Raw genomic sequence first — 71,934 nt, 5'->3', positions numbered from 1 at the left:
TGACAAAACACAGGACTTTAACACAGGAGACAACTCCATAAGCCTCCATTTGCTACGACACAGAACCTTTCACCACAGGGCGCTGTTTCTGGAGACGTCTCTAACCCTAACCCCTCTAAGTCATATCAGAGGGTAGAGGCAAACAAGCTATATGGTCGTTCCGTTTGGAGGACTTGTTAGAAGCTGCTTCACTGAGCTCAAGTCCAGTTTGGGCCAGAGAAACTAGTACAGATTCATTACTAATGAAAGTCTGATTTCATATTCTTAGGTCTGTGAATGTTTGTAATATGCAGGTGTCACAGTTTGGAGAAAGAACAATTTGTTCTGATGGACCAAAGTCCAGGGACGGTATTCCTCACATGAGAATTACACTTCAGGAATACTTTAAAGAACCAGCAGCCAATAACATGAGCTATTTGTCAAGCAGCTCACTCTTACAGTGTTACAGTGTGGACTGTAGAAAGAACCTTTAAGAACAGTTAATTGTAATTGTAATTATAATTATTATTTTTATTTGTATCCTTTACTTAAATCTAAAATGTATTTTGAGCAGTTTGATGAATACAGGCTCTGCTCTCTCAGGAGATTTGAACTTGATTTCCATCTCTTTCTTAACCAAAGAGCAGATTGAAATTTAAGAAAACCATCTGCCTGAAGCTGTGTACCGCAATTAGATCAGTTAGTTAGAAGCATCTCTAGTATACATGCCTTCATTATTTATCCATTACATAACAATTTTCAGGTATTGGAGCAATTGTGTCTGCAGAGCGAGAACAAGGGCGTCACATTCACAGAGCTGACAGACATAAACTGAGATAAAAGTTTGTTCCCGTCTTCCCTCCTTAATTTCTAACATCTAAGGTGCTCAAAAGCCTCTCCTGAAAAGCATCGGATTGCCCTTCAGGATAAAACATGTAGCTGTTCATCAGCGCTGTCAGGATCTGCATGCTTTGAGCTCTGGCTTCACTACAGCACAACAACCCGCAGTTGTCATTGGGAGTTTTGGGAGCCTTCATCTTCTTCAGAGCGAGGAGATGTTGCACTGACAGCGTTCTGAACACTCAGTGACGACGCTCAAAAATAAAACAAAGATGTGACACTGGTTCTCTGCCGCATGTTCCAAATACCTATTTAGCTGATTGAGAGCATTAAGAACTTTAGTGCAAAGCTCGGTGTGTGAGGGCTGCAGGAAAAGTTACTCATGCGTGAAATTCTTATGGATGGATGAAACGAGACAAGACAGTTAATTGTGTTACCAACATATTTTCAGTCGTGATATCTCCATCAACAACTGAGCATCACACTCTCACAGGCCCAAAACATAACATAAAATAGATTTGAAGGTGAACCCTGCTTCATTGCCTGAGTCCCCCGTCTTCAAGCAAAAAGTCCTCCAGACTTCATGACAAAACAGATCATGTGTTCCTTCCAAAGTGACCCATACGATATGATGATTTTCTGATCTGACACACACACCAGCAGGACAATGCCATTTGTCAGAGCCCTCGAAAAACCGTTAAAAACTATACTTTCAAATAAAATTCATGAGCCTTTTCTGACCTGCCACCTTTGTGGTTTAGGTTTAGGTTTGGTTAAGTTAAACTAAAAGTATATAATTAAAGTCAGGGAGTGTTGATGGTCATGGATAAGAACAAACAACCTTGGTTGTTGATCCCAAAAGCTGGATTTTTTTGTCACAGCTATCACTGCTCTTTGTCTTGTGTCTCTTGGGAGGAAAAATATGCTGGAGGGCAGCTACACTGATTTTTAAGATACAGCTCTAATTATTTTAGAGGATGTAAATAGGATAGTGTATTGTGTGAATTCAGTGAGTTATGCTGTGCGCTACAACTTCCTGTTTTTAGCTCATAATCTTTTTTTTATGTTTTTTTTTTAATTGGCAGCTTTAAAGGTGGATTTATGTGGATTTTTTTAAATATTTATTTGATTCGATTTTGGAGATTATGATAGAACAAAAGGAAAAGTGTAAGTCACACTGAATCTAACAATATGTCTGTAATGTCTGTATTCAGAGGGTTAGGGTTAGGGTTAGGCTTTGAGAAGTGTGTGGAAGAGTGGGACCTTTGATGCAAATTGCTGCTGCATCAACCTGGGTTTTAAAGTACCTTAACTGCCTCCACAAACTGTCACAGCCTTTGCTGCTGTTCCATTACTCACCACCCTGATAAGCGAGCAAAATTACAAAAACTAACTTCCTATTGTTTTTTAAAATACCAGAATGCACCTGTTCCTTTCTGTAGCCAGTTAGTCTATCCATGACTTCAACCTGTAAATTGTTAAGATTTCGTGCCTTTAGTTCATACAAAATATTCAATAAAACATGATTTACAGGGTCTACAGGGCAAACCGATCCACCGAGGACGCTATTACCATAGCGCTGCACACCGCACTGAGTCATCTGGAGCACCCGGGCAGCTACGTGAGGATGCTCTTCCTGGACTTCAGCTCGGCTTTCAACAACATCATCCCGGAGATCCTGATCCAGAAACTGTCCCACCTGGGCCTCTCCACCCCCATCTGCTTCTGGATTAAGGACTTCCTGACAAACTGCTCACAGACTGTCAGATTTGGCCCCCACCTGTCCAGCACCATCACACTCAACACCGGCTCTCCACAAGGATGTGTTCTGAGTCCCCTACTGTTCACTCTCTACACATCCGACTGCTCCCCGTCACATCTCTCAAATACCCTCATAAAGTTTGCAGACGACACAACCGTAGTTGGACTCATCTCAGGAGGGGATGAGTCCAACTACAGAGATGAAGTCAAAAGACTGACTGCGTGGTGTTCGGTAAACAACCTCCAACTGAACACCACAAAAACTAAAGAACTCATCTTGGACTTCAGGAAGGGTGGAGGGGACCCGGCCCCACTTTACATCCACGGGGACTGTGTGGAAAGAGTCCACACCATGAGATTCTTGGGTGTGCAGATATCCGACGACCTCTCCTGGACTGCGAACACCTCGGCGGTGGAGAGGAAGGCCCAGCAGCGCCTCCACTTCCTGAGAGTGCTCAGGAGGAACAACCTGGAGGAGAGGCTGCTGGTGACCTTCTACAGAGCCACCATAGAGAGCATCCTGGCGTACTGCATCACAGCGTGGTACGCGGGGTGCTCAGCAGCTGACAGGAGAGCACTACAGAGGGTCGTCTGCACAGCCCAGAAGATCACTGGCTGCTCTCTGCCCAGCCTGGAGGACATTGCCAACTCTCGCTATCTGAGCAGAGCTGGAAACATCATCAAGGACCCCTCCCACCCTGGTAACCACCTGTTTGACCTGTTACCGTCGGGCCGAAGGTACAGGTCACACAAAACTAGGACAAACAGACTCAGGGATAGCTTCTTCCTGAGGGCTATCACTGCAGTCAACAAAGACAAAAAGAAATCCGGATGACCGGTCGTTCACACTGCATAACTTCCAATTACCTGTGCAATAAAACTGGGCCTAAAGTGCAATAATCGGGTTTCATTCATACCACGTGTAAATATATCTGTACATATCACTTGCCTTTTTATACCTCCTCTATTTTTAATTCTTGTGTTCTCTTTAGGTTCTTATTTGTTTTATTTAATTAGCATTGTTTGCACCAAGGGAGCAGCGCTCAAATTTCGTTGTACTATGTATAATGACAATAAAGGCGATTCGATTCTGATTTACAGGCTACAGCTGAACTCCAGCTTTTTCACCTGCATGTACTGTATGTCGCAGACTTAAGACACACATTTGTTAGCTGTGAATCCAAGCAAAGACAGGTTGACAGAGCCATGGACGGGGCATGTACTGTTCTTGCAATGTCTTGTCTCTTTGATACTTTCAACAACACAGGGTTCAACCACTATGCCTTGTTGTTTTTCTCCTCACAAGATGTAATAAAACTAGAGACAAAAAGAATATTAATAAAAAAATTTAAAAAATAGGGCCTGCTGATCTGAGGGCACTGATCCAGCAGTACACGTTGGAATATGTTTAGAATTTTGTGCAGGCTGTGATCACTCTTAGCATCCTGCATTATTCAGCTCCACGAACAGGTTTCTCCTTCTCTGATATCCTTTGAACAAGCAGCATTGTGTTTACATCAGACTCGGATGAATGTTTGAAGAGCCTTATAGCATCATCAAACCAAGTTGCCTAATCTGTTATTCAGGGCCTATGTTTGGGCTCTATTGGTTGAGATCTTAATAATAAAGAACAATCTTTGATGAGAGCAATACCATAACAGAGTCAGAGGTTGTGCTTAAGTCTGTATGCTGAACTGCTCATAATAAATCCTCCTCACAATTCACCAATAAAATAGAATACATTTATATGCAAATTGGAAGCTGGTGATGCCATGTTGCCAGCAGGTATTAGGAAATAAGAACATCTTAACGAAATACCTTCTGCTTTCTGGCCGCAGCATTATGTAAAGCTGCTCACTATTCAGCCCAAAGAGGGTCAATTCTAGTTCTAATGTTGCTTGCTCACCTTTGACAAATTTGTTTAAAGGAGCAGAGGAAGTCTGCAGTTTCTTCCTATAGCAGCAGGGAGGCAGGGAGGGCAGCAGTGGAGACTGTGGCAGGATTTGACGTGATGCCAGCAGGGGCACAGAGGAGAGTTTAAACTGCAGAAACTACAGCTGAGAACATGATACTCTTACTGCAGACTTAACAGATGGTGCTACATTACTGGCCAACCCCACTCTCTGCTAAAAATACATTAATGTACCTGCCTGAAGCTCTTTGACTTAATTACACTTAATATTTACCTAATATTATCAAAGGAAATGTATTTACGTAATATTGTAATCATATTTCCCCCATTCTGTAATAACTCAACACAAACAATACTTCATATATCACCATGTGTGCAAAATCAGACATCATCCCTCATGGGTTATACATTCACTCCAGTTACACACATATGGAAGATTTCGAATTTCTAAATGAAAACAAATCAAGCACAGGCTGAAAGTGAAATATAATACACATCTGTATTGGCTTTTTTATGCATGCATTTCATAAGTGTATAAAAAAAACTTATGTTAAATGAGTTATTTCCCCTTTTGTGTCTAAGAACTGAATGGATTGTTTCTCATAGTGACATGAATATTCCATGTCCCATTAAAATAGAATCACCACACGGAGAACAACACTTCACTGTTGGCCTACAGACACAGGCCTCCCAAAACTAAATTCAAAGCAGGAGTTTTCATGAGAAGGCTCAAAATGTGAGCAAAAATGAAAACAGCCTTTCACACTAGAACAATTTTCTGTGCATTTCTCAGTATTTCTCAAACTTTTTCAGACCAAGGACCATTTAGCGACTAAAATAAAACTCAGGCATCACGTAATTCCCCAAACATCCCCGAGACCAATAAGGCCTACTACTTCAATAGTAGTTGTGGTGAGCTTGCACAGAAGAATGTCAACTGGGACAAAGTTTTGTTCATTGTTTGTTTTGGGTTTATTTTGGCATTTTGATGTCTTCATCAAAAGGAAAAACAGGAAAAGAGAGGAGGGTGATGACATGCAGCAGTCCGGCCGACCGGGGACTCGCTGCTCAAAATGTTTGTACAGTAGCATGCACCTTTCCACTCAGCTATCTATTGCCTCCACAACGCACAGAGTTTTAATCATTTCAAATGCAACTGTAACAGGTGATGCTATTTCAGTTGCATAACTGGAGAAATGTGCCACAGCCCCAGGGCAGGTTAACCGTGAGCTTTGTCCACATATCCCTTCAAATGTCACCCAGCCATTTCATGTCATGTCATGTCATTTCTGACATAAATTGTAAAACTTAAACTGTAGACTGGTGAGTACGCAGTGTCGAAAAACAGTCAGTTACATTGCTGTAAGTCCAACAATGCTGTAAAACAGCCAATTCAAATAATGTTTGAATTTACAGGTTTGTGAAACAGTTTGAGAAACACTAAATTTAAAACGTGATATTTTAACAAATCTACTCGCAGACCACACTTTGAGAGAGGCTGGACTAGAGGGACACGACTGCTGACTGTACAATTAGGCTGCAACAGGGTGCACAGGCATACTGACTTCAGAAAGTATTAACAATATTAGTTTATGTGTTGTAAAACCGTTTTCTGTGCATTGATGTAATTTCTGTTTTTATTCATCAATCAACACTTAAAAACTGATAACAAATTGCAAATACGTTTTTAGAAATTCGGATGGATGATATGACTTTGTGTTGTTAACAGTTGGTTGTTCACAGAAAAACACATCCTGACTGCAGCTCCCCTCAACTCTGGAGCTTTTCATGAACCTTGTTTTTTTTAACCTTGGTTGCTGTTTGTCAGATGTTTGTAACTTCTCTTAGTTTGTCTTACTCACAGGAAAAAAACAGGATATGTTTTTTTTTCCTCTATCTCTTACTTATCTTTTCAGAGGGCATCTTTTATTGGCCAGTATGGACAGAGGGAATAATTACAGTGATAGTGTTCAGTACATAAAGTCATGCGAATGTTGTTTTAAGAGTGAAAATGAACATGTCCTTTAATGCTGCTTTTGCTAAAGTCATCTTCTTTGTGAGCTGGAAGCTTAAACGTACTGTGCATTAACAACATTTGGAGGAAAACAAAAATCCCTGCCTCTGTTATTAAAATCCACTGCTTTGTACTCTAAACCATCAACCCCACTCTGCTCTCTTTATCCTATATACAGCAACAATTATCTTGGATCATAAAAACTTTTGCAGCTGAGCAGGTGCAATACTGGTCTGAAAATTAGCACCATATAAATTTGTTTTTAGAATAAGAGTCATCTGATTTTCCAAGGGATTTGTCAATAGAAAGGGGGGAGCTGGCGTCACCTAGTTGTGCAGCGCTGACAGTTTTGCTTTCACTTGAGCACAGAGGGAGGTTCATCTGCAGACTCTGAACGCTGAACACTGAAAGATGAAAGTAATGAACATTTGAGGAAAATATCAACCAGTTGCAGACAAGGTGCCAAATCCAACAAATTTTTTTACTTATCAGGCTAATCAACCTATCTGGAGCAAGGCTGCAGCTCTATATCACCGACCATCTGCTGATGAGCTGTCTGTGCCATTACAGTCTCTTCTACCCACGTCTCAGCAGACATGCCACCCATCAATCACAATCTGTTACTCTCACTCACTCTGTCATGATCAGGGCCTTCTGCACCAGACTAATTATTAATGAGGGAGACATGCAACGGGAAATGTGGCTGGACAAAGAGATCGCATCTGCTCATCTGCTGCCTCGTGCTACATTTAGGTTGAAGGGGAAGGATGCTTGAAAATAACTCACATGTCACATTGCAGCTGGTAAAATGTGCTAAATATTTTTCTCTATGCAACTGCCCTTTGACAGGGTAAACACTACAGGAAAAAAAAAGAAATCTTTTCAGTTCATTCAAACTTGGGTCTCATTTTTATAGTTTTTTTGCCATTTTTCCCTCTATTAATAATAAAATTGTAAACACCAAGTAAACTACTGAGATCTGGATCAGTAAAACGAGCATCTGGTGGTCAGGCTTGCATTGTGATCATATCTTGGCCAGGTGTAAATGCAGTCTTTACAGCATGACAACTTTATCTATAAGTTGAATGGTCATCTGATGCCACCTCTTCCTGCTAGCTCATGCAGGCAGGCAGGCAACGAATAGTTAATGGCACCCACCGTTAGGTGAATGTGTGGTGTTGCTGGCTCAGGCTCCGTGGGTCTTATCTCTAGATCCTCCTTCCTCATGCTATTGGTTGGTGCATCATGGGGACCTGCAGCCAATCATCCACCTGAGGGTTTAACTTAAGAGCTGCACTTCGGTCTGTCTCAGCCTCTTAGTGCTGCCTGCTTACACTCCGAGTATGTGTGTGGAGAGCTGAAGGTCTAATCCGTAGCTCTGTGATAACCTTGTGTCAGGTTAGTGCCAAAAGTAGCAACATTTGGTTGTTAAGTTTCAGTTTTTTGTCCCATTAACGAAAAACTAGATGTGAAAAAAACAATTTTGTTAACTGAAGCTAAAATTACAAAGACCTTTGTTTTTGTGCTTATCAATTTATTTCATACAAAACTTCATATTTTGGGTGGATATTAAATCTATCTTTCTATTCTTTTTTTAGCTGTGCCAGTTTTACACCAGCTGTTGGCACCATCACACAATCAAGACGCACCTCACAGTTTGTGATGTGCTGCCGATCCAGCCATGTCAGGCATAATGGCGGCAAAAGTCAGGAGAAAAAAAATACAATTCAGTACAACAATACAACTCTATCACAAATGAGAGTAAAAGGCCATGTAATGGAATGTGATAAAATATGTGAAGCATTTCTCAAAGCGATAAATCCCTAGCTTACCTTCATAAAGTGAAGGAGATTGCCCAACCACCATCCCCAACAGTAAACCTAAATCCAGGCCAGGCAGAGGCAGAACTGCACACATTTTGCACTTAAGGCTGCATCTCATGGACTGTTGAGTTCTGACCTTTTTGAATCTTGCCTCTGCCAAAATACCCCATATTACATAAAAAAAACAAGGTAAAAACTTAGTATATGGCTTGACTGTGTATTTGTGGTGCTTATATCAGCGGGCACTGCAGTTAATCCAGGTGGGCCAGGTCATACAAATTAAAAATGACATTCTTGAATAACAATGGATGGGTTGTGGGTGGGTGAAATAATGTATAATGTATGAAGAAAATATTAATTACATTCTCTAAAATGTTTTTTCTGTCAGGCACGAATTAGACTCTGTTTGGACTCATTTTAATTTATTTTGGGCAGGAGCCAAATGTTATTATGAACTTTTAAATAGTTTGTGTTTGGGAAGTGGCAGTGACATTCAGGAGTTTCAGTTTGAATGGATTCAGGCTATTGTGGACATACATGTTGCCATTTTCATTTTACCAAAGAAGGAGAAATTTTACTTTAAATAAATGCTTGTTCATTTTAAAACCAGCCTGCCTTAGTGTAATATGTTTCCATATCATCACGCATAATATTCTACCACCCACCTAACCCATATATACATGAGGATTCCGATGGCATCAGAGCCAATCCATGCATCACTACCACATATGGTCAATTTCCGAAAAAGAGGATGTAGTTGAAAACTGCTAATCCCTGTTTGTCCCAGGTTACTGCAGTTTCTCTAATTTAAGTCTAGGATGGTTATACTCAAAAACTTACAGATGTACTCTTACTATGTAATTTTAAAAACAGGAAAAAAGGAAAACGAAACATTGGGACTGGATGTAATAGCCTCAGTAAAACATTAATCTTTATCATGGCAACCCGTTCTAGTAATGGTATTGTTAAAGGGTTCTATCTTTGAAGATCTCCTCTAATTTCCTTAGCTGGTCAAAATTAATTTTAATTTAAAAGGAGTGCATGTCAATAAATCAGAGCATGTTAAATTCCTTGGGAATGCCAAGGATTCCCCATAACCAATCTGATATTTGCAAAACACTATAAATCATCTTGATCATCTCATCTTTGTCTGAGTAATAGAAAATGTTACTTGTGGAAATAATTATAATAATGTGACCCAATCAATAAAAACCTCTGCAAAAAAAAAAAAGGAAAAAAAAGAAAGAAACTCTAAAAAAGTTCTAAACAAATACTTCCACTCCATATATTCACATTGAGATGATTTTTCTGTATAATGTTCCCAGTAAAGCATTTAATTTCTTAATCTTAACATACTGTATATGACCCATAAGTCTCCTGATGGTAATATGATTGCCTCTTTTAGATAAAACCAATCTTTTGATGCCCTACAATTTTTGGTTTTATATGGTTAAGCTTAAATGCAAGCACTTTTTGTAAAATTGATTGGTGCAGTGACTGGGGACATTTCCTGAATGATAAAGAATATTTAAATATTCTTGTTAAAAAGGGGGAGAAAATATGATTAAAGAGTTTATAAATCTCTGGTGGGAGACCATCTGGTCCACAGACCTTGCCACATGCTAAGGTACACATGACCTTTTCAACCTCCTCACTAGTAATGTTGATATCACACTTATCTCTATCTTCTTCGGAAACCTTTAGTAAGTTTTATGGATTGAAAGAAGTCATTCATTTTATATCCCATGCCCAGTGATTCTAAGGAAGATAAAGATGAATGAAAATCATTAAACACATATGGTTTACTGTTACTAACCTTAATTCTAGTAATAGATTTATTTGAGGACATGTTTCTTATTAGATTGGATTCATACCTCTCTGATCTATTAATATATCCTTAAATTTTATGTTTCTATTTAAACAGCACCTTTTTGGGGTGACCCAGTAGCCAAATGTTTAGAGCGCAAACGCTCTTAACAGGCAAGTCGGCGGCCTGACTCTTTCCTGCATGTCATTCCCCTCTCTCTGCCCCTTTGCTGTCAGTCTCCAGTGTCCTATTGAATAAAGGCACAAAAGCCCAAAAAATATATATTTAAAAAAAAACAGCACCTTTTCTGCATTTTGAGATACAAGTGTATTCATTGTTCATATGGTTTTATGCCAATTAACTTACTAATCCATTACACTTATGTTGATAGTCTTCCTGTAACCTGTACTTCAAGGTACCTCTGTTCTGTCAGCTTTTCTTTTTAGTCAAACAATCTAACACAGCTATGACCCTTAAAAAGTTTGAAGGATTTGTACATTCACTGTCATTCTCTTGGATAAACCATCAGTAGTTCTCTTTGGCCATTGGACAGAAATCAATAGAACTGTTGCATTTCAGTTACATCTTTTTGAATTATTGTTGGGAATGAACATAAATAAAAAAAACTGGAGCATGGTCGGACCAGTGTAACATTTCCAATGTAACATTTCTGAACTAGTTCAAGAGTTGAGATTTGCAATTGCCTGTGTCTGAGTCTTAATTGTCTGGGTTCAGCAAATTCCAAACATGGAAAATGAATTGCACTTATATACAGTAGCGATTTTCTAGTCTTATTGACCACTCAAAGCACTTTACACTAAATGGCATATTCACCCATTCACACACACATTCATACATCCCATTCACTGTCGCACATACTGAGAGCAGAACCAAGGACATTTCAACATTCAGAAAACTGTTGAAAAAAAACAAATTTTGAATATTCCAAGTTCCTTGAATGAGTCTCTTGGAGCATTTCAATAGATACTTTCTCTGTTTTCAAGAAAGACCAAATCTTCTTCCTTTTTATAGGATGTTTATGTCCTGTGATGGTCTAAGAGCAAGTTAACATGGAATTTTTTAATGGCATGAGAGATGCAGTCATTTTGTGGCGTTTTCTTCACTCTGTCTTCAGGCTTTAGAAAATCTAGCCCATGACAATCACAGGTCTTTTCAGACCTGTGTTCTTTTCAGAAAGAGAGTGTGTTCCTCTTGGCTGTTCTACAAATGCAGATGTGTGTGCATGTCACTTTGGATGGAAGTGTGTCAGTATGAGTGTTTACCGCTGTAGGAAGGAGCCAGTAACGACAGCAAGAAATGTTATTGTTCCAATACAGAAACCAACAGAAACTATGCTGTCTGCCCTTACAGTTGCGACGCTGGCTTTAAAAGAGTAGAGTGGAAGAGCCAAGGTAACTAATATCAGTCATGCCAATGACAACATCTATTATTACTGTTGTTACTACTTTCTTGAATGCTACCATCACATAAACTGTTTTCCCTGTCTTTAGGCCTACCTCAAGTCTGACCGCTGACACACACAACAGGCCACAACAATAACACCTGATCAGTATACTGTATGAAAATAGAATGTCTACAAGAAACAAAACTGCACCTCAGTCATTATCACATACATGAGTCTTACATGCAAAACTGGAGCATAGTATTAGTTCAGACTGGGATCAGCTGTTTCATTTGTGTTTGTGTACAGTGTGGTCATTTTCAGCTGAAGCTTGTCACAGTTACTCTGCTGGTACACACAATGTTTTCTCCAACAACCAACTTTTTGTTTTGTTGATTTAACTAAAACGTAATGTTCATTTATGTTTATTAATTGAGGCGAAAAAAGCAATACTGTTACAGAAATGGTCTTAAATCAGATTCTACACTGAGACAGAGAGGAGCTTTAACATATACAAAATCCAGCGCTTATGGAAATAACAACCAGAGCTATGAAAATTATCCATTATAGTTGGAATAAACCAGAATTTCCCTTCAAAATGTAAAATAATCGGAACTCCTGATATCTTCATACTTCTCATACTATCATCACACGATTAGAGTCAAGTATGTATTCAGAAAACAGATGGGGCTCTTTAATTTGGGTGGTGTATAGAGCCAGTGCTCACTTATTAATCTCAAGCTACTGCACACGTGCAAAGCCTCCACACATCAAAGCCTAAATAACACAACTGTAACTGGAGATGTGATCTGAACCTTAGCTGTCATCTTCCCCTAAATAAGTTGAGGGTTTTGAAGCATGCAAACACATAAGAATTGTCTTGGAAGCTAAGCTCACTGCACGCTTAGCTCAGCATGTAGTGTTTCTCTCCTTTCACCTTCCCGAGCACCTGCTGAGAAAGCTGGAGGCGGACACTCAGACATACATAAATTCTTTGTCTGTACAGCATCTGTTCCTGTGTTTTGTCACAAGGTAGCTGACACTCTCACATTTGCCTTTTTATTGCTGATAAACAGCATGCCAACTCGCTGGGATCGCCGTCTCTACACTGCACTGCCACCGTGGCTTTTCATGTATTGCAGTCATGCTGAGGCAGGCTGGATTGTCCTTATGATGTCCCTATACAAACAAACTGTCAAACACCTCCCTCTTGTGTATCTGCACTTTGCATGTGGCAAGGAGAAGGCAACCAGCAGGCTCCACCGGCAGAGACCAGGAGACAGTAAAGGTATAAGCTATGAAATATTCATGACTGTCTATCCAGAGCAAAGCCTTCAACAGAGCCCTTCACAGCCTGTTATGCTGTGGTGTGAGAAGCATTCATGGGTCTCTGGGAATCTCATGACACACACCGGAGGATCCAGGCCTCCCTGTAAACCAGCTTGTTTCAGCTCTGATTTTAAATCAGTCTATTGTCTTGCTGAAATTACACCACAGAAAACATAGTGTAGAGGTGTGTTGCAGTTCATTTTTGTCCAGCAGAGGGCGGCATGAATTTCATGACAAGATGTTTTTTTTTTCCTTTTTTTAAGATGAAGATGCTTTGTCCATGCCAAAATAAAAAAAACAAGCAACTGTCCATGCAGCCAAGCATGCCAGCTGCAGGGCAGCTGCAGGGATAGATGGATGGTAGAGATGGGAAAGATGCCCATGTTAAAGGAATTATGAGTATTCCCATCATCAAGATGTTCACATGATTACAATGTTGGTCATGCAAGAATTAAAAATACTGTTCACTGATAATGTAAAGCCATTAGCATTAAATTTGGGTTTAATTCCACTGAACAGCTGTCTCTGCCTGACAGGGGGCATCTACATTTGTTTGGTTTTTAATGTACTTCCATATCATTATGTGCCGAGTTGGATATGTCGGAGCTTTTAGAAAAATTGGCGTAACTTTGATGGAGGTTGACAAGAACACAAGACTTGTAATTATGAAAACTCCAGCATGACATGAAATGTCATTAGTGTAGCTGATGGTAGACATGATAGACAGCATTTCACGTTGAAACAGTTTCCTGTGGGCTATTGCTTTTGGAGAGACACTATTATTGATTATACATTGAGTTACTTCTGAAGTTATGTTTTGTTTTTTTTTAAGGATGACGCAAAAAGTATTTCATCTTGTTGGACTAAATTAGGTGCAGAGCTCATGCATGAGCCAGAGACAGAGCCATCACATTTTGGTGTGGATTTGGTTAAAGGGGCGGATCCAGGATTTTTTATTATTATTATCATTATTATTTTTATCACTTTACTCAACATTTTGTTTTTTGACATTTTCATCAGTATTTCACCTCGGTGGAGAGCCATTCTAGTTACATTTGTGATCAACTGTCTGCAGTTGCATGGGATGACTGTGCTGCAGGAAGCTTAATACAAAAAATGCTCAGAAGGATCTTCAGGGCAGAATTATCAGTATGGGTTGACAAAGTAGGTTTACAACAAACACTGACTGGAGGATAAGCTACAGCAGAGTCTTGAATTCATGTCACAATAGATACCAATATATCTAGGCATTTAAAATAATTAAATTAGACAAATCAAATAGAATAAAGACAAACTGAATGTTGATGATTCATCATGAGTATAGAGGTGCTGTGAGGTTTGGTGTAAGCACTTCCTGAGAGTTGTCAGGTTGAATGTCCACAGATGCACTTGATGACAGATGGTGGCTATCAAACAGATTGTGGGATGTGAGCCCTCTCCAAAAAGGGCCGAGGTAAAAGCAAACAATACCCAAAAGAATGATGGAAAACATTTGTCTTCTGGCAGTTCTTTTGGATATGACATCTTTACACCTGAGTCAATTACCCCATTTACAATAGATAAAGTATAAGATATAAGATATCAGACCCCTCCCTGATCACAAGGTGGTCTTATGAAAGTGACTGTCACCTTTGACTTAAGCAGAATTTCTGATCAAGGATCAGTGTAGCGTTACAAAATAAATACTACATACATATACACTATCAAATAACCATACATTACACTGTAAAGCAATAGTGATAGCCAAAAGCAAAGGTATTCAAAGTATGGAGACAACTCTTTTACTTTTATGTTATTTTTATCAATAATGTTCAACACCAAAATAAGTATCTACATCATCCATACTCATCCATATAATCCATACATCACGGAAAATAATTTTCCGTGATAGTTTTCCCTAAAATAGCCCGGCAGGTTTTAAACACATGTTGCTTTAATTAAAAAGATAACTCAGCTTAAGAAAATGTATTACAAAGGATAATACAGCTATAATAGGTCTTCAGGTCCAATAACAGGTTTTGGGTTTTTTTAGAATATTTCTATTTATACTGAAATTAACAAATTTTGCAATTCCTCAGAAATAATTATTTATTTAAAAAAATAAAATTATCATTTATTATCACTGATACAGATCCCTGTGTACCCTCGTTCCACAGCTCTGACTTTTTTCAAATACTCTAGCTCATTGGAAAATGACCAAGCTGAACAAAAGATAGGATTAAGGCATGGACATACTTTCTGTGGACACAGACAGCTGCAGATTTTTCTCCAGTCATGGAGATGCTCAATCCAATCATACTACAACTGAGGGTCCACATCAGTCTGTCGTTCCACGCATGCACATTTCCCAATCCACAATCCATTCCAGCTGGTAGTTGTAATGCACAATAATGTTGTTTGCCTTCCGCTATAAAAATCAATAAGTAAAAGAAGAGAACAAGGAAGGCAAAAAGAGAAAATATAATTTGCAACCGCTTAACAAGAATAGGAGAATGGGGCCAGGAATTCAACGCCATTTGGCTTTGTATGTTTCAAAGAAGAATCATATCAGTGTGGGTAACGCTGGATCCTCTCTCCAAAACAAGTCAAGATCATTGTAGCTGCAGAGGTTGTAAACTGCTTTAAGTGTTCTATGCTTATATGTGCAATGCCTCAAATGACTGTAATGTGAAAGGGGTCGTTCATAGTAACAAACCCACAGAGAATCATGACCTTATTCTGCACTTTAACAACAAATTAACAAAACATAAACTCTTTTGTGTGTTGTTTTGGTTTAGTACCACCGTCCTCATCTGCTCTCCATAGTTTTCACAGCAAAACCTCAGGTAAACCTTCTGCACCACATCTGCTCAGCACTAAGCAGCAGACAGACAAAGTTAGTAACTAGCTAAAAGTAGAGTATTTGAATATTTGATTTATATTTGTCCTTGTTAACCTTGTTAACATGTCCATATGATGCTTTTCATATAAACAAGATATATCATGCCCTAAATAAGCAGTCAAGCAGCACCATGACAGCAAATGTCCACCTTGGAACTGGAGTGACCTAATGACAGTCTCATTAAAACACATTCAGACAGCTGGGGATTCAAACATCATATAACCTAAGGAACCAATTTCAATCAACTTGCAGGGACAGCGGGTGGGCAAAATAAACCAGCAAGCAAGAGTTTGTAAAAGTACAACCACTAACACTATGTCAGCCACTGCCAGTTACAAGCTAACAAACAACATAAACAAATAAAAGATGCTAACTTTGCTAACTGTTCTGATTTGTCCTCTATTTGCTATTTTGGTCACAAAAAACTCTTCACTCCTCAGTACCTCTTGAGTCTGTGTCTGACTGAGGCTCACACATGTCTGCAAGAACCTTTCAACAGAATTGAAAAAGAAAGTAGCTACTGTAAAGCTGCGGCGGTTGAAGAGGTCCTTCAAGTCTCTCGAGAAGTCGGTATGAAAGCATAAAAAACACACTGAGCTTTGATGAGCCTCCCTCTACATCTGCATGACATTCACCATGTCCACACTGAAATATACTCTTGTCCTGTCCCAGCTGTCGCTGCTCACTCCCAAGAGGTAATTGCACTGACAAATCATTACCATTCCCTCTTATGAAACAGCCACCAAACTCTTGGTAGCCACTAGTTCAGAAGCTTTTCACAAAAAACAAACTGAAATCAAATAAGATTGAGAACAACAAACACAAATCTTCACTGAGATTCTCTGTAAAGGGCCTCAATATATATATATATTTTTTTTTTTTTTAATTTCTGAAGGTGAGCTGCAAGTTGCAGGGCTAGCATTCCTGACATTGCCCTCTCTCTGTCAAGCTGCAGGTAATAAAAGCAACACTGTTGATGCCTCTTCTAGAGAAAAAAATATTTCACATGCATGATTTACCAAAGAAAAACTGGAACTTCTGGGTTATTTTACAGAATTAATAAAGTCTTACAATCATATGGACATTACTAAAAAACAGCACTGGATCACAGCCTTATTCAATAAGATGTTGTGTGGGTCCCTGCATATGACTAGATGAGGATGGTCTTATTTTTAAATGAATGTTATTTGCATCACAAGTGAACTATTACTGATGAATAGACAGGTTGACAGACTGTTTCTTGTATTTAAAGCAGTATGAGACTCCCCCCGGAAGGTTGCACATGGTGTTTTGAAATGGGATAATTGCAGTGATACTGATGTTGAGGGCATGAGGTGAACTTTGAAGCAATCATGTCATCTGATTAAAAGTAAATTCAGGCCATCAAGAGAAAAAAAAGAAAGACTGAGCTTGCCAGCAGTGGTAATGGTTCAATATGCTAATGTGGCTAGTATGCTAATATTATAATAGCTTGCTGATAAATGAAACAGCATTGATATCAGTTCGAGAAACAACCACACAGAGTGAATCAGCTGCAGGTTCATTATCGCTATTTTCTCATGTTAACTTACGAACCCTTTTATATTTTGAGTTGCCTGTTGAATTTGGATCTGTTTACTGTCACATTTTTATCACTTTTACAATTGCATTCACATTTGTTACTCAACTAAATCTCAACCAAATATCTAATTTGGCCCTTTTGCCTACAACTGCAAATACTCAAGCCCAAACTCTACCTGAAAATGTTTTACCCTCAAACAGTCGTAGTTGGAGGGACTGGCCAAAATGTCCCTGCAGTGACAGTACGGTGGTTTAAACTAAAATAGTTTGTATGGATTGTGCTTCAGGTTTCTAAAATATCTATTATACTACTTGTGTGTTGAAATAAATTGGGTTGGCACTTTGTTTTCGCTCACCTCCAACGTTTCACCTTGCCGCAGAAATGTAGAGGTGTAGACCTGGGCACTGCGACATCCCTGCTGGGTGTGTGGCTACAGGTGCAACAAAGCAGTCAAAGCTATAGCTTAATTCCACTACATTCAAGCTAATGCTATGTTTGAACTTGGACATAGTTGGTACAGTTTCTGCAGGGCTGGATTAGTGTTGCATTTGCATTATTAGAAGTGTCAGTGAGGTTTTTGCATTTCTGAAACAGAATACAAGGGTTGTGGTTTCCCTTTGGCTCTGACTCGACTAAGGGCTGAGGCTGGGGAGTGATAACATATGTGTTTCTCCCCTGGCTTGGTGACGACTCAAAATGTCTCCTCCTCCTCCATTGTTCTTCTCCGTGGGCACATAGATTGTATTTGGCAACTAAACACCTGTCACAGCTAATGAGTTTTCACAGATCGCCACTGAGGTTGCCCTCACCTCTTGTTTCCATAGTTTTCAACCAGAACTATCTGACATTAAGAGAGTTAATTCTCAGACACTCCAGCCCTCAATTTCAAACTAGCCCAAATCCTCTTAATAGATTACGTGCCATCAATCAGCACACACAAAAGAGAGTGAGGGAGTGAACTCAATATCCATGACTAAGCTTATTTGCCTTGGTGGTGATCTGACAGCTACCACCAGAGAGGGGATGTTGAGATGCACTTTGCCACCACATTACATCTCATCCACAACAGCAGACAGGGCTAATGAAATAGGATATGGAGAGTTCCCCTCAAACAGCCCTGGCTCTGACAATTGCCATATGGGACCTTTAAAAAGCTGCATCTAAAATAGTCCAGAGGGGCTGTCATTTCTCTTCAGTTTCATTTTCAGTGTCACAGAGGCAACCCATAGCCAATTAGTTCAGCAGTCATCAGTGGGAGGGAAGAGGAGCTGCGGTCAGCGCTGGTCCTCAGATGGCTGACCTTGGGAGCAGCGGACCCTTCCTGCATGCATCTGGGTTCATAGAGGCAGTGGAGCTTAAAGGCATTCTCCCTGCTGCACCTCCTGCCCCAAATTAGATAGGCGGCAGAAGATTACACAGAATTTGAAATATGGATCATTTCTGCCCCCTACCGGCATGATGAGGATAGTCAACCACCTTTAACATCTTTCCAGAAACCAACAGCAGGTGATGATCAAATGTTGAACCAGTGGTAAAAGATAGGACTCTGGAGAAGACAGAGTCACACAAAAGGCTTGCCTTTTGCCTAGAAGCACTGTGAAAAGTCATGTCTAAGTGGAGTGTGCTGAAAACCCTGTGAACAGGCACTTTGTGATCTGAACTTTCCATTACACAAGGACAAAGTGACTCTACAAAGTCGCTGAAAGAATCTGTAGAAGTTGGAAGAATAAATGCTTGTGAAACTGTTCTTGACTTTCAAAACTAGGCCACTCCTGATCAGGAAATTGCACAAAGGACGGGTGCAGCCTCTTTAATTCACACCCACTGTAATGAGCTTATGAATTATGAGTTTTCCAGGGGAAATAATGGATTTGTATGCTGAGGGAGCAGCCGGAATGACAGCCACTATAAATGAAAAAAACGACTTGCGTAGTTACAGTCAGCCATTATGGAAATGTCAGGTCATTTCTTTTGCCTCTGATGTAAGGGTTCTTAACTGCACTATGTTAAATGTAATCCATTTACCATGTGGACATACTGTAATTATAATCATAACAAAATAATCAGGCAAATTGAATTCCACCACAGTCACAGTCACCACAGTGCCATTATTATGTCTCACTTTGGCCATTATGCAGTGATCTTTGAGGGGGAAATTGAGATGTGGGCCGTGCTTTGAGTGGTCCGTGTCAGCTGTCACAGTCTTCACCATAAATCACATGGTGTGCTTAAGTGCTGCAGAAGCTGAATGTACAAAATACATTATGTATGCGTGGACCTATATGAAAAGATTCTGCAACAAGAATTTACTCAAAATGTGTATGAGTGATCGTTTCACATTAGATTTATACAAGGTTTCATTTTTTTACTTTCAAACCAGGATGATGTGTATTTGGCTTAAACTGTCACAAAAAAAAAGCTCTTTCACAGGCAGAATAAACGCTGGCAGATGCTACTCTTTGGTTCATCTGCTCTCCATCAGCATATAATGGAGCCTGGAAGGCAGTCAACACATCATATAACTCCATGTAATTGAACTCTAGCCAAAGGGTGAGGCATTTGTAATGTCAGTATCATTACTTTTACTCAAAAATGTTAATATTATCATCAAGACCTCATTAACTGCAACACTCCTCCATATGCTTTAATCAGCCTGTCCAATTACTATAACAAAGTCAACCCCCTGAGGTCTAATGAATGAATACAAACTGTTCTTATGTGTAAAATTTGATACATGTCAAGGCTGAATGGAACAGAGACAACAAAGGTCAGAGGTCCCTCAACAAAAAAACAAAACAAATAAGGATGATAAGTACTACAAGTATTATAAGTAATTGAAATGTTATTTTCTGCATTTATATAAATCTATATAATCAAGCAAATAATTAATTATGATTAAATTGGTTAAATTGATTATCATGCATTCCATAATTAAAGACTCTGTAAACAAGATTTTCAACAATTACATGGTAGCAAACAACTGTTTTCTATTAAAAGCTATAGTAGAGTAACGGCATCCTGAGCAGAGAGGACAGTCACAGCCCCTCTGTACGTGTTGGAATCTGAGTTTCTCTGCTCTTTGTTTTGGTATCTGGCAGCGTGTGCAAATTAGTGCAAGTACATGTACATGTTAGTTCTTGTGAGTCTCTCCTTGTTAAACCACTGGTCTTCCCCACCTATAGAGGCACACAGGGAGCGCCCACACTCGAGACGGCCCACTGCAGTACGCAGTGTTCAGGTGAAAGCAACCTTCAAGAATTTCTTCTAAAAAGGCCTCCATGTTCTGCAAATGCTGCTGTTCTTAGCTGGCTTACTGTCAGCATTGTGTGGAGCGTATCACGACAATGCTGTTAGCATGGGCTAATGGTTGTGGATAGATTATTCAGTTCTGCTTCTTGTTGTGTGTTTTAGTGGCCACTTTCACTGGGCTTTGTAACACTTTGCTGACTGTGAATGTGAAGGGGTGGGTGTGTCTAGTAACAGTGGTAGTCATTTACAAACACTCAAATAACAATAACATAAATTTTTTTTAAAAATCATGCCATAATCATATTAACTCAATAATCAACTATAATTTCACAGGTAGAGACCTGATACTTACTTTTGGTTTTGGTTACCCAAACTGGGCCTTTGTCAAAACTGTAAAAACTTACAGAACAGGCAGAGAAGCAAACAATTATAAACAACATTGTCATTCCGTACTTCCACACAGGAATCTCTGAATCTCTTTGTCTTCAACAAAACACTGCATCCCTGTGTGCCTGAAGCCCAGTAACACAGTGAGGCAGAGGGTTGTCCACACTAAGCAATGTGGTGTATGCAGTTTAGTACAAGGACAAATTCATGATGTATGATGGGGATACAGGACAGCGAGCTCCTCCAGCCAGGACTCAGCAGACCACTCATCTGAGGACAACAATGTACAGATTCTGGCTGGAGAAGCGAGCTACACCTCTATTAGACTCATTAACACCAGAGTTGACCTCTGCTGGTCTCATTTATTTATGGTTTTATTTAGTTATGTACTTTTTAAACACTCTTATGTCTTATTTTCAAGGACATTTTTTTAGGGACATCTTAACCTTTTTAAGCCACACTTGTATGTGGTGTCATGTATGTGCTGTGCTGTGATGCGCTTTTATGTATGTACTTGACGTTTTTAACACAAATGGAAGTTCCTAACAGAAAATTAAAGTACCTTTGACCTTTGACCTTGACCTTTGACCTTGAGAGAAGACTGGTGGCCTTGAAAGAGGAGTAAGAGAAGCCATTTACATCAAACTGGAACAACCATCACAACAGGTGGTCCACATGCATTCACATCATGAGTCATGTGACCTTTATGGTTCTCAAGGTGTTAACAACCCCCACCAGTCCGTTAGAAGCCTTATGGATGAGAAATGGAACATCATCAGGAACCTCAAGCGAGGCCACTGGCCTTTGTATAAACATGGACAACTCCACTCCTGTGGCTGCAAGAATTTGCCATTCAGCCACTGAAGCACTGTCACAGTACAAGAGTATGGTCAAATTACATTAACTCCCTGCTAATGTTTGCTCTTTCTCCCATTTACTTCAACTGAAGCACACAGAAGTGACATATTCAAGGTTGTGCTTTCTCTTTCACTGTGGCCTCCCAGCCTGCATCAGTGGACTTGCAGGTCAGATTTTATCTTTGTCTAACTTTAACCATGTGGTTTTTCACTGTCAGTCAATAAAAACATTCATTCATTGTGTTCAAAAAGCAGAAATCATAGCGTGTGCTATCACCCTGTTCCGTACTGCAAAGCAAAACATTTACTTGTTGACCACACTGCACATCAACATGTGACAGCGTGTCCTTTTCTCGGGGTGTGAACACAGGACAGGCGGCTGTTCTTCCAAATAAACATGTAACTTACAACTCAATAACGCCTCCTGTATAACACACATGGAGCCCTGGAGCTGCTGCTGTTGCTGCTCTCCCAACATGCTGCTGACACTTCGTCCTCTGCGTAGACAGGGTATTAGTGATGAATTCAGGGTGATAGGGCCTGAAGTTCCAGTTGATCCTATATAGCTGGGTTGAGGTCAGGGCTCCGTGCAGGCCTGAGAAAACATTTCCTTTGAACCTGGATTTGTGCAGAAGGATATTGTCGTGTTAAAACAGGAAAGGGACAAAAGTTTTCCTCTGTTAGACCATCCAGCTGCATAAATGTTACACTAGTCACACTTGTTTTCTAATGAAAATGTAGCAACACAATTGATGAGACTGTGTTAGAACAAGGCTCCTTACAAGTACATACAAGGCTTTTTTTTAGATTTGTCTCAGCTAGTACATAATACATAGAGGTATTTAGTATATCAGTATAGTACAGCATACAAAAGTACAGTGTATTGGGTTTAGGCACTGAAACAAACATTTGATGGCTTTGGATTTTATGTCCAATTCTTCTGCTTAAGACATCACAAAGAAAATTAAACCAAATAAAATGTAAAAAAATATATATATATATTAAAAAATACTTTGTATACTTTGTAGACAGCAGTTGTAGTAACAGCTGAGTAAGTTGTAGCAACAGTATTAATATGAATAATTTCTATTGTAGTAGTTATCGTGGTAGCAGTGGTCTTACCGTGACATCATTTGTTGACATCATTATGCTTACAACTTATTTTCATCAGTGAATATTTCCCCTATTTTGTTTTTGATTTAAACCAAATGATTAGACTAAAACATCTGCATGGCCCACGTTTCATTTCTACTTTTCCAGTTCCCAAATTGAGTTTCCACAGTATGTGGACTCAAAGAGTCTCCACTGAAATGTATTACTGAGTCACACAGAGGTTCACACTGCCACACTGAGCCTGGCTGCTTGTCAGAGTCTATCAAGCTATTATCAGGAGCCCTCTTACCGAGCAGAATGAATAGACTCAAACTGAGCGCAATCACAGTGTTACTGACCGCAGTGATGAGAAAATAAATACGCAGCGGGACAATCTATGTCTTCTCCAATCAACACAAAATAAATAGTCATCTAAAAAAAAAAGAAAAAACTACTGAGGGGCCAGTCGGCCATGCTGAATCATATTTTCAGAAGATGAAAATTCAGCTTTTACAAGAGGTAATTAAAGAAAATACTGAATGTAATTCCAATATCCAGTAACTTAAATAGACTGTAGGAACAAAAAATTTCTCAAATGGTTGTCTGTATCATTTCCACATAATGTCACAGGTTACTAACATATTGTAATACAAGGCTGAAAACAGACATCACTTTAAGATATCCCAGGCAGCTATTTGTCTTATTTTGCCCCAACCACTTCATAACAAGTGATGGAAAGCAACTCATAAAGTAATCCTCATATCACCTTTAAATGTATGGGGGGGGGGGGGTTGTTTTGTTTGTTTGTTTTTCTTGTTTGTTTGTTTTTTTAATCAAAATGAAGAAAAAATGTATTTGGAGAAATATGAGAAATATGCTTCTTTTCCTCTCAGCTGGCTGGAGGGGTGTGTCAGTGTCTGTGTTTGATTGACAGCACTGACACACTGCCAGAATGTGTTACACTGTTGGGAACAAGAGACCCAGTAAACAAACTTCGCTTTAGCTACAGTCATGGGCAGACAGTGTGTTGTTCATGGTACTGAAGAGTACGGAGCACACCAACATCCAACTGGACTATTTGCAGGTATGTTTACATTCTGTTTAATGTGCTGCCGCTGAGCTGCTACCTGGCCAAGTTGCAATCTGATGTTAGCAGAGAACTGTTCTGCAGAGAATAGGATGAGAGCTAATGTTAAGGTTCAGGTTCATTGTCATCTCAACACATATGCTTGACATGTTCCTCTTTTGCAGTGCAACGCAAACACATGTACAACCATTACAGTCTTAGGGGTAAGAGTGAGTAACAACTTGGATGTAAACAAGGTCAAGTGTGTTGTCCTCTTGGAGCAAACTTCACATGTGTGGATTATTATCATTCAAAAAAAGTGTGAGTTTTTTTATCTGTAATATAAATTTTGTAAGATTGTGCATTTAGATTTCTGCCTGCAAACTCTTGTTTTGCATGTTTCACATTCATTTTCAGGTTTGCAGTCTTTAACCTTTACAAGCTGTGAGGCAAATAAACTTTGCAGGTGTGGATGTGCGTGCTCAGAGTTTTGACAGGTTTACAACGTGCTTCAGTTTCATGAGCAGAGAACTGTAAAAGAATCTGTAAGAAGTCTGTAAGGAGAGGGCGGGGCATTCAAAATTCTGACCAATCATGGTCTTTGGAGCCACTACAGCCAATGCAGTCTGCTACACTGTTCACTCAGTCACGTGACTGTCGACAGCTGTAGACAGCTGACTTCACATTACCAGGTAAAATGCCAATCAATCATATTAATCTGTAGAAATAAAAGATGAAATTAAAGGTGGACATGAATTTCTTAACATCACTATTTTACCAGTAAGTGTACTGTGTCTAACTGATCCCGCCTCCATCTATCTGGACCTAAGTACCCACATCATGTAGTTACACTAAATTAATCATTAGAAATTAAGGTGCTAACTTAATTTATTTTAGGTCTGCTGTGTAGTAAAAGTTTGTTTAGCAGTTACTTCATATTTAAAGCCAATGAAATGTGTTTTCGTTCATTCTATTTATTGAACACCTCTTTCTTGTCTCTTTTTCTCTTCTTTCTGTGCCATTTTGCACTGATCTGCTGTCTTAGGTGCAGGTGAACATCCAGTCATCGTCATTTGTCCTTGTGGATGTAAACACACAGTCCCAGCAGCTTTTAACAACGCATATGCCTATGCATCATGGCTGCCATGCGTATCCTGCATTTGTTTGGTGCGTCAGTTGTGCATGTTGCCAAAAATTACGCAGTGCGTACACAAGATGCCATATTGACATGAACACTAGGGGTGGTCATGCGAATACAGTGACTGTGAGGTCAGAGGGTCAGATAAGGTCAACTAAATGGCGGCTACGGTGGCGCTGCTGTCTCTTTTTCTGCCGCAATCAAAGCAAAATACAGACTTCTTCCAGTGTTGCCATGTTGTTTATTTACATGAGTATGCAAGACCAGCTTTGTTTACGACTCTGAGTCTGATTTCTGTGGTCTGCCCCCAAGTGGAGACCTCCAGTGTTGAGCTGAGGCCAGTTTTCATTCACAATGCAGCCATTAAGTACGCGAATGCTTGGTCAACACAGCAAGTATATTCCAAGTATATTGTTGTAGGGGTCTCTCTTATTTACTCCACGCTCTCTGATATAAATGGGATGGACAAAATGATAGAAGCACCCGTGGTGTAAAACAATACAAGTCAACAGCGTCACAAATTGCATTCCACAAAATGATCATAAAGTTGAATCAACACCTCTCTAACACAATTATGGAGCTAATAAGAGCTGTTGGACTAACTAATGACTGTCAGCTGGACAGACATGTCACGCTGGAAAAAAAGCAATAGAGATGGCAAGAGGAGATCAAACAAAAGCAGAGAGGTGCCACAGCAGTGACACAGCAGCAAGAGGTGCCACAGCAGTCAATAAAAATACAAATGAACTCTGTCAGTGGAATCATAGTCATGATAAAAAGTATCATAAAAAGAAAAAGCTGAAGAATCTCGACACAACAAATTGCAGAGAAACACACTGGAGTCGAGTGTGTTTCTCTGCTGAGATAGTGAGTGAAGTACACCAGGAGACTACCTATCTATTTCTGATGGGACAGGTGATGATCCATGGAGAGTTGAGAAAACATTAAAGAGTAAACACACATTCAACACATTCAAAAAATCACCACTGGTACAGATATCACCATGATCTCTGACACCATCTGTTCAACTCAAGACTGACCGGCCCGGCCTGCAGAAACACTGGAGGTTCCCACTGTACTCTGAGGGGTGTAGCAGAGCTAGTGAAAGCAGAGAGAGGAAAAGTGCATGTCATTAGAAACCTGCACACACTGCTGGCAGGAAGGGCTAACAGTGTGAAAGTAGGTGTGGTTTAAAGATCTTGATGCCACTGATGTACAGACATTAGGCTACAGGATAATTATCCAAAACTGTGATGGGCTTGGTCTCATACACACACGTGTGGTCACAAGAGGCCCTTGTGGAAGTTCTCTCCGTGTGGAAAGTCTGACGCAGCATTCAAAAGGAGATAACATGTTTCAAGGTCATGGAGATGTGTGTACACAGAACCACATCCATGTACACTAATACGTAAATTAAGACATTCACTTTACTCCACCATACTAGCTATTTTGCACGTAAAATTTTACATTTGATAAGCTTATAAAATATGTATAGTTACTGATTAAACTACTCAGTGATTTATAAAGTAATTAAAACTAGCTCCATCTTGACAAACTACAAAGAAAATGCTGTTTACACAATCATGCATCATATAGCAATAATAATGACAAATAAAATGTAAGGATACATGATGTACAGGGACCATTCTACTGCATAATGATTGCGTTATCTTTAAATAGTGTAAGTACATTTTGTCGAATACGTTTCTTAAATTACATTTTAAATGCAAGAGTGTAACTTGTACTCTAGCGCTTTTCTACTCTCATCTGCCACTCAAAGTGCTTTACAATGAAAGCCACAGTGACTCATTCATGCACATATTCATACAGCACTTGTCCCTACATATAGTGCGCTTCTACCACATGCACATTTACACACAGATGATACATCAGGGGAAATTTGAGGTTCAGTATCTTGCCCAATGACAGATTGAAATGTGAACTGTGGGAGCTGGGAGTTGAACCACCAACCTTTTGATTAGACGACCTCTACCTCCTCTTCCTCCACATATTGCTACAATTTATGAAGTAAAGGATCAGAGTACATCTTCTACAAACATAATTTTCAGTCAACATGGAAGTTCTGGTGGTGAATTCTGGGTGTTAACATTTTTCAAGATGACTGAAGACATAGACGCAGCTGTGGGTCTAGACTAGATTGGTGCTAATGTCACTTTTTTTTCTCCAGCCAAACTGTCAGAAGGCAAGACTGAATTTTGTACTTGTTTGCATTTGATCATTTTCATGCAATAAAACTTCCAAAAAGGTTTAACTACTGCCACAAGACCAATTTTTACTATTGTGGGAGAGGCAGTTCAGAACATTTAAACCACACCAGGAGAATAGTAGGAACAACATAATGATTATTATTATTATTCTAATCATTAGTGATAAACATATTTGTGCTGGATTGATAAACATGCTGTATTGGAGTCCGTTCATGAGAAGCGCTTCCTCTATATGACCAGTGCATTGATCAGTTATGTAATTACATGTAATCATTCAAACAGCATCATATCCATCATATCAGAGAGCAAATATCAGCCTCATATATCAGTTGAATTATGGTTTGTCAATGTTGTAAATTATTAATAAGACTTGGAATGTGTAGATTTGTTTTGTAAGGAGCTCAGTGCACTGCAGCTTAGAAAACACATGCAAATAGACAAAACACAAAGTCAGAAAAAAATCCTCATCAATTTGACAGCACAGGTGCTGCAAATAGTCAATAGTGTTTTCTAAGTTGCAGTGCGTTGAGCTCTCAGGGCCACCTTACAAAACAAATCTACACATTCCAAAAGTCTTATTAATAATGTACAGTGATTATTTGCAGCACGTGTTGTCAAATTGATCAAGATGTTTTCTGAATTTGCCTGTGTTTTGTCAATTTGCTTGTGTTTTGTCAATTTGCATGTGTTTTTCTTGAGTTGCAGAACCTTGAGCTTTCAGGGCCACCATAGTTTTGAGTTTACAATGGTTTAAAAACTTTATCTGGCATCTCTCAGAGGTCACTGGTAATTTTGCGGGGGATTTTGCTAGCCTTAGTTTCTATTTCAGTACAGATTAGATTTCATTGTCTGTCTGGATAAATAGGCTGCAGGACGTGTTCAAAGGTTTGCCTTCTTTCAGAGAAACCCCTCCGAGATGACATGGTGAGTCACGCAGGGTTATTTATTACACAACCTCCAAAAAATCATCAGATGAGTTCCATTAAACAAAAGCACTGCCCTCCTACAGGTATAATTTAGGTGAGAGCGATGCTGGCCTCTGATTGATGAATAGCTTTTCTCTCAGTCATAACAGACCACGCAGTTAATTATGGCATCTAAAAGCCAAACAACGATCAGGAGCTGAAACCTGCATCTTTTGAACTTGGATTTCGAGTGCACGTAAAGTACAAGAAAAGGGTTGGAAGCGTGACTGAAAATGAGTTTTGTATTGTCTGTGTATCTGTATTGTCACAGGAGGACCCACTGGAAAATACAGTTGACCATTCTCATACCATAAAAAAATCAAACATTTTATACTCACAGCGAGAGCTTTTGAAGAGCCTTTCTTGGAACTCAAGTAAAGTATCAACTGAAGAGTGTAACTGAAAAAAGTTCTGACAGGAACAAAAAAAAACACCCATTTTTAGTTAGTTCATGTAAGACATCATCGTAACTGGGTAATTAGCAGTTGTAAATATATGATCCAGTTCATTTCTGTCATGACAGTAAGTTAGATGCTAATTAAGGGAAAACAACTTGTATGCATGTAATATACTTATAAAATCAGCAGGTCATTATTTTTAAAACAGGGATTCTGAAATTCAACCCAATTACTTTCCAATCTGAATGTAAAGTAACTCATCATATCCTCACCTGGTGATATGAGCACACACACACACACACACACACACACACTAATTATGGGGTACCTTGACCTGCTGTCACCTGTTTGAATACTCGAAAAGTCGTCAAGGCTTGGTCCACATCTTTTATTAAAGTGGCTTTTTCTCTAGACATACAGCACAATGAATGCCAGCAAGAAGATACCAGCCAATCTGACAGGTACAACGGCTGCAGACTGATGAAGTGGAGATATTTTAATTCACAGGCTAACAGGCAGAAGGGGTGGACAGGTAGACAGGCAAGCTGACAGAAAGAGACAACAGAATACAAGATGCATGTAGCTGGTTTACAAGGAAGCACTGGGAACAAGCGGCAGATGCACTGTGAATACAAGCAGAAAAATAAAGAGCAAGGAACAAAGGAAGGGAACAGGTAAGGAACTCCTATAAATGCAGGGGACCTGATGAGCGGATGGTGAACAGGTGCACAGGTGGGTGTGGGGAATCAGGCGACTGGGACAGGAGGGAAAGTAACAGGGGCATCTGGTGGCTGGATGGAACAAGTGGGAGACAGGGTCACAATGAACAGGACTGGGGCAGGAGTCGTGACACAGACCAGAGACACATTATTCTCCCATCTTCTATTGTTTAATTAACACTAACAAAAATTATAGTCTTCATACCAGCAGTTTAAATTAATGCAGGGCTGAATACTGTTGACACGAGCATCTTCTTTACCCAGCTTCTCTCTGTCATTGATTATAGCTGCACAGGAGTGTTTGAGCAGCACTTGTTAAAAGGCTGTTGCAGCTTTGACCCTTCACTAACTCCAGCTGTTGACTGCCTGAGCAGTGATGTTAGCAACAGCATGTTAAAGGCACAATGTATGAGCCAAATGTAAATGATCATCACGAAAATACAGGAGTCGGCCGTCACTCCCAAACTGATTGACGGATCCTTCAAAACACATAATAAATACAACTTCATTTCAGCTTTTCATCATTTTTCAAATGTTGGCAAAGGTCAGTCATGTTTGTAATATGCCTTATAAATAGGAATATGCCTCAAATTCATGTGGTCCCAAATATATTGATTGGGTATCAACACATATCAAAATATAACATCAAGAAATCCTTAACGGATGGAGTAACTAAAATGAAATGATAGCACTACAAAAAAATGACATCCTCTAAACTCTGCTTTACTTCTTGAGCCACCAGGTCAGATGATTTGGGCTGAGATCTACCAAACAGTGAATGACAGCACGATGTCCTAAGACCAGAGCTGGGGTTCCCTGTCCAGATTTCCAAAGCTTTTATCACACGGTTTATGCAGCAAAATCCTGCAATGTCTGTAGCCACATATTCTTACATATACTTAAAACACTTTCTTCTACTTAAATCTGCAGCAAGTGATGGTTTTGGCCCTTTAGAGGTGACATCAAACGCTCTACGCTATATTTTATCATCAAGTGAAATTGTGGCTAAACCAAAGGGTCACCCATTTACACACCCAGCAGATACAGAGCAATCATTCACAGAGCATCATTAATTTGGAGTCATGTTTCTGTCCACCTGGCAAAGGCAAGACCAGTATTCACTCTCTTCTAGCTCTGTTTTGGTGTCCACCTACTACTGAAGGACATATCTGTCTCTTTAGCTGCTAAATGTTCCACTATACTCACCAGCCACTAAGTATGTCTTTCTCTTTCTGCTGGTACTGTGCAGGCTGCACACAGTGGGTTTACCAGGTATTTCCACAGAAACGCCCTTCACTGAAAGAGGCTAAACCTCTGTACAGCTGAGGGGAACTACTGTGGGTTTGTCACCTCAAGTGACCCATGACACATCATAGTCTACATGTAATTCTGTTACAAAAATACTGATTTGTGTAGCTTCAGTGGCTAAGGCATCTGAACCACTGTATAATGCTGGTTGACGACTACCAGTGTGTGTGTGTGTGTGTGTGTGTGTGTGTGTGTGTGTGTGTAAATACATCACAAAAAGTGTTAGATGTTTCAGAAACATGTTGGTGAACAGAATGTGAGCTTTATATGCTTCAACAGAAGTGCTTGTCACACAACCACTCTGGCACAGTGAATGTCTTCCAGCAGAGACTTTCCTGAAGTACGCCAAGTTATCCTCATATTCAAGCGATGTGGCATCTTGCCACTCTCGATTTCCTCTCTCTGTCTTCAACGTGTCCTTTGGGAACAATTAAAAATCTTTGCCTTCCCACACCATTTGACAACCTAGTTGTGCAAACTAGTTCTTTTCTGCTAAAAGCCGACTCTAACCACCTGCTTTTTCTTTCAAAAGGAACGTCAGGACCTCGTCAATAGAGCCTTAAGTGTTTTAAGGTGAAAAACCCTTTACAAGGTGAAATGAAATACCAATAAATGCAATCACAAACATCAATTTTAAGTCTGAAAATAGGCCACTTCAGATTTGATCCTCAGGTTCACTGCAGCATGAAATCCCAGTTCTTTAATTACAATAAAAAAAATATATATATATAAATAAACTGGACTCTCCACTTATCATCACACTCAACTGCGTCTTCCGTGAGTGGAAGGCAGAGACCACAGTAACAGTCGCCTTTGGGTTTCCTCATAAAACAAAAGGAAATAAAAAACGAAACGTAGAACTTGGTGCATTCCATGGTGGTTACATGTTGGCACAGCACAGAGGAACATGGAGGAGAACTTCGCTGGCCTTCAGCCATGTCCGCAGGCTAGGAGCACAGCAGCACAGAGACTGTCTTTGTGCGGTGATGCAGACCTGGATGAGCCTCATCAGCACAGAGCCCAGCACCTACACCTACAGGAGGGAAGACTGATGTGAGCTGAATCCAGGTCATGATTAAGTTGGTAGCTTTCTGCACCCTCCTCTCCTCCGCAGTCCACGCAGGGCTGCTGAGGAACAGACTAACTTGTCCGCGGCTTTGTGATGCTTCTCGGTGCCCCCTCCCTCCACGGGCCTGTTTCCACGGACAGGTGAAGGACGGATGCGGCTGCTGCGTGGTGTGCGCGGCCGGTGAGGGCGAAGCCTGCGGGGAGCGGGCCTGTGGTGACGGGCTGCGATGCGACTCTGTCCCGGGAGTGGACGGAGGGCTCCACAGCTCCTGCGTGTGCGTCTCCTCCGGCCCGGTGTGCGGCAGCGACGCCAGGACTTACCCCAGCATCTGCCGCCTGACAGCCGAGACCAGGAGGGCCGAGTTCGGCGAGATGCCCGCGGTCATTCTGATCCAAAGGGGTCCGTGTGATTCAGGTGAGCTGAGAGATTAACCTTTTCTTTTCTTTTCTTTTCTTTCTTTCTTTCTTGGAACATACAGTATGCCCTGTGGATAAGAGCTGCGGTCAAAACTACACTGGCTAAGAAAGTGAAGAGGTATAAAATCCACCTTAAGAAACACTTTAGAAACTTAGTATATAACATGTCTTCACTCGTCCTAGAGGCTGCTGTGTCTGTTGGTTTTCCCCTATTTAAGTGAAAACATTTTAGATACATTTTGCTTGAAACAAGCAAATTTGGCGGAAAGTGTCAACACCTTTCTTTGAATTAGATCATTACCTTAGATTATTGCTGTACTTGAGACTAGATAATAAAACTTCACAGAGGTACCTGTGCAGGACCTGCTGCACACACTGAGTATGTAGGCTGTCTGGTGAGACATTTTAACATCTGCTGGATAGATTGGAATAAAATATGATACAGACACTCACGATCCCAAGAGGATGAATCTCAGTGACTTGCCTTGATCCTCTGACTTCTCATTTAGCAAACATTTGTCATAAAACTTTGGTTTAAGACCTAATACCTGCAAAATTAATTACATTGGTGTTTGTTGTACTTGATGGTTAGTACTACTCGCTAAATGTTAGCATGTGAAGCATGCCAACATTTTGACATCAGCATTCAGCTCAAAGCACCCCTGTACATACAGCCTCACAGGTCTGCTATGGCTGTAGTCTTGTTTATTAACAACGTACACTGTGAAAAATATCACCATTCGATGACACATTTGACCAATAATGATAGAGTTAGTCCTTTTTCATTAAAATGCCTACATCATTTTGTCTGTGCCCAGCATGTGTCATCACTGTTGTAGATGTACAATACACTACTGTGGTTTCCCCTGAGAAGGGCGTTTCTGACACTATAGGTTTAGATTGCACTGAATGCTATTTAAATCACTCTAAAGCACTTGTTATATTGATATTTTGCCCCACACAGTTAAGAATATATTATCATAGAAGCAAAAACATTAAAACTTGAAATAAGGTGTTTATGTCTTCAGAGCTTAATATAAGTGTGAAAACAGACTGGACACCCTGGAACACGTATGTCCCTCCTGACTAACCAAACATGACCCCAAGTAACAGTCAGCGGCTAGTTAATACAAGGCAAGTGACATTTACTTCAATTAAGTCAAACAGCCTTGCACAGTCATCACTAGAGTTTTTGCAATGTTTTATGTGTGTGTGTGTGTGTGTGTGTGTGTGTGTGTGTGTGTGTGTGTGTGTGTGTGTGTGTGTGTATATATATACTTTTTTGGACATGAGCTAGATGTGCAACCCAGCACTTAGCTGTATATAAAGCTTTGGCCATATTCGGTTTATTTTCCTAGTAAAAAGAAGTAAATACAGCCCCTGCAGCAAACAGACAATAAAACATGAATAGGAAACAAGACATGGATGCCTGTGGTAAAATCCTGAATTTATGACTGTGACATCATCTGAAAAAAAATCAGCTAACACCCGATCAGCTGCACAGTATACAGTCTGCTTCCTGTTTACATCAGCTCACGCATGCTCAGTATACGTGAATGGTCATGTGTACGGAGATGAAACGGCACTCGGCTGATCAGTGGTGGAAATATGATCACTCAATCAATCAGTCTGTTCAGTCAGTCAGGGACACTCCAGATTTGGCGTGTAACGTGTACAGAGGCCTGTACTTCAGCTTGTGTTTCTTGATGTAGGTCATTGTGGATTTTGAGGTCTGCTTTGGATCACTGACCTGTTGTAGAGACCAGCCTTTTTTTTAACTTTCACTTTCTTGACTGACTGTTGGACATTTGTATCCAGAATTGTGCTGATGAGTTAATTTCTACGGTCTGTTTGCTGCAGGGGTTGTATTTACGTTTTCATTTCCAAAATATACAAAATATGTTGCAGCAAATGTGATGTGACCAAATGTGGCCAAACACATAACTGTAGAAAACATTTCATATATAATACAAACTGTTCTGGTCGTATAAACTGGTCAAAAAGTCATACTCTATGTAGTACAATCTTTGTAACGCATCATCATTTGTATCTGTGCAATAGCAGAACGGTGTATTGAGCAATGTTGTTGCGGTGTTTCTCCTTTACTCGCTTGTATTGAAACCCAAGAAAAAGGACTGATTCCTTCATACTTCAGTCTAAAATCATTAATACCAGTATTTTCAGCGACATTTTAAAAATTCTACAAATTACTATTGAGCAGATTTACATGTTTTACAATTTGTACACCCCACACCACAGCAGATTAAATGACACACCAATTGCATGTGGAATTCAGTTGATGGATTTTCCATAGTCATACAAGTTGGCGTGACCATACAGTGGAATTGAGAGGATAGTGAAAGCCAGTGTTTATCCTGCCACTGGGATGCATACTGTTGATTTCTTAGTGGAGCTCTCTGACAGGCAAAAATGCTTGGTGTTCTGCCAAAGTAGCTCTTGGCAATTGACACCGTCATTTGCATTTAAAGCTGTTTCTGCCGAGACAAGTCCATTTGTGTAACTTTGTAAACATGGCATCAGTCAGAGAATGTGCTAACTCCTGGAGAGGGATGATGCGTTTGCTTAGAGAGCAGATGAGGGGAAACTTGGGAGATATAGTCACAGATAAATGCACTGCCCTAAAGTGACACAAATGCACAAGTCTACAGCAGGCTGCATTTTAAATCAATTATAAACTAAAGCTAACACTGCAGCAAAGTGTTGGCAGCAGAGATGGATCGTGGTATGTACTGTCCTATGATGTGGTCATTGTTTTAATGGAGAGGTTTGTTAGTGCTTACATTTACTCCGTGATCTCAGTGAAATTAATGGCCATAGTGACTTTCAAAAGTGCGATGATGTGCTTCTACCTGCCTGACAAATGAGATATAGTGTGAGTTATCAAAATGTAACATAGTCCTCATATATCAGACAGAAAATGAAAATGACTTGATTTTGTTGAAGGCGCATTCAATCAATACGTTTCAGATTCAAAATTGAGAAGGAAAAAACACTGGATGGAAAATTCACACTAGCTGCTCTGTCAGTGTAAAGGCTACGTCTCATAATCAACTGAAAGACTGGCAGGTTCAAGTCAAACTGTGTCTATAGTTCATCAACAGGTGGTCAGTCCAAACAGACACAAACACACAACAGACAATCTGGCGGGAATCTCAAGTCAAGTCAGATTTCATTTAGCCAAATATCACACATCACAAATTTGCCTCTGGAAGAAACCTCAGGGAAGAGGAGACCTTCCTCCAGGGTGGGCAGACATGCAAGAGACGTCGCGTGTACAGAAAGGAGAACTAAAGTAGATGTACAGTATGGACAATCATGATGACAACATTATTGAGAATAAACATTTATGAAGAATGTGAACAAAGATCCGAGCTACATGACCTCCTCTCCTGCATGATGATCTGGAAAGAGAGAGAGAGAGAGCTTGGATTCCTGGAGGACAATCCAGACCCAAAACATCAAGAGTCAACATCAACTACCAGGAGAGGGAGGGATGACCGAGGACAGCTGATGTTCCAGCACAGAGAGCCTGAGTGAAAAGAGAGGACAGGGAGGAGGACACAATGCTTGGGATAGAAAAAGAGACAGAGAGTTTTGAGTTTTTACACAACCAATCATCAAAAATAAAGAATAAATCAAAGTAAATTAAAATGACACATCTGCTAGTGATTACCAAATCCAAAGTTTGCCGTCATAATCAGACACACTTTTAAAAGCATCCAAATCCTCCATTTAACACAATATTTATACTCTCACAATAGCCTTAGAGTCTTGAGTTTCTCTCCTACTTAAATCAATAGTTGACCTTTTTGTCTTTTCTTCTGTTCCAAGTCTTCCAACTAAGGACATTAAACTAGAACATTATACAAAACAGTGCAATATGGTTTCCCACTTATCTCAGACTTTAGAATTTAACACTGATATAAATGCATTCACTTCCGCAATTCCATGTGAAATGCACCATTGTACATCACCAGTATCTTTGATAAACAGTGGTTTATAAAGTGTGCTCCAAACAGGTTTTACTACAGGTTGGACTCTGAAATGGTCTCTTCACGGTGTGTCTGCTCTGTCTTTAGGTTTTTCCTTCTTTAAAACTTTGACACAGCCTTGATAAAGTGTTTTCCCACTCACAGTGGCAGTGGCAGCCACTTCAAGCAGGGGACCCAGTCTTTCACAGTCTTAAGTTGTGGCCTGATGCTCAGTCTGGGAAAAAAGTCAGAATCATTAGGTGTAAACTGTCCAGTAAATTGTCCACTCTTTAGCACTCTGTCCTCATCTGATAACGCCTTCCTGAATCAGGTTGGACGTATAGTCTTCTTGCCAGGATGACAGCATCATCCACTTGAGCTCCAGCCAGTTCTAGAAAAATGTTGGACTCAAGTCACAAGTCCTTGGCATTATTGGTCTTCCCAGGAAATGCCTAAATGAGCACCCTTAAGAACTGACCCAATATAACAATGTATTACAACACAGTCACATAAAATAGAGACAAACAATTTAGACTGAAACTTGAACAATCAAAAGTAAACAGTGTCTTTCCAAACCCTAAATTACCAACCTGACCATAGTTAAACTCGGCCACTTGCCTCCATGATAAATGTTGTGGTCCATGAAGAAAACTTGTAAAAACTAATCTAAATGCTGCTTTCCTTCTTCCCAGCAGAGGTGGGAATAAGTCACGTGTGTAAGTCTCTAGCAAGTCTCAAGGAAAACTCTGTCCTCCTTCTTCTGGCAAAACTAAAACACTGAGGTATCCAGTGTAATCCCAAAAGAAGTCTACAATATTACTCTCTAATGTCTAACAGATTTGCTGGAGGTTCTGTCACATCCAGGTGATGCAACAAAGTGCAGGCCTCCAGATTAATAAAAATAAATGAATGCCACCTGTAGGACATCCAGGGTAAAAGCCACAAGCCGTTTCTTTAGTCCTCCTGCTACCTTTCCGCTACCAGGGGTGAAATATTATCCCTATGGTTTACCCTTTTTAACTCTTTTCTGATCTTACATAACATGGGTTCAATGGCTAAAGAGTAAAGCATATCAGACATTGTACAACATTGCCAAACAGCCCTCTTAATAGTGAAAAGAGGGCTTAAACCACCATTAACCTTCAAAACACTTTCAATGTCAAAATAGAGTGTTTTACCGTGACAACAAAACCAGAGGAGAAACAAAATGCTTCAAAAGGTGTTTCAAAAGTGTCAAGAAATCAGACCAAACTTCAGACCCAGTGAGCCAGACACTTCCAAATAGACTCAAATCAATAAATGTCATCCATCGCTAATTGATTTGCCAGGGATGCAATATGACTGATCAATACCTATAACTCACTCCCATCTCTTTCTTAACTGGTTTGCCAGCACTTGCAAGAGAAGAGACTCACTGGCCTCCACTTCTTGATTTCATGTAAATGTCCCTTTTTAGGTAGAAGGAGTGAGGACTCTTCTCCCACAGCTGAGAGGTCCGTCTTTAATGACTTCTAGCAGGTCCTCCCCTAATTTGGACCGAAAGGACTAAAAATCCACAGGAGGACCGCCTTTTGCTGGAGCTCCGCCTTCTTCCGTGTTCATTAGCGCCACCTGCAGTTACTGCAGTGTCGGAGGGAGCTGTAGGGCTGCATCATCTTGTGCCAAGTTGTTAAAAAAAAATTTGGCATTGACATCAGAGCATCTTTAATTGATCATATTGACATATATGTAACAGAGCTGAAGTAGAATTTTCATATCTGGCAACCGCTTGAGGTAATCTCCCTTGTGGGCTAGAATCCCTTCAAACTCAAAAGTGTCTCACTCAAAAGACACTGGCAAAAGAATATCCACTGCCACACTTTCGGTACTCTTATGACTCACAACAATATCCCCATCCCATTCTGTCTTCCACTCAATGTTATTATGAATATTACTATGAGTTTCCTGAGAAAAAGCAAAGTTCATAATACTTTCTTTTTTTAAAAAAACCATCTCTTGTTCCATTAAGATTTAAAGATGAAATTCTGAAACCGTGGCGAAACACAAGGTGATCACAAAGAAACAATATGTAAGCTAAAAATTTTTTTAAAATTTCTTATTACTTCTTTGAAGACCATCAGCATCTCTCCGTATCATCAGTAGCCAAATCAACAAACAACGAGAGATTCAGGAAAAAGTCAACCACAACACATCCTTTCTTCCTTTAGATTAGATCCAAAAAACTGTGGGTTTGCTCAAGACTATAGCCATTGCTCTTCTGACCATCAGGAAAAGATGAATCAGAAGACTCTTGTTCACTGTCAAAGCCAGAAATCATGTGAATCACCTTCTTGCACCTTTCTCTTCAAAGGCATTTCCTTTGGTTTTGGCTCTTTGGTCTCTTTCTTTGTTTTTCTCTTTGCACTTGGCACTTTCAAAACAGTTTCATCATCCCTTATTCTTTTCTCTGTGTCAGTTATTAACTCATCAGCGTTTCTATCCTCCTGCTCCTGCCGATAGTGGCACACCCTCCATCCCTCTGCATGTCTGTGCTGGGCTCTTGGGCTGTCGCCTCCATCTGCTCCCCTTCACTGTCTGCCTGACTGTTTCTCCATGAGCAGACACGGCCCCCGGCTGCAGACTAGGTGCCCTTCCTACCCACAACCAAAACACTTCACCGCTTCTGTCGTTGCACAAATGGTGTAGTCAGAACCACTGTCTTTAAATTTCATTACTACATTCAATTCATCATTATCCTCAGAATCATCGACACAATATGCTCAGATTTGGGTCATTGACAACCTGATGAAAGCATTTTGATTGCTGATCGAATCTGACTGCGATGTGACATTAGCAGCACCTCATCACTGATAAATGGTGGTAAATTAGACAGCATTTCTTTTTGTTGCTGGGTTAACAAAGGGAAAAAACAGATGAGAATTTCTCAGAAGTATTCTACCCTCAACAACAGTATTAACTTCAGTTGAATCCAAAAACATCACAACTGCACTGTTTATGTTGGAGGTTTCTGAAAACCTCAGACCCACTGCTGCCGTATGGAGCAGGTTGGACCACCCTGTGAGCCCAACATTGTGTAAGAAAATGTGTGTAAACAGTGAGAAACTGTGGGAGTCACTGGTGAAAATATACATAAAGCCAAAACACATCCATGCAGTGGCTGAAGTCAGAGAGCCGGAGAAACAAACTGCTCTGGGGGCAGACGGAGCACGTCAGAAAACTGCCAGTTTAGATTTTCCTATTTGCGCTCCAATCTCCTGCAGGCCGACTGAAGTGCAAATGTTTTTTCAGTTAACCAGAGTGTAGATCTCTTTGACCATCTAGTTTGGGTGGTAAGAGGCGCAACTGAATCAAGGAAACTAGGCAGAACTGCGTTTAAGTAACTGGTACAATTTTCAACGGGGCCTCTTGCTGCCATTAAAGGAGCAAGAACCACCAGTAATCACTCACCAAGAGCAGATGATGTGATAAACACATTAGCAGCAATGTTAGGAGGACAGGCTAGTATCACTTCAAATCTGAGAAGGTTGTGATCTGACATAATGGATGTGAAAGGGGAGCCAGTCATATCAGAACACTTCCCAGCCAGACAGAATCAGGTCAAGCCAGAGGTGTCAGTTTGTGGCAGAAAGGGTCAGAGGCTGACTTATTCAGGTGAACACTGAAGTCACCTGTAATTAATTAAAAAGATCATTTACACTGTCACACATATTACCACTGCATAATGGACTCTGTTACATGAGTAACATGGTGTGAGATAAATTCTCCAAAGACAGAATCTCATTGGTCGGAGTCTGTTGCCCTGGACAAAGCATTTCATAGCTGATGGTTTTAATACAAGAGACTCAAAAGAGTAATAGAGAGTAATCCCCTTTGAATGTTAAATTGAAAATAGACTTGTAGATTATGGCAACTCCTCCACCTTGTTTAGTAGGCACAGTGACATGGGCATTAGTATACTCAGTGGCTTCATTAATGGTGTTTGACATAAACCAATCATAGCAAGATTACGCTGAAGAATTAAATCATTTAGCAGAAAGGCTTCAGTAGATAATAATCGTGATTTTTATAAAACCAGATTTAAAAGGTCTTGTTGAGGTTGGAGTTTTTAATAATTGACCATACTGTAGAGCGTCTACTAAATAATGTATTTATTGGAGCAAGACATTTTGAATTTTTTAGTTGAAAATTTTGGTGGCCTGCATATACGGTGGTGTAGAGGTACAGTTCTGATCACCTTAGGAGTACACCTCACCACCGGCTGTATGGATTTCCTGTGAAACCAGCAGTGCAGCAACAGGTTAACTGCTAACACTAAGGCCAGGGACAGACCGGATTTGGCACCCACATTAACGGGTTCTAGCGGACATGCTGCCTGTCGCCACTGTGACCCGCGCGACTCACAACCACAGACAGAGAAAAGAGCTGTTGACATCATACCAGCAATATTACACAAAACTGACAACTTTCACTGTGTCTAAGCTGAATCTGAACGTGTCACGAAAATAATAATACTTTTGAACCATTTTAGCAGCTGCATGTGGAGACAGTGGTATTTTAGAGGCACTGTCTACGAGGCAGCAGACATGCAACACACACACACACACACACACACACACACACACACACACACACACACACACACACACACACACACACACACACACACACACACACACACACACAGAGTGTGAAACATTGGTACAAAGTAGAAAGTAGCAAGTCCTAAATTGTAAGAGTTAGCACACAGTGAGTAGCAGAAGATAAGCAATATTTCAAGAGTCCATATTAAGAAAAATGAAGTGACTAAACACAAACGAGTAGAAGGAGGCGCAGAAAGCAGCTGTTGGTCTGACGGACAATCACGATGTGCATCACAGGAGGCTACGAGGATCTGAGGGACAGTGTCTGCTTTCAAATGCTGAGGAGCTGATTAGAAGATTGAGAACAGATGCAGGTGGGAGTAATTGCTGAAGGTGGGAAGCTCTGAGGACAACTGCAGGGCAGAGAGACAGGGTGGGGTAATGACTGTCAAACTGACAACAGGAGAAGTATGCCAGCAATGAGTACTTCATCGACTCAGCATTGCACTCACGATGGACGGTTTAAAAAAAAGGTTCAAAATCAGTACAGCAAAACCAGAGATATGATGTTTGGCAAAACCTGCCAAACATCAGTGCATTAGCATCATTGTGAGCATGTTAGTATTATGATGTGAATGTTTATCTCAAGTACAGCCTTCCAGGGCCACAAACATGACTGTGGACTTTTAGGGGCCCAGTCTTACACTTGGCACAAAGCAGCTCAAAAATGCAACCCAAGTGTCTTTGCTAGTTTCAGACCGAGGCACTTGTAATTTTAACCTCCATCGCCCGTGTTGTTTAAATAGCAAATACACTTGTGCCCATCTGAGTGCCCGTGGGCATATTAGTCTTAAAATGAGGTGTGGTCATGCTTGAGACAGTGTTTGCACGATTGACCAACAAAAACCTGGACCTCAGTCAGTGGCGCAGAATACAGCCTCAGAAGGTCGGAGCAGTCTTTGTGATGTATTGTGTGTTTCACAACGTTGCCATGCGTCTTGTCTGTGATGCATGAGGCTCTGCAGAGAAGTGTTCTCTCTTACTACCTGGTCAAACGGCCACAGTGTTTCTCAAATATCACCAAAATTTGTCCACAGTTTCATAATGAACTGGAGATTTAATCACATCTCTCATCAAATAATATTAAAGCTGTCTAGCGTTGTGATTTGTGCCTCCACTTCTTTGTAGAGCTGTGCGCAGCTCAGATTCTCTCAGCCCGTCCTTTCCCCTCAGGTTGCACAGAGCTGCTGCGTGCATGTGTCAGGACTGGGCTCACTGGTCAGTCACAATATGTAATCAACTCACCACTAAACAGAATCTAACTCTGTGAGAAACACGCTGCCATTATAATAGCAATATGCCAATACGCACTTGTCTTTTAAAGGAAATGGGAGATGGTACTGTGATTGGCTTATTACATGTTCAGCCGGAAACAGCCCCATTAATAATTAAGAGACTCAGTACAGCCCTTTTGAACCATGAGGGTAGGCAACAGTACAACATGTAATTGCGTGGGTAAAAATAGTTTCGGTCAGGTTGTGAGAATTTGGGCTACAACCAAAACCTTGCTCAGTCAACCAACACTGACATGCCTAGAGTTACACTGCTCGTGCGTCTAATTATGTAAGGTGTCTTAATCTTTCATCTAATGTTTTATATCCCCAAAGGAATGCAACATCCAAGAAGTATGCGCTACAAGTTCAACTTCATTGCAGACGTAGTAGATAAGATTATGCCTGCTGTGGTGCATCTGGAGCTTTTCAAAAGGTAAATCTGAAGAAAGTAGATTAAAAGGGTCACCCTCAACGGTCATGTTTCTGCAGGCGCAATCATCTTTTGCCTTTTCTCATGCCAGAGTGCCATTTTCTAGCGAGGAGGTCTCTGTGTCAAGTGGCTCTGGGTTTGTGGTGTCAGAGGATGGCTGGATCATCACCAACGCACATGTACTCGCCAACAAGCAGAGCATAAAAGTCGAGCTGAAGAGTGGTTTGCAGTATGATGCCATAGTCAAGGACATGGACCAGAAGATGGACATCGCACTCATCAAGATCCAACCAGATGTGAGTGCTTTTTGTTTCCCCTCAGCTTCCCAAAGGCCTGAGACCTAATTACCTAATTCTTTCCTGTGTTTTCCTCTGGCCTGGCAGCTTGTCATCAGCGGCTAACGTCAAAGAGTATTAATCCTGCACACAAAGTAGGGCGGATATTTGAGGGAGAAAGTCATCAAGCAAAATTAGGCTCTATTCCTTTACATGGGCAGTTTGTCATCTGAATTCCTCTGGGTGGTATTTGGTTATGTCTTGTAAATTCAAAGCTGAAGCTATTTTTTTGTGTATTTGCAAGTGCTGGTCTAAAGAAAACATGTCACAGCTCAGACATGCTCTTACACGACCTCCTGTTTTGTATGGTGGAGGGGACTCTGCTCCCAGACATTTCAGCGAGACTCCTTTCAGCATGAAGCACGATTATTATTTTTAGTACTGATCTGAATACAAGAATACCTCAAGATCACACCATCACATAAACCTGGCTTGAATGTGAGTAATCAAGATACAGAGAGGAATCTCTGTATTTGACTGTGCTAAAGGTGAAGAAATCTGTCTTTAAACTGTCAAGAGGTAGAGACAGCTGTACGACACTATATCTCTCTATCTCACATTCCTTGTAGGAGGAGTTGTAAAACTTTCCTAAAAGGCAAATTTGTCATGACATACGGCTCCATACCCTGGGAGATGTGGCTATAAATTCAGCTGAGCATTATAAACCACCCCAAAGTTAAATGGCCTCAGCCTGGAATAAGAGGAGGCAGGCAGAGACAAGCTAAGGCTTAGTTTAGTTTGGTTTATACTCACCATGCCCTATGTTAATGTCACATAGATTAGAAGCTTATGAAAGAAAAAAGTAGTAATATTATTAGAGAAAGTTAATATTATATGAAAAAAAGTTGAGAAAAAAGTACAAATAAGTGATGACCTGAAGATACAGGTTTCAGTCAGCACATTAAAATAAAAGCAGTTATATCATGCATGAGTCCGCAGCAGCTGGAGCACCACAGGTACTTGGTTTCCTCCACACAGCTGAGCCAAAGACGGCAGTCACGGCATCATAAAGAGATTCAATCTCAGTGGGCTTAATATAAATGATATGAAAGGCAGCCAGAATCAAGTGTCATATACAGTAGTATGCAAAGTCCTTCCCCTACCAAAAATCAGACACCCTTTATGTCCAACCATCTACCTCTGCCCCAAAAGAAGTTTTATGGGAATATAACAATCTAAGAACAGATTATCATTCACACGACCAGAAGAGGTCCCTTGTCAGGTAAACACTAGTGTTTTTACAAAGCAAGGCAAGGTCCCCTTTAAAGCCTTTACCAGAGCTTTCAACCACATCACATGGTCAGTTTGCTCAGTTGTCATAGAGACAGATGTTGGCAAGCAGCTATGATTTCACTGCACGTTAAGGACATGTTGGCTTAAAAGTCAAGAATCATTTTACATTCTTTGCCCTAGAAAGAATAGTTTCTAAGGTACACAAGGTCCATTTACTAGATTTTTCTGGAACGTTCACCATATCACATGGTCTTCATCAACAGAATAAACCTAAGTTAACATTGAACATTTTATCAAATTTTCATTTTCTGATAAAACATTTTTTTTTACGCATCTTAGTGGAGAATCTGCTCTCTGTGTAGTTGTTTGTTTGGTAAAAAATATGGCAAATACTGTGTGGATGCATGGAGATGTTCACTTACAGTGTGTGCGTATCATTAAACTGTTGCACGTTTTTTAAACTAAAAGAATAAGAGTCTGCAGACAAAGCTAGCATCTCTGTGAGCCTATACTTAGGCAAAGTGGTGCCTTGAATCAAATGCCAATGTAAGTAGGCTGACATCCTCACAATGACAATGCTAATGTGCTGATGGTATGTTATAATGTGTACCATGTTCAAGTTTATGCTAACATTTGCTAATTAGCACTTAGCATAAAGAACAGCTGAGGCTGATGGTCGTATGGGAAGGTCAGTAAGTTTCAAGTTCCTTGAATTCTAATGATGAAATTGCTACAGTGTTATTATTCCTGCAGGAAGACCATGAAGCTGTGTACAGGGCTATCATTACCGACCCCCGTCGATACCTGTAGATTATTTACAAAATGTGTGCATATCATAAGACTGAGCTTTTCTTTATTAATTGGAACGCTGTTGGAACTGTGAGCAGAGCAGATTGTTATACAAAACACAACTCTTATTGACAACCAACCCTCACTTAGCAGAGGGTCAGCTTCTATTCAATCTATACCAACCCGTAGTCACTGGATCTAGAGAGGCGAGTTAGCCTGCTGACTTTCAATAATCTCACAATCCTGAGGTTAGCTAATGAAAGACTTGCTCTTTCCCAGCATGTGTTAATATTTATTGTTATCCTTCTCTGTGGGTCGTCATGTCTTTGTGCCTGGGTGCAGGCTCCCCTGCCTGTGCTGCGTCTCGGCCAGTCCTCAGACCTGCGTCCCGGCGAGTTTGTGGTGGCGGTGGGAAGTCCTTTCTCCCTGCAGAGCACTGTCACCACCGGCATCATCAGCACTGTCCAGCGCAATGGCCTGGAGCTGGGCTTCAAGGACTCTGAGATGGACTACATCCAAACTGATGCCATGATTAATGTCAGTGATAAAAAAAACAACAACATACCTTTCTTGGTTCTGCACTTGATCTATTTCAACAGTTTTCTAAATTAACGATGAGTAAAAAAATGTTTTTGTTACTATGTTGATTCACAGTACGGCAACTCTGGTGGACCACTTGTCAACTTGGTAAGAGGATTTATAGTGCTGTACAGTGTGTAAAGGGGAAATATCATTCCATTTGCATATTTGTTATGCTTTCTGCTTTGCAGCCGATCTTTCTTGTTTTATTTATGACAGTGAGGACTAAGGTCATGATTTTGTTTTATTCAATACCCAAAGTCTCCAATCTGCCCCCTCAGGCTCAAGATTAAGCCTCCCTCACAGTATTTTAGGACAAGGCCTGATTTTGGAGGCCTTTGCATTGTTATTGTGGAATAAAGTCATACAGATTGCACATTCATTTATCAAGGTGGCTGCCTCCAGCTTCGTTTCCCTAAAAATGTACTTCAGTTGCCATATGGATGGTATATTTTATAAATCATCCTTCTCTGTAAAAACACAGAGAGGTTGCTACAATAACCAAGACTTTAACAGAGTAGACTGTGAGCTATGTTATGTGAATTAGGAGAGAAAGGGACATTAAAGTCTTGCCACTGTTCTGTTTCTCCACGTAGCAAAGCTATGAAATCAATGAAACACTTAAGATCACAATCTCATGGCGGTCCTTCCATTCTGTGTTTAACAGGATGGAGATGTAATAGGCATAAACACTCTGAAAGTGGCAGCAGGAATCGCTTTTGCAATTCCTGCGGGCAAAATACACCAGTTCCTTGCTGAATCCCACAGCAGACAAGCCAACGGTGAGCAGGATCTTGGTGTTGCTGATTTCGTTACACGCTCTCGGAATTACTCTGTAATCTCAATAGTTTTTTAAGTCAATCATTTATTAATTTGTACGTTCATTTGGTTTTAGGAAATACTCTGCAAAAAAAGAAATACATCGGCGTCCGGATGCTGCAGCTCTCACCATCGTGAGTAAACATCAAAGGAACTCATTTTCTAATTTCCAAAATACCACATGTTCATTTTAGGAAGACATCTCTAGCCAAGCTAACAGTTCTGTGAGGCGGTAACATGAATGCACTATAACTGGACACTAGACTCCAAGATGGCACCCATCCATACGCTGATGATCAAAAATGGCAGTTTTATCCGCTCGAGATTCGATCTACAACACAATAAAGTGTGCAAAAACTGAAGGCGTGTGAATATTTTCTAAAGCCCGTGATGCTTTGCAATATATATTATCCCATCAGAAGTTTCAAGAAACTGCATATGATAAACAGTATGTAGGCTAATCTGTTTGTTCACTTATCATTCTCAGTTCTACAGGTACACATACATGTGGTGTGTATTATAATGATTCTCACACAAAGTGCCTTTAATGAATCCATGTGTTGTGATGCCTTATAGACTTAAACTGCAATCTGAAATTCTTTAAAAATTAGGACTCATATAAGCCCTCGGCTGCATTATACAGTAGGGTATATGGCTGAGTGATTTTTCAGTTGGCACTTGTCTTGTTGAACAAAATTTTGATCCACTTTTAGTTGGAATAGACTGCTTGTAAGTTTCTCTACTCCAACTTCATGTTCAATTCAATTTTATTTGTATTGTGCCAAATCATTACATTCATTATCTCAAGGCACTTTTCATGTCTACCTTATGTCCAGTTTGATCCAAGATCTCAAGAGACGCGAGGGTGAATTTCCAGATGTGAGCTCGGGGATTTACGTTTATGAGGTAATACCTGGAAGAGCTGCATCCAGGTAAGAGTCAAGTTACAATCTCTAATACTATGTGGTGTGCAATGTTCAATTCTGCTCGCAATTTCACAAAGAAGGGGAAAAATGTAACATCAAAGGTTTCTAAATAATATTGGCTGGTCTTTTGGTTCTACATCCTCTCATGTGGAGGATGTAGAAAGGAGTGACACTATACGACACTAATTGATATTTTTTATTAAGAATAAATCAAATGACTACTTGTTATATAATGGGTCACTTCTCATGAGAAACAGAGGCAATTACCGCCAACCTTGCAGTTCCCCCCCAGCTCTACAGAGAATTTTAAAGTTTTTCAGTTCAACGTTTTGGTTTTACAGCCTGCAACTTTAATATTTTGTTCCACTCTTGCTGCTCTCATCCAAAAAAAAAAGCTCTGTTAAATCTACCAGACTGTACCTGCCCAGTAGCAAATAGTGGACAGAAAAAAACAACTAGCTGGTAAACACAATGAGGCATGTGGCAGCTGAGGAGCCAAATAGTTTTGAAAGGTTGGCGACTTGGTGGCAGCATGAAAGGCTGAAAAAACGATGACACATTAAAAAGTTGTAGATTGTGAAAGTGTTAGCAGTGGTTTGCTGGTTGGAGTTGTGTTTCTGGCGCCTGATGAAAGTGGAGAGCAGAGTCAGGTGATATTTCTCTGTGGGTTTATTACTAAGAGCAGCAGCTTTTACATTACAAATGAGTCTTTTGATCCATCACTATTACAAATTATTGATAACTGCAGCTTTAATATAATTCGTTTTTACACTGGATTTAAGTAGTCTCTGTTCTACATATATCGCTGCAGAGACTTTCTACCACAGCAGGAATATTTAGCAATCATGAATGTATCTGATCAGGTTGTCGAATTTCTTTTTTTGCAGTTTCAGTGCAAAACATATTTGCATCAGTGTTCGTCTTAAAAAAACAGTCCAACCCTAATTGATCTGCATGTAATTATTCACCAATGCCAACCTAAAAGTTTTGTTCTCACCTTGTTGCAAGATTAAATATGTGTTTTCTTCCCATCGGTGTGAGTTTCAAAGTAAGAGACCTCACCAGTGAGTTGTTTTTATTAGAAAGTGCAATTGGAGCTAACCTGTATGATGTACAGTGAGAGCTTGTTGAGGCACTAGGTTTTACAAAATGTAACAAGCTGTGTAGTGAACTGGCATTTGGAGGCCTCTGAATATTTTTTCGAGGTGTGCAGTAAGAGCATCCCTGCAGTTCTCAAGGCTGCGCTGTGCAACTGTGGTCTGGTTGCTCATTATAATTGTGCTTCCCACAGGCAAAGCTCTGACGTCTTGGTGAAGACCAAGAGAAAGATGACTCTTTAGACTCTCAATACTCTAAATAGTCCAGCACCACCTCATGTGACATTGAGGCCTGAAGCTTTGAACAGCATGTGGCAGCGGTCTACACGGACACTGTTGAATAGTTTGCTATAGTACTCCTTGCACTCCTCACTACTGTCTGAATGCAGTCTTTAATCTTACTCTACAGTCTTGCACGCTTTGTCAATCAGTCTGCATTAGACCATCAGCAAGAGCAGCTGCCTCAAGTCTAAATGTCAACCAGTGCAGCGCATTATAAATCCTGCTAGTTTACTTTGTCTTTTGAGAGGGATGGAGCCTGACACAGGAACAGACTTGTCTAAAGGTCACTGTTGTTTTCCTTAGGGTATGATACCTACCCAGCTGGGTTGGGTCTGTTTTTAGTAAGGCTTTCTCTGTGACTCAAGTATGGCATTTTTTCTCTGCAGCGCCGGCATGATCAATCACGATGTCATCATTGGCATCAACAGGCAGCCCGTTCACACAATACAGGAAGTGAGCAAAGCCGTCCAGAGCAGTACCGTGCTTTCAGTGGTGGTGAGACGAAAGGACAGGGATGTTACACTAGCGATTGCTCCTGAAGAGATGGACTGAAATCATCTGTTGAAAAAATAACTCCAGAGGTAGACTGTGCAAACTGGAGGTTACATCACAAACTGCTGGTTAAAGGGTTGGTTCACTCAAACTGATGCACTTTCCTAGTTTTAAGAATTACAGAGGATCTGCATAAGGACCCTGAGGCAGTGAGAGGACTTCCCCACTAACTACCAAAATGTATAATTTGCTGTATTCAAAAATATGCCAATAAAGACTTAAAGAACCTCAGTAAATTGTGTTGATGAAAACAGAATGTAAATTTTGGTTATACATTTAATTTTTTTAATGTATTCCTCTGAAGGCATTATGATTTCAGGTCAGACGAGTGTTTCACCCTGTGAAGGAGAGCAGTGTCTCTGTTCCTGTCTCGTACAACAGGTCTGGACCACTTCTGAATTTTGTTCGTGCCTAGGAGGAAATTTGGGTATGAGAAAATTAATGAACGGCACAAATTGTCTAAAATCATTTGTACATACCAATATAAAACATATCTGTTTGTATGAGTTCATGGGCTCTTTGTTTCTGGAAGGAGACGGTGTTGACATTTTAAACTCAGTTTCTTTGTTTTCATAAGAACAAATTTCCATTTACCTTTACTGCTTCTACAAATACGCATCTCCAGGCCTCAACAAATAATCAGAAGACAGGCTCAGAGCCTCTCCTCTGATGCCAATACAGCAGCTTTCAGGTGAACAGAGAAACTAGGTCTTGAAAGGCTGGATGGCGAGTCTGGGTGGGCGGGGCTTGGGGCATTGCTGAGGGCAGTGACTGATTGTCATGATGTCACAAAGTTCCAGAAGTCCTGACGGCTGGTTTTAAGGCTCAGTTTCTCAATACAGGCTGTGTGCATTTCTCTGTGGACTGAGGCTTTGATACTTTCACAGTATTAATAAAGCACCTAGACCTGCTTTATAATCAAAAAAAAAAACAAACAAACATGGAAATCTCTTTTTATACAACATGGACCTTTAAGTACAGCATGTTGGGCCACAAGCCTTGTAAATATACAGAATCTTGTTACAATATATGCACACTTTTTTTTCTTCTGACATTTTATCCACCAACTCAAATCAGAGATTAAAGAGAACATACTGTACCAGATACTTTTTATTGACTGTGAACACTTACACAACATGAGACACTTTGGTTTCCTTCTCACCATTATAACAGGGGAGATCAGTTTTCCTGGAGCACATGTGTAGCTTTGACTAAAAAGTTGAAGAGCACAGCAAAGTTTTTTTTTTTTGTTTTTTTTTAATTTCAGGAGAAACGTGTCAATTAAGAATTTCAGTTGAAAAACAAACATTGTCAAATAAACATAAGTCAAGGAAGAACACGGACTCAACGCATAAAAAAACAAAGCAAATAAATAAATAGTACAGTGGATTAAAGTTAAAGAATATAAAATCAAGCTCCTGACAGGCCGATCAATATTACATACAGTATCTTACAAAGCCAGAGCATTACAGTTTGGAAACAGGCATTAACACAGTATGTTATATAGTAATATAGGGCAATTCTGCAGCGCTGGACTTAGACTGAAGAAATAATTAGAGCAAAACATTACATTCAGATTAAAGAGAAGATCTTGTACGTGGATATTTTTTTATAAGAGTGCAAGGCAGCAGATATATTTCCATTTTGTGAATTAAGTGGAATAATATGAAAAACAGTGTTTCAATGCCACTATCTACAAAAGATGTTTAGCCACCTGAAAATATATAGCCTGCTAAAGCATATTGCTGCTGCTGTATGAGAGCAGTCGACACATTGACTATCATGTCTCCTTCAACTTTTTATGACAAGACCTAAAAGGGTTTTATGGATCCTTAGGTACTGAAATCTGCTCTGTCTGTGACAAAGTACATAAACCTTCAGTTCAAGTGAAGATGAGGAACTGAACAAAGAGGAAGATGAGGATTTGAATATTTAATGTGAGACCTGAGCTTAGCTGGATAAAGTCAATGAAAATCAAAATTTGTTTTAGTTTGAGAAGTTTGGACAAGGCCAGGCTCCATACCTGAATACAAAGGAGGAAACTGCTCCCACATAGCTGACATGCAAGGAATTTACTGCTTGCCCCATTTTAAAACATTCCCGTAGCCAACACTGACAACTACTAAATCACCACCTCATCCATGTGACTTATGTGATCACTATCCATCCGTAGGTCTGTGTTCATACTTGCTTGAGGCTGTAATGTTAATCAGTCTAAGCTCAGTTGGAAAGCAGCAGAGAAAATACAGAATTCAGAACGCCTCCAGCAGCAGAGGACAGTGAAGGGTCAAAGCCGGGCGATTTGGTAATCTGAAGAAGGAAAGGAGTGATAGCTCAGTGATAAATCAGTGAAGGATGTTTCCCAAGGGGGAAATGGCAGAAAAAAAATCACTGCTCAGAGCTTAACTGGAACAGAGGATTCTTGGTTAATATGCAAAATCATGTATGTGAAAAGCCACTGTCGACTAGATCGTATCATTCCACAGTGTGTGAACAGTGTGAAAGTACTGGGGTTTTTCTGAAGCAAGAGAAAATGTGGTGCATCAAGGGGAATAACACAGTTAGTTGTATTGTTAAACTGCAACTGCGAGCAATGAAAACAAGGTCAGTGACACTTGTAATTATCATCTGCATCTGCTGTTATCATTCTGCATTCACCACTGGTAATCCAGGCTGATGAGACCCAATCAGGGAGCAACCATGGGCATCTATGTCATTGTTTCCAAAGCTCCTTTTTGCCGGTCCAGACTAAAACGCAACCCCGGAGTTTTCTCTAAACTAAAACAGGTCCAGCAGTGTTTCCAAAAGTCTCAGTTTTAGGGCCCCGAGATCTCCAGAGTGTGAACAGCAGGAGAAAATGTAGCAGAATTGATGCATTTTAAAACTCAAACATAGTGTGGATGCAGCCAAATTCCCAAACCAGGGCCACAGACCTGGAGGTGCTTCACTTTTCACTGTGAGAACGTTCTGTAAGATTGTCGGTCATGATGCCTGTAGTTTGGATACAAATACACCAAGACGAGTAAACGTGAAGTCATATGTACTGACAGATAAGGTACTGATCGGACAGTTGTCTACGCTACATGGACCTATGTGGGGGAAACTGATAGCAAATCATGCAGCACTTCACTGTTCGTTGCTGTTCTTTGGTGTCACAAAGAGCTGAGGAAGAAATAACTGATCCTCAGTTTTACCAGTGGTCACTGTTCAGTTTGGTTTGTTTCACTCACTTTTAATTGACAAAATGATCTTGTATAATATATACGCTGCTTAATACGGATAAACTTTATCACAGCTGACAATCAGACAATAGATTCAATAGCAGTAAAATCACATACTGCATCTAATATCACAAAATCCTGTGGTTTGTCTTCCTGCCTCCATACCACACCAGCATCCAGTCAGAAGCAGTTAGACCTGTGAGACCTAACCAAACAGATTAGGTTCTTTATAGTGCAGACTAAATGGATGAGAGCCTCCAAGCAACCTCTGCTACAGTTTATGAATTTTATCATGTGTGATTTTAGCATGAATTCAAAAGCTACTATTAAACTACTATTAAATCCATCTACTGATCTTAAACTGTCAAAGCACTGATATGAGCAAGGAATATTTTGATGTAAATCATTTGGTGTGAGTGTGGAACACATGAGCTGAAGGAGAGCTGTGTCCTGCTCCCTGCACTTTGGCAGTTCCTCATTAGAAAGTGAGCGAAACATAGCGGCCACATGAGATGTGCGGCCATTTTTTTGGGGGGGGGGGGGGGGTCATTTTCCACTGTAGCACTGATGACACTGAATGACATTCATCAATATGATCCACTCTGTGAGTTACCTGTCAGTACGTATGACTTATGTTGATATGTTGGTTTGTTTGTAATGAAACAAAGGGAAGAAACCAAACAGAGCTGAAATAAAAGGCGACAATATGTCATTTTTTTCTGTGGTCTGGACCAAATGAACCACACAGGTGTGAAAGTGACCTTTGTTGACAATTTAGCAAAAAAAGATCTGTCATCACTGTTGCTCTGGTGAAAGCTGTAAATACCATAGTAATTCTTACGTCTTCTCAAGAAGGTAAATTTCAAGTGAATTAAATTAGAATGAGCCCGCAGGAGCCCTGTAGGGGCCCTCGGGAGGTCCTTAGACTCCACTTTGCACAGCAGAGCTGTAAATCCTCTTGGAACAAGCCAACCTGCAGATTCATAGCAACGACATGCTGAGGCCACTTCCCTGATAACTGATAATATCTGACAGAAGTGGCCAGAGTCCTCCGTCACACTTTGCTGTTGGTCTCAGTAGTAGGTGCACCAGTTGCTGTAATCACTGGGCATCAGCCCACCAGTGATGAGCAGGATCAAGTCTACAAACCACCAGATTCCCAGGCCTCCCAGGGTGAGCAGCTTCCCCACAGCGGTGCCGGTGTGGCCCAGGCAGAATCGATCGACCCCGAAACAGCCCAGGAAGAAGGAGTACAGCAGTGTGGTGATGAAGTAGTGTCCAGTGTATCTGCGAGAAAGAGGATATTTAAGGTCAGCTGGAATGAAGCATGAACAATTGTGCAATTAAAATAAATCATATCGAACCTTAAATGTTACAGTTAATTGAAACACCACTTCATACACCGAACCTCAATCGTGTGACTCATTTCGAAACCTGCAGATGTTCATGTTAAAAAAAAAAAATCCCCATATTTAAGCACATATAATAGAAATGATGATGATGAAACACACCAAAAGATTTTAAAAGAATCTAGTGCACAACACTCAGTAAGGAGCGTCCACAAAAAAGGCAACACCTGTTCTGAATGTAATAGGTGAAAACTGTCTAAGCAGAAACTGAACATTACAGGCTTCACAAAGGCAACATTATTCCAGGTGCTGGACTGCAGTAGTGTCTCTGACCGTGTCGAGCTGCCGCGCATCTCTGATCTCTATGTAGAACGATGCTGGGTGAACGTGGTGGTTCTATACATTTGTAAACATTGCCCTCAAGTGGTGATCATGATACCTCAGATTTCTATCTAAATGAACTGGATCGGTTGCAAGTATTGTATATTTTAGAACAACTTGATTTGTACATCTCATCTGGAAACATGCTCGGCCGCAGTGCAGACTGAATGTGTAGGGAGCTCGCTCGGTGAACACTGCAGGCGTTTATTGATTTAAATCTGTAAGCAAGCTGCTCTGTAAATCTCTATTTTCTGAATGCTGTTGCTTTTTTTCTGTGTATGCATAAAACTCAGTACTCAAGTCTCATTGGTATCCATGTATACTGTCTTCAGTCTGCTGCTGTCGCCAAATCCTCATGCATTTCAATAAATTCAATTAAAACTAATAGCACTAATTTATTGTTTAGAGGATGAGCCCTTAGAGATGGATCATCTCATTTTCAACAGGGTCTGTGTCATTACATTTTACCAACTACAAAAAAGACAAATCATAAAAATATCATAAATTAAAGGTTCCATATTGTATAAAATTAGATTTCCATGTATTTTTTGACTATAAAGCAGGTCTAGGTTCTATATTAATACTGTGAAAGTGTCAAAGCTTCAGTCCACAGAGAAATGCACACAGCCTGTATTCAGAAACTGAGCCTTAAAATGAGCCATCAGGACTTCTGGAACTTTGTGATGTCACAATAAAAAAGTCACTGCCCTCATCTATGCTCCCAGCACAGCCTACCTGGATCCACCATCCAACCTTGCAGGATTTGGTTTCTCTGAGTGTTTACCTGAAATCTTCTATATTTTTATTTGATTCATTTGAAAACAGCTCACCGACCTCTCCGGAGAGAAGCCTGAGAGAGGAGATGTTAAACTACAATGAAAATGTTTTTGGTTCTTAAAACTACAAATATATGGTTTTGTGGGCATCAAAACTTCAAAAAAATTAATGGTATGTGGCTGTAACGATACTGAGAACTTGCAGCCACGCTAGCAGCTGTGTGAGACTTTACTTAGACATAATGGTGCCTTTAGCTGAAGAAATACATTTGAAAAATTAGTTTCTTTTGGCATTTAAAGACAATCACTTCATTACCCCATACACATCACAATGATGGGCATTTACCATGTCAGCTTTCCTGACATTACAATGTATGGACCTTGGTTTACTTATCTATAGCAGCAGAATCTATGTGGAGGTTGAAAGAACCCCGGGGTATTTCACAGAGTGAACTGTGTTTGTAAAATCTCATTAGAATCTGTGATAACACAAATCTATGCTAGTCTCGCCTGCATTAAAATGACACATCTACTACACTGCTGCACTGCTACAGCTACTGACACTGAATACAGTCTATCACTTCACTTTAGTTCATATTCAGGCCAGTTCCAGTGGCTAGCTTCTAAAAAATAACTGAGATTTTGCCTGAACAGTGCACTGAAACATCATCTGATTCAAGGGTCATATTCCAAACTTAAACTTAACTATCAACATCATTTTACATGAACTTTGGTGTGGCAGTTTCGGTATGCACAGATTTACACAGTTGTGTGTCCGGTGTGGTTTCCCTTACTTGATGCAGGGTACGTTTCCTCTGAGGAACTCTCTGGGTCCGGCGCACTCTATATCATCAAGCGCAGTGCACATAACAGGAGTGTGGTTCACCTCTTTATGAGTTTGGCCACCCCACTAAGGACAAAAACAATAAATTAAGTGCTGTGTAATTAGCAACATAATATCTGCTTAGAGAACCACACTTACCCCAACGCAACCATGGCCCAGCTCCTGATAGGCACTTTGGTTGCCTGCATGATCCACAGGGTCTTGACAGTAGATGAACTCCTCCGGTCTTCATCACACATTGAATGTATAAAAGCAGAGATAAGAGAGTATGTAGGATGGCACTACCATGGAGCAGGTATTGACAACCAACTACAGCAAACTGTTGATATCTGGTAAGTAGAAAACACACGCCAAACTTCATCCATGAAATCTGACAGTTAAGAATCCACCAATAACTTGTGGCCAACTGTGAGACCTCATTTTATTACTAACTGAATTAATATGCTGGTCCATAGCATCTGGAAGCTCTTCAACACAGGAGAAACACAGACATAAAGAAACAAAGACACTATTTTAGACGAATACATCATATCCTTGGAATAGGAAATGTATTATTATCGCAAATATTAGATTTTTATTTTTTTTCCCAAGCGCTGGTGAGGGTAATGCATTATTAATGTGCAGGTAAGATGGATTCACCAGATTTCTGACGGCAGTTTGCTGTGTCAGTCTCACGGCTGCCGTGCGTAGTCAGCATTAGCTAACGGTAACATGCTAACAATAGCATTCAAGCAAGACTGCTGTACATGGTACTCACAGATAACTGCAGAGAACGACTGGTGACGGGGGTCTGTACTCAAATTTCTCTGTATCATTCATACTATCCAGCGGTTTTTCAGTTTTCCCAATCTCCGGCGGCTGCTCGGTGTCCGGGAACGCCGTAGTTCCCTGGCCGGGAGAAGCAGCAGGAGTCTCCGTTGTCGATGAGTTTTGGGAGTGAATGCCTTCCAGGCACTGTAACAGAATCACCGTCAGCAGCAGCAGGAACTGTCCGCACAGCAGAATATAGCTCACCGAAATCATTATCACTCTCAAAATACCGCATCAATCCTCATAAAATAGCCATTCATGGTTAACGGCAACATTTGTGTATGAGGGTTTGTTTGGGCCCCGATCGCCGTCTCGTGATTATGACGTCGTCAGAAAGCGCCTGGAGTTGAAACCATGGAGGCTGGTAGGATATCGCGCTTCGCCGGGAGAGTGGACCATGGATGTATTATAAGACCTTATAATACAGTTATAATACATCCATGGTGTGGACCACCGGAGCAGGGGGCAGAGGAACAGCTGCAGCCAGACGGACGGTCTCCAACAGCTTTCACAGTTTTCACAGGGAGTCTCAGAAACACCCTCATCCTATTAGATCCGACCCTGATTTAACACTAACGTGGCCTGGAGTGGATTTTCTGCCAGTACTCTCCCTATGTATAAATAATGGTATAACGACGCGACCATATATGTTTACAATGTGTTTAATTTATATATGCAAGTTTATTAAAACAATGTACATGCAAAGACTTAATATCATTATATGTTTTTCTTATGAATTATATCTTCCCATTCTAGCAAAGTTGTCTCAGACTTTTGGAACCCACTGATCTGGCATATCCAATATAAGCATACATACATACATTTGTATGGGCTAGACATACAGTATATGTCAATATATAAAATTGCCCAATTGTTATATATTTTATATTTAAAATATCAATTTCATATATATGTATATATATATATATATATATATATATATATATATATATATATATATATATGCAGTCTGCAGTAGTGGCAGTAGCATTAGTTGTAGTATATATTTATTTCCAGTGTTGGGGAGTAACTAGTTACAGATAATGGGATTATCAGTATTAGTATTAATTAAATTACAAAATGAATGTAATTGTAATCTGTTGCAGTTACTGAGAAGATGTATGTAATTAGATTACAGTTACCAATCGAAGTGTTGGTGATTTCAAAGAGGATACATCGAAATGTAGCTTATACAGATGCAGATACAGTCTTATAGCCATGCATTCTGTTGCCTTGCATCATTTGGCTGAGCAGGCCTTCAACCTACAACACCTATGACCTACATCCCCTTGTTCTTTAACAGAATGTCTCTAGTTGTCTTGTAATCATTGTTTTGTTTTCCTTGTTTTGTCCTGTTAATGTTCTGTCTTTTGTCTTGCAATGTAATGTGGAATTAATATTCCACATATGATACTGTTTTTATCAAAACTGAATGCAGCTGCCAGCAAGGATGGTCATGTTCCATGTATAGTGATGGAATGACAAATACAGAGCGGTATTAGTAATTGGTTTTAATAGTTTTGCTGCTTGTGTAATGTTGTTTTTACAATTCAAAATGAATTATAAGTTAGTGATTTGATCCTTATTCTTTGGCAGATGTATGTAATAAACTGTACAGCTTAACATTGGTCTACAAGGACCTGAAAAGTTATTTTATTCGTTGGTTTCTTACAATGAGTTTTGTGGTCCTACGTGAGCACACTGTTTTGGGCCAATGTCACAAGAGGTTTGTTTTTTTTTTTTAATCTCACCTCTTTACACTGGCTTAGTTGTCAAAAAGGTGATGTCACATGCTTCTTTACACCAATCATGATTCACCATTTGAATTGGAATCTGATCCCAATGAAATTTTGAATATTAAAGCTCTTAATGAATATACATAACAAAAAAATGTGTAATTAATATTTAATATTATAAGCCTACAAAAATACTGAAGATTTGAACAACGTTTTCGGGGACTTTAAAAACAGTTACACAAAGAAACTTTTAGGAACATAATTTTTCATTATTTATTGGATCAGTATTTCAGTCTTTGAGGGAAAAAAAAAGTGACACAGTCTCATGGACAAAAACGCACATGCATGCTTGTATCCATGCATTCAAATGCAAAGACAGCTGACATGTTTTAAGCTATTCAACTCAAATTTGAAAAAATGGTACAAATGTTGAATTACTTTTTGTAAAGTCTCTGGAAAGCTTCATACAGTTCAGTTTTTTTTAATGTATTGCATTATTTGTTCAATTCATATTCATATGTTATACGCTAAACTTAGTTCAGAAATTTGGCAGTTGTCAAATGTTTCTGGCTTCCAGGGTCAGCAGTTTTGTGACTTTAGAAGAGACTTCAGCATTATATTACTGCAGCATATCATCCACCAAACTGCATCTAATTTCAACAGGGACCAGTGTGTAGGATTTAGTGGCATCCAGTGGTGAGGTTGCAGATTGCGACCAACTGAATACCCCTCTCGCCACCCCTCACTGTTCAAGCATACAGGAGAACCTACAGTGGCCTTTAGGTAAGGTAAAACTACAAATGGCTGACTCTAGAGAGTGTTTGGTTCAGGTTATACACTAATGAAAACTTAATTATGAATATTATATTCCATGTCTAACAACAGATCCCCTACATTCGTTTTAATATGTCATTTGTAAACAAAGTTATATTTTGTTGAAATAAAACACAGTGATTCAATCCTAAGTCATGTAATCAATAAGCTGCAGATGTCTGAGACTTTACCAAAATGCACGATAACGTTTTCATTTTGAAATGGCCTTTCAAGTCTGTACGTGTGAGTGGGCAGAGGGACACAAAGCAACAGTCAGAGTGTCCTTGCTGTTTGTGTCTTGTCTTGACTGCAGTCAATTTCAGCTTCATCCAGTGAGTTCATTTGCTCTGTTTTGGGTACCATTAACAAGTCAGGGACATGATATTTCAAGGGACCACCACCCACAGGAGCAACAGATGAAGATATTATTGGAGAGGTGAAGTAGTCCCGTCTGTGGACACTTGGATAGGTTCTGAAGTCCACTTTGGACCGCACTGAGAGGCTGGCGTAGGGATAAAACAGAAAGCCTCCGAAGTGGGAGAAGCTCATCAGGTCCTGGTAACAAGAAGAAAATGCACACAAAGTATAATGAACAAAAAATAGCTAAGGTCCAATCAAGCACTGACAGACTGAAACAGCTCATAACACTGATATAAATATGCCCACACACGACACTTTATTGAAAAGATTTTTTTTTTTGCCTCCATATTCAAAAACTCCATAATACAGGCCTTCGTTTACACTGTGATTGCATTATTTTTATTGTTATTGTGTTTCCTCCTCTGCTGACTTTAGAAACCTTTCAAAGCTGTTCACCTGAGGTACACTTACTTTCTACTCCAGCGCACCTGTTATCAGCTGCAGCAGTGCTAGACAAACATTCCCATTTAGAGTACATTTTCTTGGTTTGTCCTTGTTTAAAATCAGACAGCAAAGAAGTAGACATCATAATAAATCCTTGTATTCTAGGTGTTATCAGGCTTTTAAATTGTATTTTCTCTTTACACATCACAATAATATTTGTTTTTTTACACTACACAGTAGGAATAAGACATGTGGGCAATATTAATTACACAATAAGAAGAATAATAGCCCTTTAGATACCCAGTATTTACAAAAATACTTAAGGCTTAATTAAATTCTCATTTCCTTTAAATTGCCTGGTTGTTGTTACTCTCTTCGCTCCCATTGTCAGATTTTCTTCTAGTGTATCTCTGCATGAGTATTCGTTGGAACCAGTCAGTAACTTATTAGTAGATGATTCATGCAACACAATCACACTGTAAACTGTGGCCTTTGTTCTAAAATTAAGATAATACAATAACCAAATTAGAATTAGTTAACAAAATAGTTAATATGAGGCCTCAGCAGACTGAGGTAGACAATTATACTGAGCATCCTACAAAGTTAAACTTTACTTTGTACAGAATTTCCACAGAACTAAATTTTGGAAGCTATTGAATGTACATGTAATGTATGTAATGTAATGTCATGTATGTAATATTAGAATTAGGCCAGTTGATTTGCTCCCCATGATTACATTAGAAGCTCATTAAGAAAGAAGTTTTGGGATACTTGTTCTTTAGTTGTATATTTTCATTTTACACAACTTTACACAACATCATACTTCTTCAATACATATCAAAGTCAAATCAAATCTTGTACTTTTAATGCTTAATTTTTTACTGATGCCAATTACTTAGAAAATACATATAATACATTAAAAACTATGATGTGTTTTTATCGACTAGAATATTAAACCCCTGCTTCAGTTATAATAATGAGATATATATATAATATATGATGATAAATTGTTATATATAATGATAAAATACTGACAGGGGGCATGCTCTTGGAAAATTAGTAATGCAGTCCTTGATACTTGATACTTTTTACAAGAGCATTAGATGACTCAGTGAGTCAGACATCTCCAGATTTATCCACCTTGTTATGAAATGAATGTCTCCCATAATTATTTTATGTGTTTTAATCAGCATTTCACTAGTCGATTAGTCTTGTTTTTACCTGCACCAGCGCCTGCTGCTGAAGGCTGGTGGGAAACCCTGCAGTTCCTGGAGTCCTGACAGGTGCTGCCAGGCTCAGTCCACTTGCCACGGCTCTGTCCATGGTGGCCCAGCTGTTCACCTGAGCAGAGTGGAAAAGGCTGTTGGGGATACTCCGATCCCACAGATGTGTGTTTAATTCCGGTGGATAGACACAAGTGTGTGCAAAACCGCTGTGTAATTTGTACATTTGTTCCTTCTCTGAGTCTTTGGAGCAACCTGCTCCATCAGTTGTTACACTGATGACGTGGCTTTGTCTCGGATCCATTTCTCTCTGTGTCCCAACTGGAGTCTGTTCTGTCCTGTGTGTAATGGAAACCTTTGGCCCAGGTTTCATTTCTCTTGGTGTTTTGCACTCCTCTTCTCCAGCATCGTTCTCAGCATTATCATTTTTGTCACTGTCACATTCATGGGCGTCTTGAAAAAAAAAAAATGGAAAAGTTGCTTTGGACTCATGTTAATAGACTCAAAGACTGTACTGACAAATGAATATGATACGTGTTAAAGTAGTCACTGTGATACTGTGTAGTCACTGCACCTGAATCTTGTAGGGATAAATCTTGAACAGGTTCAGGTTTCATGTCAATCAGCCGCATCTCTTTAGATTTTTGTGATGGATGTTGTAGTTTCCTGATTTTACAAAAGAAAGCAATATATACACACATATATGATACTGGTAACAACAGGTTTTACAGGCTCAGACAATAATTGTTTATCACATATGAAGTTGAAGTAGATTCTAACTGAACCAATGCCTGACTTGCACTCTTTGGGCTCTGGACTCTTGTACTTGGACTCTCTGTCACTGTGGTGTTTAGGAAACTGCGGTTGGTGTTTCACCCTGCCACTCTGGTATATTAAGGACCAAATAATTTAATGGATAATCAGCTGATTCATTGATGATGAAAATAATCAAACGTTTCCTACATTTTTTTTTTTTTTTTTTGAATACACTCAGTGAATTTAAATAACTTTTAGAGCAATAAAGTTTTAGTAAATTTCCCCAAATCTAAATCATTTAAATCATTTAAACATTTTACATATTACAGATGTCTTTATAAAGAAACACAAAGTCATAGTTATAGTAGTAGGTGCCACCAGACTGAATCTAATATAAAAAGAATGAACAGTGGCAAGAAAAAGTCTGTGAAACATCCGAAGTGACTTGGTTTTCAGCACTGATTGGTCACAAAATGGAATCCAACCTTCATCTATTCACAGTGCTGGTGAAAAAAAGGAGGCCAGCCCTTGGATTTGATAACTGGTCAAACCTCATTCGGCATCATTACCCTCAAAAAAGCTGTAGCTCAGACCTGCACCGTGTTCAGGAAGAATTCTCAAAGCCTCTTCTTTGTTGACAATTCACCCTGAGTTTCATCTCCACAAAACATTTTCACAGTGGTGTTGTGGAGTGTCAAGGTGCTCCTTTCGGGCAGACTATGATGTTTTCTTTCTTTTTTTTTTTTTGGAGAGCAGTCGGGTGGAGCATGGTGGGATGCTCCATGCCACCCTGACCTGTGTGTCTGTGTGGATGAACACAGTCGTCCCAGCTCGATGCCCACCTCCAGTGAGAGTAACTCTAAACTCTTTGGCATAACTTTATAACCACTTACAAACTTTAATGGATACTTTGCAGATAAATAAAATATATATAGATAGATAGATAGATAGATAGATAGATAGATAGATAGATAGATAGATAGATAGATAGATAGATAGATAGATAGATAGATAGATAGATAGATATTTCCACTATAATTTCCGCTTATTGTTATTATCATTATTATTATTATTAATATGTGATTACGTGAATTCATAACTGAAACTCTAACTTGCCTCTTTTCTCTTCTTCCGTTGCCCATGTCTCGGAATCCCTTCGCGAAGGGGTTGTTGTCTATTTTCAGCTGTGTGATCTGTTATTGGTTCAAAGGAGAGCGAGATAAAGACGACATATCTTTATGTGACGGGTTGATTACTGACAGAGGGAGTAAGAAAATAATAATCCCGATTGAAGAGAGGCTTCTTTTGTTTTGAACGTTGAGCTTGAGGAAGAAGTGAAGCTCTTACCTTATCGTTCTGATAAGCTGTCACCGCGATGAACTCCGTCTCGGAGAAGACGTACGTCCTGAAGGTGCTGTACGGCAGCTTGAGGATGTCATTTACCTTCACGATATGAAATCTCGGTTGGTATTTGTGCATGGAGTTGAGAATTGTCTGCAAATGAACAATGACGATAAAGTTCATGTAAATTTGAAGGAAAAAAAACTCATTTTCTGATGAGATGAAAATGTTTATAAAACGAAACTAAAATAATGAAGCAGTTGTGGCGAAGGTGTAGCAAGAACTCAAAATTATATTTACAACATTAAATTTGATATGGTTATAAATGCATCACGACAAATCGAGGCCTATTTTGATGTGTGAGGTTTATTGCGTTACTGAGCCTTAAACAGATTCCCTGACTGTCACTTAGTTCATCATAAAAACTGTTAACAAATGAACAAAATCCAAACTTACAAATCCATGCTTGTCAGATATGTTGTTGGTCAGTTTCAGTTTGTGGAAGTTGACCACTTTGGACATCCACTGCTCGCCCGTGGCCGGACTGTCCGGGTGGATGTACATGCGTTTGGGCATCTCCGGGTCCGCCTTTCCCGCCACTATCCAGCGGGAATTATGAAACTTGTATCTGCAGTCATCAGCCGCCACTATGTCCATCAGAAGAATGTATTTGGCTTTTCTATCCATCCCGATGCACCTGGCTTTGAGCGGCGGAAACATGCGCCTGCGGGGTGAAGAGAGAAAGGCATGAAGCAGGCATTCACCAAGAGACGCTCTATCCGTGCGTAATTATTAAACTTTTACTGTACCTCCCAGATTTTGTAATGACCATTTCAGTGCCGCATTTGTGGAACTGTCTCCAGAGGTCGCTGGCTTCCAGATGAACTTTCGGCTCATCATCTGCTGTCTCCCCTCCCTCCAGAATTTCTGGAGGCCGACACAACATCGCAGACTGCCGAGGCGGAGAAGTGTGAATCACCGTATCCAAACTGGGATCTGCTGACCCCCGGGAGGATAAAGCGATGGTTGGGAACAGTGGGGGCCCGGCCAGGACAGTCCCTCGAAGGGTCGCTTCTCCGACTCTTGTTGGGAAGGCTTGTGGTACCTCGCCCGGGACGCACGGCTCCGAGAAGCTGCGCATGATTTCCAAAGGAAAAAGACACTTTTACGCACGACAGTGGTCGGGTTAGACCTTGACACCACGTTGGTATCTCCTGGATAAACGACTCTGCATAATTCTAAAGTCACTAAAATGCACTAACTGTAGCAACGTCAAGACTTTTTTTTCTCTGGATGTTTTGTCTCAGAAAAATCCCGACCACAGTCCAGTGGATGCCTCTCAGCTTGTGTCCAAACTGATTTGCTCCTTGACACTTATGGACTCAGAGGTGGGTGGAGTTTCCCCGATGTTAGACTTCATGTGCAGGAATAAACTGCCTCAAATTTCCACAAAGGCTGATGAAGGTGTTCTTAACTATTTATGTGAAAATCCAGCTTTATTAATCAAAAAGCAACAACCCTGAACTAATTACACGCTTAAAACACTTCACCGATGAATACCACAACTGCACCATCAATGAAATCTGACAACGCAGCAGTGCACAGAGCTTGTTGTGATTCCCACACCATTCCAGCGCCCTGTGGTTTGAACAGCTCCACTGATGTGGTTTCTCCCGTGCAGCGCTGCGTGGGGACTGTCCGCAAGGATTCAGCTCTGTGCAGGTGCAGCCTCTGCCAGCGATTGTCCCGGCTGGATTAGGCTGTGGGTTCGGTTACACGCTTTTTATTGCTCAATGGTCCATGACAGCACAGGAACGTCCCAGTAAAAGCTTTCCGTGAGTGAGGGCGGCAGGTTCAGGATACATGTGTGCCACCCGCGATGTGCAGCTCAATATGAAGTCACATGAAAGTGTGAAAACAGACATTTATGTCGTGTTTTAATAAAATACAATAATAAATATTACTAAAATTAAAGCCTAAACCTAAGCACATGTTCATACTGCATTTAACCACAGAAACACATTGCCACTGTAACAGTACAACATTATTATTGTGATGTGATTGAGTTTACACACATGGTCACCTCTGAGTTAACAAATGTTCACTGAAGGTTCATTGTTGACAAAATTCTTAAAGGTTTCATATTGTATGAAGTGAGATTTCAATGTCTTCTTGATTATGAAGCAGGTCTAGGCTCTCTATTAATACTGTGAAAGTATCAAAGCCTCAGTCCACAGAGAAATGCACACAGCCTGCATTCAGAAATTGAGCCTTAAGGCAAGCCTTCTGGACTTATGTAATTTTGTGATGTCACAATTGTAAAGTCACTGCCCTCAGCCATGCCTCCAGCACGGCTCACCTGGACCCACCATCCACCAGCCACCATCCGTTTTACCTGAAATCTGCTGTATTTTACACAAAAACAGTCTTGAAGCCTCTCTTCTGATTGGCTGACTGATCTGTTGTTACTGGAGCTCCAGAGAGAAGCCTGAGAGAGGAGATGTAAAACTACACTGAGATGGTTTTTGGTTCTTAAAACCACAAATATTTTATCTTATGGATATCAACACTGCAAATAAAACACTGGAAAAGTGTTAAATATGGGACCTTTAACTCAAAGTCTGTTTACGAGAATTCTTTATTATTATTAATTCAAATTTCAAAATGTGTGCTTAATCATCTATGAGATTGATTTATATTAAAATCATCTGTCCCACTTGCATGTACGACGCGAAGACAACATGGGGCAGCTACAGTCTCTCAGAGTCTCGTCAGCCCTGTAACATCACACATCACCACAGTCAGAGTGTGTGGGGTGCAAAGGGCTGAGCAGTGTGGAAGAAAAAGGACAGCGAAAGAGACAGAGTAAACAAAAGAAGGAGAAAAAGTGGAGCTGAGAGGGAACATATCAAAGGAGGAAGAAAGTGTAGCTAAATGCTTGCAAGATCAGAGATAGTGTATTTTCATGAGTAAGGGACATGCATGTTATGTTACATGTTAATGAAATGCTAGCAGGGCCATACACAGTGAGTCAAGTTCATTCTTTCCAAGTTAATTCTGTACATTAAAAAAAAAACTAATAAATAGCATCAACACTTAATCATGCTCTGTATGAAACCAAAAAGTGCCTGTGAATGGAAACCATTGAGAATAAAGAGCTGTATACTTTTTTTTCGGCAGAAGTAGCTCCACGTTGTCAGAGCTTCATGATAATCCACACAAGTGCAGCCAGAGCTCTGAGGAAATCCCAGCTGCTATATAAACACTGCAAAAGTGCACAGAGATGACAGGTATGAGGATTTATTCCTGTAGCCTGAATTAAGAAACCAACAGAAAAGATATTTCAAGAAAATGGTTATAGTGTATGTGGTCTGAAAGTGTGGAGATTGACTGGGCTGATGTTAGATTTATGAATTGTTATCTCAGTCTGTCCCTGTCTGAATGTTTTGTACTTTGCTCTTTGCAATACACAGCAGATATAAGAGTTTTGTTATTATTTTGCATGAAATTTCAGTGAATCTGTGTGTTCTGCCAACCTGAGAGTCGCTCACCGGTGAGCCTGAGTAACTTTCACATGCTCTAATTTTCAATTTTCACTGGCATATGCAGAAACATGCTTGTGCCATAGAGCCATGACTCTGCTGTTGGACCCATAACTCAAGCTTAGACCCAGACAACAGCCACTGCTTTTTTTCACTCACAATGCACTGTATGTTTACTTGATCTGACTAGACTGAAAAGCATTTATATTATCAGACTTGAATAACATGAATGAATTACACAAATAACAGAATAAACATGTTTGTGCTTCACAAGTTACAAAAGAAATATGAAATCAAAGACATAAACAGGACTAACAATAACTATAATAATAATTTAAAAAAATAATAAAACAAGGTTAAAAAAAATAAAAAAAGTTTAAAAGTTTTCTTTAAAAAAAAAAAAAGAAAGTTGCATCCACTGTGCTTAAAGTTCAGCGTCAATGACTGTGTCCACTTACTTGAAGCTTGTTACAGCTTCTAAGTTGTGGCCTTTGGAGAAACAGTGGTAAAGGGTAACAGCAGTTTCCTAAAAACAACACACTGAGGTTTGTGTTTCAGCAAGGACTTTGCTGTGAAATCAGGAAATACCTCACACTGGACCTTTTGTTACAGCCTCACCACGGCTCTCTGATCAGATGCCTAAGTAAGCACACGTCTTATTCAGAGGTCATTCAAGATATGCGGTGGGTGGCAGAGCTGTTGATGACCCAATCTTTTTCTGGCAGAGATGCAGGGGAAAACCCTGCCCGTCTGTCAGCCAACTTCAAAGAGCCAGTAAGTAATCTGAAACAGGCCCCAGAATGATGGCAAACAAGACGCCTGGCTGTTATTTGTGGGTTTGGCCCACAAGCTGCGTGTGAAACCTGTCACTGAGGATAAACCCGCAGATCTCCACTGGGCCACTGCCCAGTAACACACTCACCCTAGTAAAACCTTTTGGGAGAGGAGATATGGTCCATGAGGTGGGAGCAGCTTAGAGAGCTGGGAGAAGAACCTTTGTCATTCGGAGTTTTCCTCCAGTACCAGTCCCTGTTTTGGCTGAATCTTATGTTCTAAACACCTTCGGACTGGTAGACATTTACTGGGAAAAAGGAAGTGACCTGTGTTAAATTTCAACACACAGAGGATCTCTCCATGACCACACTGTGACTGAACAGACAAAGCCAGTCCCATCAACAGAAACTTTAGGTTTTGCAGCTGGGTGAAAATAGTCACATGGCAGATATTTGGCTATTTACACCCATATGGTATACCCAGTGGTTCCAACAGTGCCTTGTTTTTTGTGCCATTAAAAATTGTCGTACACAACAGTGCAAACTGCTGCAATGTGCCGTTCAAAAGCGTCATACGCCAGGAGGTGTTCTAAACGTCTGCCACTGTCAGGAGCTTATTAAAAGTGCTGGAGTAGAACTGCTTTAGGAAGTCAGGCGAAACAGTATCAAGAGTGGCAAAGTCCACATAAGGAGGAGGTTATGGTGGATGATGAGTGGGTCAAGCACAGGATCACCATCTCTCTCCATGACTGTCCTGTCTCTCTCTCTGTCTCTCTCTGTGACTGTCCCGTCTCTCTCTTGCTGTGACTCCTGTCTCTCTCTCTGTGACTATCAGAATTAAGAAACAGACACATACATTTTCCCCATTTACCCCAGACTTCCCCCAAGGCAGACATGGTATAGCCTCTTGTTTTATTGATTATATATTGCCAATTGTAGCCTATATTATAGTCTGTGTTAGCTTATACTATGCAATAACCAATATAGATAACAAGGCAATAATCAGCAAATTGATCAAGTTATTATTCCATCCATCCACTTAGATTTAGGGGATGAAGGTTAAGATGCCTGGGAGATATTAAAAAGACAAATAAATCTGATTGACAAGAGCCGTGACACTGTTTACACATGTATACCCACTAAAACAAAGTACACCACTGGTCAGCCCCGTGACAGACTGGCAACCTGTCCGGAGTGCACCTCGCCCTCACCAATTTCAGCTGGGATTGCCCCACCCCCAACCCCCCAGCCCATGACCCTAAAAGAATAAGTGGCAAAGCTAATTTAGGGATAATAATGGGTGGACTGATTTAAAGTGTAATTTAGTTGCATGAGGTAATAAATAGTTGCTGGTTCCTTTTGATGTAGATGTAGACCTGCATGTAGAGTGGAAGAAAACTGGACTATTGTTAACAAGGGAGGAACAAATGGGCGTTCTAGTGTGAGTCAAAATAAACCATATCTAAGGCACAGATACTATTATGAGCTCACTTACCACAGGTATGTACACACTGCTGTTACCAGTGCCAAACGACTGGTCACTGCAAATCAGTGCAGCTTCTACCACAGTTCAAAGGTGTACAGAATTACATCAGTTTTTAAGCACTCTGGTTTTAATGCTTTGTTTGGTCAGACTTTGTTTAGGTCAGAAGGCCAATTCACAAGGCAATACAGATGACAGGCCTTATATGGTATATTTATATGGTATGGCGTGAAACCACTGAGTAAAAATCTACAGAGGCCAAAGTTCATAATGAACTCCCAAATATTTGGCACCAATGGGACCCAAGCCCTGTCATTCCTACTAACTTACTTTAAAAACCAAAACCAGTTGGGTCCTGCAGGTTTTAGCAAATGTAGGAAGGAAATTGTGCATTTGCTGGGGACTATTTCCAGTGGCGGATTAATCCACATTTGGTACTCAAGTGAGTATTTGGGACAGCAGCAGGTGTGCAGACTCCAACTATCCTTTTACTTTTATTGCTTTTAAGTCACTGCATCCAAAGTAAGCTGCAGCACTTTAGCCTGTAGCATCAACCAGCTTTTACTGACAATGTCTTTGACAAGAATGTTAATCTGCACTTCATTGCATCTCGGATCAAGTCTCCCAGTTGTTTTCCTGCAGACTTTATGTCCTCTGACTGGAAATCATCTCCACAACCAGGGTCACTGGAAAGCTTCCAAACCACTCTGGCCGTGCTGTCTCCCTAACACCTCTCATGTTTGGACAGTTGAACGTTGATGAATGGCCTAATGGTAACAGGTTAGTGTGACTGAACATATTTGGGCTTCGAAGGTGGGAGGAATGTAGTTTAACAGCGGAGCGGAGGTGCTAAAAGAGACGGAGCCTGAGATGATATCAAACACACACACACACACACACACACACACACACACACACACACACAGCGGTCACATGTCTCGAGGTGGGGCAGGCTGGAAGAGGAGCCATGAGAAAGTAGTAAAGGCAAGTAAAGGCAGCCACCATCAGACTGCAGCAAGTCGTGCCATTACTCCATTCGTGTCATATTCAATCCAACAAGCTGAAGGATTTTTTTTCCCAGAGTAGACCTTTAAAATATTCAGGATTTTATCCAGAATAGTATTTTGTAGCAGCACGTTCATATCTTCATCTTCACTAATGTAACGAACAGAAGAAAAAGAATGTGTTATGGTACAATTAATGTAAGTGACATCAATTTACACTTCCCCGTCCCCTTGAAATTACATTTATATATTTTTAGTTTGTTTTGCCAAATATATTTTAAGGGAAATGTTTTAACCTCCTACCTACTGTGTCTTGATTATGTTGAGTGGCAGCATTTTTTTGAACTGAAGGAAGTGTCATGTTTTTGTGGATGGTTGTCTTGGCTTGATGTGTAAAAAGGCAACAGTAACTTCTTTTAGCATAAGATAAAAATACATCTAACCAACATCTTAACCAGCTCGTTTGCCTAAATAAGCACCACTCAGGATGCCAACCCTGGTCTCCAGTGTCTAAAGGTCTTTTTCCACTGCTCCACTCAACTTGATTCTTATTGCCTTTTTTGGATTTCCCTCGAGCATAAGTTGTGGATAGTATCTGGTCTCTGGCACTTTGTTTTTGGAATCACCTACACGGAGAAGATTCCAAAAGGTGATGTCAAAAGACTCGAGACTATTGATTGGACAAAGCAAGTCACCAGTACTGCACAAGACATTCCACTCTGATAATACCAGTCAAAAGTGTGGACACACTTTTCAATCATGTCCAAATATATATATATATATATATATATATATATATATATATATATATGTTGTACTTGTATTGAGTTTGTACAAAATGTAGCTACTAGGCTTTTAAAGAAAAAAGGTGGAAGTTGAGAAGACCTGATTTTCAGATTTTACTGTCCATATTTAAAGCACTTAGTAAGTCATAAGTGTTATTTTATTTATTTATTTCATTTCAGTTTCAAAACACGAGGTTCAACTCACTTGTTTTCAAAGCATTCAAGAGCTTTCACATTTCAGAGCTAAGGGACCACTGTGGAAGGCCATGAAATATGGTTGAAAGCTTCTAAAACAAAGGGTAAGAACATGAGATTTTTTTTGTTTGTTTTTTTGTTTTGTTTTTTTCTGTCAAAAAATGAGTTAATACTATTATCTATTATGTTACGAAACTATTATTATTATCATTCATTTGCAGTATGTTAGAGCTACCTCAAACGTTTTGATACATAATTCAATACTGTACTCATGATCATATATTTACATATACAGTATATGTATGTGTTCAGCTCAAGGGCTCATGGGCCACTACAAGCAGTCGCTACAGTACAGTACAGGCTGTAGACCAGAGCCGCAGCCCTCAGTATACTGTACGTCTATTTGAGATGTGTCTGCAGGACATGAGTCACACCTGCACGGTTCAGTCAGAAGTGTGTTTCAGAATTAAACTGTATCCAGACGGGTCCGGCAGCAGATGGGCTTTGGGCTGGCAGGATGGGTGAGGGGTTTGAAGCAGAGGATTCACAAAGTGATGTAAAGCATTCCTCACATTTTCCAGCTCTTCAGATCCCCTCAGAAAAAGTCAGACACAGTTAAGACATGTTTGCTCTGCAGGCCTGAATAATAACAGCAATATGCATCAGTAGTATAGCACTTACCAAACTTGTTGGTGAACTACTGAAGATGACAATGTTGAAATAAGGGACCACCGTTTTCATGTATAGAGGAATTAGATTCAGTTTAACTGGTTTGACTCCTTGTGAGGACTTCTGTGTCCACTGCACAAAAAGGATGCAGCTTTTAAAAAATTAACGAATAAATACACATCAATAAATTATAGTAAATAGGGGGCTAACAATTATATAAAATGTGTGACAGGATGAAAATAGATATTATTTTATTTTTCAAGTTATTAGAAAAAATATT

At 40.1% G+C, this 71,934-nt stretch overlaps 4 protein-coding genes across 5 annotated transcripts; 1 reads left to right on the top strand and 3 right to left on the bottom strand.

The window, feature by feature from the left end:
- Window positions 1-31,659: 31,659 nt before the first annotated feature.
- Window positions 31,660-49,405, top strand: htra4 (HtrA serine peptidase 4). 2 transcript variants are annotated; one of them, XM_071481929.1, is made up of 9 exons: window positions 31,660-32,199; window positions 42,441-42,540; window positions 42,629-42,833; window positions 45,237-45,431; window positions 45,549-45,581; window positions 46,141-46,255; window positions 46,369-46,426; window positions 47,129-47,224; window positions 48,984-49,405. In XM_071481929.1, the coding sequence occupies exons 1-9, from the start codon at window positions 31,788-31,790 to the stop codon at window positions 49,147-49,149; spliced, it is 1,380 nt and encodes a 459-aa protein (XP_071338030.1). In that variant the 5' UTR covers window positions 31,660-31,787; the 3' UTR covers window positions 49,150-49,405. The 2 variants fall into 2 exon arrangements, with proteins under 2 accessions (XP_071338030.1, XP_071338031.1); XM_071481930.1 differs by lacking the exon at window positions 31,660-32,199 and adding an exon at window positions 41,028-41,147.
- An 841-nt stretch (window positions 49,406-50,246) lies between these two features.
- tm2d2 (TM2 domain containing 2) lies at window positions 50,247-56,852 on the bottom strand. The gene is made up of 4 exons (XM_071481932.1): window positions 56,478-56,852; window positions 55,859-55,946; window positions 55,671-55,786; window positions 50,247-53,657 (listed from the first exon to the last, which is right to left on the bottom strand). Exons 1-4 carry the CDS (start codon window positions 56,741-56,743, stop codon window positions 53,444-53,446), a joined length of 684 nt encoding a protein of 227 aa, XP_071338033.1. The 5' UTR covers window positions 56,744-56,852; the 3' UTR covers window positions 50,247-53,443.
- A 1,064-nt stretch (window positions 56,853-57,916) lies between these two features.
- On the bottom strand, window positions 57,917-61,773 carry LOC139624787 (uncharacterized). Its single transcript, XM_071484157.1, has 3 exons — window positions 61,681-61,773; window positions 61,105-61,559; window positions 57,917-59,634 (listed from the first exon to the last, which is right to left on the bottom strand). Exons 1-3 carry the CDS (start codon window positions 61,736-61,738, stop codon window positions 59,353-59,355), a joined length of 795 nt encoding a protein of 264 aa, XP_071340258.1. The 5' UTR covers window positions 61,739-61,773; the 3' UTR covers window positions 57,917-59,352.
- Window positions 61,774-62,178: 405 nt separating this feature from the next.
- Window positions 62,179-64,573, bottom strand: tbx3b (T-box transcription factor 3b). Its single transcript, XM_071484134.1, has 5 exons — window positions 64,013-64,573; window positions 63,660-63,927; window positions 63,210-63,356; window positions 62,975-63,055; window positions 62,179-62,250 (listed from the first exon to the last, which is right to left on the bottom strand). The coding sequence occupies exons 1-5, from the start codon at window positions 64,342-64,344 to the stop codon at window positions 62,179-62,181; spliced, it is 900 nt and encodes a 299-aa protein (XP_071340235.1). The 5' UTR covers window positions 64,345-64,573.
- Between the last annotated feature and the right edge of the window lie 7,361 nt (window positions 64,574-71,934).

This window comes from Trachinotus anak, unplaced genomic scaffold (genome assembly GCF_046630095.1).
Source record: "Trachinotus anak isolate AG129_WGS33_773 ecotype Australia unplaced genomic scaffold, CSIRO_AGI_Tana_v1 ptg000008l, whole genome shotgun sequence".
NCBI classification, from domain to species: domain Eukaryota; kingdom Metazoa; phylum Chordata; class Actinopteri; order Carangiformes; family Carangidae; genus Trachinotus; species Trachinotus anak.
The sequence above is the reverse complement of the archived record's forward strand: the minus strand, read 5'-3'. Positions and strand labels throughout refer to the sequence as shown.

What these genes read in the sequence shown, in the direction of transcription:
- tm2d2 (XM_071481932.1), bottom strand. Translation starts at nt 56,743, where the DNA reads ATGATTTCGGTGAGCTATATTCTGCTGTGCGGACAGTTCCTGCTGCTG. An exon ending in GTCGTTCTCTGCAGTTATCT is followed by an intron (nt 55,947 to 56,477) that starts GTGAGTACCATG and finishes TGTGTGATGAAG; the next exon opens with ACCGGAGGAGTTCATCTACT. An exon ending in GGAAACGTACCCTGCATCAA is followed by an intron (nt 53,658 to 55,670) that starts GTAAGGGAAACC and finishes TCTTTCTCGCAG; the next exon opens with ATACACTGGACACTACTTCA.
- LOC139624787 (XM_071484157.1), bottom strand. Translation starts at nt 61,738, where the DNA reads ATGCGGCTGATTGACATGAAACCTGAACCTGTTCAAGATTTATCCCTA. An exon ending in TTTATCCCTACAAGATTCAG is followed by an intron (nt 61,560 to 61,680) that starts GTGCAGTGACTA and finishes TTTTTTTTCAAG; the next exon opens with ACGCCCATGAATGTGACAGT. An exon ending in AGCAGCAGGCGCTGGTGCAG is followed by an intron (nt 59,635 to 61,104) that starts GTAAAAACAAGA and finishes TCTTGTTACCAG; the next exon opens with GACCTGATGAGCTTCTCCCA.
- htra4 (XM_071481929.1), top strand. Translation starts at nt 31,788, where the DNA reads ATGATTAAGTTGGTAGCTTTCTGCACCCTCCTCTCCTCCGCAGTCCAC. An exon ending in CCACAGCAGACAAGCCAACG is followed by an intron (nt 46,256 to 46,368) that starts GTGAGCAGGATC and finishes ATTTGGTTTTAG; the next exon opens with GAAATACTCTGCAAAAAAAG. An exon ending in ATGCTGCAGCTCTCACCATC is followed by an intron (nt 46,427 to 47,128) that starts GTGAGTAAACAT and finishes CCTTATGTCCAG; the next exon opens with TTTGATCCAAGATCTCAAGA.
- tbx3b (XM_071484134.1), bottom strand. Translation starts at nt 64,344, where the DNA reads ATGCGCAGCTTCTCGGAGCCGTGCGTCCCGGGCGAGGTACCACAAGCC. An exon ending in CAGCTTATCAGAACGATAAG is followed by an intron (nt 63,056 to 63,209) that starts GTAAGAGCTTCA and finishes AACCAATAACAG; the next exon opens with ATCACACAGCTGAAAATAGA. An exon ending in GAAGAAGAGAAAAGAGGCAA is followed by an intron (nt 62,251 to 62,974) that starts GTTAGAGTTTCA and finishes TTTTTATATTAG; the next exon opens with ATTCAGTCTGGTGGCACCTA.